Source organism: Somniosus microcephalus, chromosome 4 (assembly GCF_052327205.1).
Source record: "Somniosus microcephalus isolate GS21.2 chromosome 4, FLI_Smic_1.0, whole genome shotgun sequence".
NCBI classification, from domain to species: domain Eukaryota; kingdom Metazoa; phylum Chordata; class Chondrichthyes; order Squaliformes; family Somniosidae; genus Somniosus; species Somniosus microcephalus.
Window position 1 is genome coordinate 311,523,115 of NC_140990.1, and position 71,785 is coordinate 311,594,899.

A 71,785-nucleotide genomic window follows, 5' to 3' on the forward strand; every position below is an offset into this window, starting at 1 on the left:
CCGCCGGGCACTCCAGCTAGTTCTATATATAAACCCCCAGAACCCCTCGATTAGATTCCAGCCTGTAACTCACTTCCGGGTATCTGTTATTCTATATATATAAACCCACCGAAACCCCTCGATGAGATTCCAGCCTGTAACACACTCCCGGGTATCTGTTATTCTATATATAACCCCCCTGACCCCTCGATTAGATTCCAGCCTGTAACTCACTCCCGGGTATCCATTATTCTATATATAAACCATCTGAACCCCTCAATTAGATTCCAGCCTGTAACTCACTCCCGGGTATCTGTTATTCTATATATATAACCCCCCGAACCCCTCGATTAGATTCCAGCCTGTAACTCACTCCCGGGTATCTGTTATTCTATATATAAACCCCCCGAACCCCTCAATTAGATTCCAGCCTGTAACTCACTCCTGGGTATCCGTTATCTATATATATAAAGGAATCGTTCTGTCTGTCTATCTGTCTGTCCATCTGTCTGTCCATCTGTCTGTCCTTCTGTCTGTCCTTCTGTCTGTCTGTCTGTCCTCGGGTGTGCGTCTGTCCGGCTTATGCGCTCGAAAGTTATACGGCGTACCTACACGCGCATTACCTCCGAAGAAAGCTTACGCTTCCAGGACGCTGGTAAGCGTATTTACTTTTCGGCTCCTCGAACGAAAATTGTTCGCGCCCTTATGCAAAAAACCTTCAAAATTAAACTCATTATCTGCTAGCATTGATTGACTGACGTCAAGGTTCGACCAATCCTGTGCCGTCACGATTGACCAATCGCTCAAACTACTTTGAAAGTTAGTATCTCTTTTAAAAATAACATAAGATTTACCAAAAACGTTTTATAAGTACTTTCACTTTCATCTTTCAAGGTATTAAAAGGTAGAAATGTTGCCCCGGCAGCAGATTCACAAAGGGACACAGACAGGGCCCTAAAGCCTGGGACTCGATTTAAAATGTTGCCCGGCACCAGATTCACAAAGGGACACAGACAGGGCCCCAAAGCCTGGCACTCGATTTAAACCGCCCGGCAGCAGATTCACAGAGAGGCCCCAAAGCCTCGCACTCGATTTAAACCGCCCAGCCCAAAACAGCTCTGGCAAAGCCGGGCTCCCCCAGCCCAAAACAGCCCTGGCAAAGCCGGGCTCCCCCAGCTAGTTCTATATATAAACCCGAACCTCTCGATCAGATTCCAGCCTGTAACTCACTCCCAGGTATCTGTTATTCTATATATAAACCTCCCGAACCCCTCGATTAGATTCCAGCCTGTAACTCACTCCCGGGTATCTGTTATTCTATATATAAACCCCCCGAACCCCTCGATTAGATTCCAGCCTGGAACTCTCTCCCGGGTATCCGTTATTCTATATATAAACCCCCGAACCCCCTCGATTAGATTCCAGCCTGTAACCCGTTCCGCTCGCTGTGTTCCGCGAGCTGTCACTCACCGGACTCTCTGATCTGTTTCCTGGCCTTGGACTCAGTGAAGGAGGAAATCTCGTAGAACTTGTAGTGTGTGCGGGAGTGTTTGAAGCTGTGGAAGTGCACGCTCTTACAGTAGATGACACAGTCAGACAGTTCCTTGGCCAAATGTTGCTTAGACTCCTGACAACCAATCAAAGCAGGGAGAGACAGAGATGAATACAGGAATCAACAGATGACGGTACTACAGCAGTAATGGGGCTGTGAGCTGCACAGGTGCTGCAATGGGACAGAGAGCTGCACAAGTGCTGCAATGGGACAGAGAGCTGCACAAGTGCTGCAATGGGACAGAGAGCTGCACAAGTGCTGCAATAGGGCAGTGATCTGCACAGATCCTGCAATGGGACAGAGAGCTGCACAGGTGCTGCAATGAGGCAGTGAGTTGCACGGGTGCTGCAATGAGGCAGAGCTGCACAGGTGCTGCAATGGGTCAGAGAGCTACACGGGTGCTGTAACAGGGGCAGTAAGTTGCACAGGTGCTGCAATGAGGCAGAGAGCTGCACAGGTGCTGTAACAGGGGCAGTGAGTTGCACAGGTGCTGCAATCAGTCTGTGAGTTGCACAGGTGCTGCAATGGGGGCAGAGAGCTGCACTGGTGCTTTAACAGGGGCAGTCTGTAAAAGTAACATCTGAGCAGTCATTCAGATCCTATTCCCACTATTACGATGCTTGAATTCTGCTGAATGGGGCACCAGGTGATGTAGTGGCTTTGAGCAATGGTTGTCCTGTCACCTGGCCCACCGTACCCAAGCAACACAGAGCCTTGTAAGGAACAGGAGGAGGCCATTCAGCCCCTCGAGCCCATTCCGCCATTCAATTAGATCACGGCTGATCTGTATTGTACCTCTATTTACCCGCCTTTCTCCATATCCCTCGATACACTTAATCAACAAAAATATTCAAAGCAAATGAAAAACAAAAACATTTTATTTAATGCCACTATGATGTTTCTCTCAGGCTTGTAAAAATTTCATTCATGAGTTGTGGCTGCTGCTGGCAAGACCGACATTTATTGCCCATCCCTAGTCACACCATGAGAATGCAGGTGCTGGACCTACTCCTTGAACCAGTGCAGACCATGTGGTGAAGGTGCAGCAGTGCCCGCCGGGGCAATCTCCTTAACCGGTAAGCCCGGGGCGGGGGAGAGGCGGTGAGGTGACGGTGGGCCTCATCGACCGAATCTTCTGCTCGTTCTCCCATCGCAATCTTGCCTGATTCTGGTGTGGGATCACTGTGGGAGATTTCCCACCCCCTCCTCTTTCACCCCCCTCCCCCCACTCCCCCCTTCCCCCACACCCCTTCCCCCCCAACCTCCCTTCCACCCCTTCCCCCCACCCCCTTTCCCCCCCATCCTCCCCCCACCCCCCTTTCCCCCTTCCCCCTCTTCCCCACACCCCCCTTTCCCCCCACCCCCCTTTCCCCCCACCATTTCCCCCCTTCCCCCCAACCCCCCCTTCCCCACCCCCCTTTTCCCCCACACCCCTTCCCCCCCACCCTTTCCCCCCTTCCCCTTCCCCCCTTCCCCCACCCTTTCCCCCCTTCCCCCCCTTATTCCCCACCTTTCCCCCCCTCCGCCACCACTCCCGCGGCGATGGCGAGCGAGCCAATGAGCGGAAGGCTCCGCCCCTTTGGCGCCAGCAGTAACCGGGATGCGTTGGAGCCGCGGGACCTTTACCTTCCCTTTCCTCTTCACTTCATTCTTGGTGTGCTCATCGTCCATTTTCCGCTGCCTTCATCCTCGTCGGTGACCTCCCCCGTGTACTGGTCCCTCCCCCTGCCCGTTCAGGCACTGCTCCAACTTGCCAATCCGTTTCCCCTTCACCAGGACCTTCCGCTTCAGCTCCTGCCAGAACAAAAATTCAATAAAGCGCAACCGGTCAGCTCAATGTTTATTGGCTGCCTGGAGTGGTACTGAGGCAAACAGACCGGGATCATTGGCTCCCGGTCTGGCAACGCCTCAATTTTAAAATTTTTCATCCTTGTTTACAAATCTCCCCATGGCCTCCTCACCCCTCCCTATCTCCTCCAGCCCCACAACCTCACTTCCCTCCCCACCCGCCGAGATCTCTGCGCTCCTCCAACTCTGGCCTCTCGAGCATCCCCGATTTTAATCACCACACCATTGGCAGCCGTGCCTTCAGCTGCCTGGGCCCCAAGCTCTGGAATTCCCTCCCGAAACACCTCCATCTCTCTCTCTCCTCCTGTAAGACTCTCCTTAAAAAATTACCTCTTTGACCAAGCTTTTGATCACCTGTCCTCATATCTCTTTACGTGGCTCGGTGTCAAATGTTGTCTGATTTACGCTCCTGTGAAGCGCCTTGGGACATTTTACTACGTTAAAGGCGCTATATAAATGCAAGTTATTGTTGTTGTTGAGGCTCCCCGGTTTGAGCAGGGTGGCGCTCTCTCTGTTGAGCCGTGTGAGTGGAGAAGAGCTACAATTGGACCCCAACAGTCCTGAAGAGGGCGGAGAAAGAATCAGCCAGGCTTCTGATCGCTACCCAGTCACCCATAGAAATCATAGAATCATAGAAATTTACAGCACAGAAGGAGGCCATTCGGCCCATCATGTCCACGCTGGCTGACAAAGAGCTATCCACCCTAATCCCACTTTCCAGCACTTGGTCCGTGGCTTTGTATGTTACGGCACTTCAAATGCATATCCAAGTACTTTTTAAATGTGATGAGGGTCTCTGCCTCTACCACCCTTTCAGGCAGTGAGTTCCAGACCCCCACCACCCTCTGGGTGAAAAAATTCTCCTCAAATCCCCTCTAAAACCTCCGACCAATTACTTTAAATCTATGCCCCCTGGTTATTGATCCCTCTGCTAAGGGAAATAGGTCCACTGTATCCACTTTATCTATGCCCCTCATCATTTTATACACCTCAATAAGGTCTCCCCCTCAGCCTCCTCTGTTCCAAAGAAAACAACCCCCAGCCTATCCAATCTTTCCTCGTAGCTAAAATTCCCCAGCCCAGGCAACATCCTCGTAAATCTCCTCTGCACCCTCTCTAGTGCAATCACATCCTTCCTGTAATGTGGTGACCAGAACTGCATGCAGTATTCTAGCTGCGGCCTAACTAGTGTTTTATACAGTTCAAGCATAACCTCCCTGCTCTTATATTCTATGCCTCGGCTAATAAAGGAAAGTATCCCGTATGCCTTTTTAACCACCTTATCTATCTGTCCTGCTACCTTCAGGGATCTGTGGACATGCACTCCAAGGTCCCTCTGATCGTCTGCACTTCTCAGTGTCCTACCATTTATAGTGTATCCCCCTGCCTTGTTAGCCCTCCCCAAATGCATTACCTCACACTTTTCCAGATTGAATTCCATTTGCCACTGTTCTGCCCACCTGACCAGTCCATTGATATCCTCCTGCAGTCTGCAGCTTTTCTTCTTCATTATCAACCACACGACTAATTTTTGTATCATCTGCAAACTTCTTAATCATACTTCCTACATTCAAGTTCAAATCATTGATAGATGCCACAAAAAGCAGAGGACTCAACTGCAACTTGTATTTATTTAGCGCATTTAACGTAGTAAAACACCCCAAGGCGACTTCTCCCCGGTGTCCTGGGACAATATTTATCCCTCAACCAACATCACTAAAAAAACACATTATCTGGTCATTATCACATTGCTGTTTGTGGGAGTTTGCTGTGCGCAAATTGGCCGCCGTGTTTCCTACATTACAACAGTGACTACACTTCAAAGAAAGAAAGACTTGTATTTCTACAGCGCCTTTCATGACCACTGGACGTCCCAAAGCGCTTTAAGGTCATTGAAGTACTTTTTCAAGTGTAGTCGCTGTTGTAATGTAGGAAACGCGGCAGCCAATTTGCGCACAGCAAGATCCCACAAACAGTAATGTGATAATGACCAGATAATCTGTTTCAGTGACGTTGACTAAGGGATAAATATTGGCCCCAGGGAGAACTCCCCTGCTCGTCTTCGAAATAGTGGCCGTGGGATCTTTTACACCCACCTGAGAGAGCAGAGGGGGGGCCACGGTTTAACGTCTTGTCCGAAAGACAGCACTTCTGACAGTGCAGCACTCCCTCAGCACTGCACTGCAGTGTCAGCCTAGATTTTTGAGCTCAAGTCTCATGGAGTGGGGCTTGAACCCTCGACCTCCTGACCCGGAAGCGAGTATGCTGCCCACTGAGCCACAGCTGACTCTAAGTACTTCATTGGCTGTAAAGCGCTTTGGCATGTCCTGAGGTCATGAAAGGCGCTATAGAAATGCAAGTCAGTCTTTCTTTCCCTCTCTCTCTCTTTCCTCCCCTCCTCCTACCCCTCTTGTCCCCTCACGACGACCAGTCTCCCAGTGCTCTGGATGCGGGTTTATGTACGTTTTATGCGTTTCCCCCACCTCCCAGCTCCTCCTCCTCATCTGCCACTGGTCAGCAGTGTGGTCTGGTCACTGGGAGGTGGCTGGCTTCACTCCAGTCCCTTTAGAGGCTGTCTGTCTCCACAAGAGAAGGCGCTCACCATCCCAGTGCTCAGGGGGTTAATCAGTCTCACTGCTCACTGATCATTTATTATTGATTTCACTCTCCTCTTGAAACGGACTCTCTGCCAGATGAAATGTGCTGGCAGGTGTGAATCTTGAGCCCGAGGTTAGTGTGTTTAATTATTTAGCAAAGGCCGAATCTTTGTCAAGCAGCGCAAGGCAGCAGATTAGAGGGTTGCTGTAGTTACTGGGACAATGGGAAATTAATCTGTTGTGATTCCTATTTATTGTTTTAAAGATGATTATAGAATCCAGTTGGATCAGTTGGGAGGTTTTCAAAGGAATAACCAACAACAACAACAACTTGTATTTATATAGCGCCTTTAACGTAGTAAAACGTCCCAAGGCGCTGCACAGGAGTATTATAACACAACAAATTTGACACCGAGCCACATAAGGATAAATTCAGGCAGGTGACCAAAAGCTTGGTCAAAGAGGTGGGTTTTAAGGAGTGTTTTAAAGGAGGAAAGAGAGGTAGAGAGGCGGAGAGGTTTAGGGTGGGAATTCCAGAGCTCAGGGCCGAGGCAACAGAAGGCACGGCCGCCAATGGTGGAGCGATTAAAATCAGGGATGCTCAAGAGGGCAGAATTAGAGGAGCGCAGAGATCGCGGGGAGTTGTGGGGCTGGAGGAGATTACAGAGATAGGGAGGGGCGAGGCCATGGAGGGATTTGAAAACAAGGATGAGAATTTTGAAATTGAGGTGTTGCTTAACCGGGAGCCAATGTAGGTCAGCGAGCACAGGAGTGATGGGTGAACGGGACTTGGTGCCAGTTAGGACACGGGGCAGAGTTTTGGATGACCTCAAGTTTACGGAGGGTAGAACGTGGGAAGCCAGCCAGGAGTGCGTTGGAATAGTCAAGTCTAGAGGTAACAAAGGCATGGATGAGGGTTTCAGCAGCGGATGAGGTGAGGCAGGGGCGGAGGCGGGCGATGTTACGGCCTGTATTGAGACAGAATGATACCGGTGCTTGGAGGGTTACATTATGAGGCCAGGTTGCACAGACTGGGCTCGTGTTCCCTCGAGTATAGAAGATTAAGGGGTGATCTAATCGAGGTGTTTAAGATGTTAAAAGGATTCGATAGGGTAGAGAGAGAGAAACTATTTCCTCTGGTGGGGGGAGTCCAGAACAATCTTAAAATTAGAGCCAGGCCATTCAGGGGTGATGTCAGGAGGCACTTCTTCACACAAAGGGGAATGGAAATCTGAAACTCTCTCCCCCAAAAAAGTTGCTGAGGCTGGGGGTCAATTGGAAATTTTGAAACTGAGGTCGACTGATTTTTGTTGGGCAAGGGTATTATGGGTTATGGAACCAAGGCGGGTAAATGGAGTTAAAGTACAGACCAGCCGTGATCTGGTTGAATGGCGGAACAGGCTGAATGGCTGAATGGCCTCCTCCTGTTCCTATATATGTTTCTGAACTGACCGGCAGGTTTGACACTACAGGGGCTATCGTCACTGGCTGGTGCCCAGGGATTTAACACCAGTGTTTATTTTGTCTCGCCCGATTCTTATTATAATATATAAAATGGAACCAACAGCGTGAATTCAGAAAGGGGAAACAGGGATTTTATGCTGCGGTTTTTTTTGGATGATATTACAGTATTAGGAATAAAACAAAATTGAATGAGATGGGTGCAGTAATTGTATCAATTAAATATGTGATTAAATCCAAGATTACCTGGGCTTAAACATTTTAATCACTAGATTAATCGCAGTTATTTTTTTATTTGCTTCATGGCTCTACTTCAGCCTCATAGAATTTTCCTCAGATTGCAAAGTCTGGCACTGCAGGCTGTCAAGTCTGAGGCCTGTACCCCTGGCTGCCAAAATCCAAGCCAGCATCCCAGACTGAGGCCTCTATCCCAGGCATAAGACTGAGGCCTCTATCCCAGGCTAAAGACTGAGGCCTCTATCCCAGGCATAAGACTGAGGTCTCTATCCCAGGCTAAAGATTGAGGCCTCTATCCCAGGCTAAAGACTGAGGCCGCTATCCCAGTCTGAATGTTGAGGCCTGCGTCATGGACTGTCAAAATCCAAGCCTGAATCCCAGACTGAGGCCTCTATCCCAGGCTCAACACTGAGGCCTGTGTCCTGGGCTGTCAAAATCTAGGCCTGTATCTCAGGCTGAAGATTGAGGCTTGTACTTTAGGCTGTCAACATCCAGATCCATTAAGAGAAGTGATTTTGTTATTAACTCATAATAATTGCAGCTTCGAAACTTCTAGGATTCAGTCACGCGTCCTGTGACACTTGATAGATCCGGTGCCATCTTGAACCTTCTGCCCTCTGAGTCCCTGTTTGCAGTTCTTACCTCTGGAGATGGGAGTCTAATTGGGACCTTTCCATCGATGGTGCTTTTCAACAGCTTGTCTCCCAGAATGCTTTGCAGGTGATGCGCCATGACGGTCTGCTGCTCGACGCTGCAGTGGTTCTCGATGGACAGGATCACCGGGAACTCCGACACCTACCGCCATCATTAGATCATTAATGGAACTGCAGCAAAGTAAAAAAAAACACCCCCACCCCTTTCACCCCCCGCAGCACCAAACCCCCTCCCATTCCAGCTCCTACTACAGGAAACTCTTTATTATCCGGCACCAACAGGACCAGCGTGGTGCCGGTTTATCAAAAAGTCCGGATTACAGAGAAGTATAGTTAAAAGGTACGAGAGCTCCATACACAGCAACAAATCCAGGCTTCCCTGTTGCTTAGCAACATGTGCAGGAACTCCGGCCACAGACCAAGTGTCCCTGTTGCTTAGCAACAAGTGCAGGAACCCCAGTTACACAGCCACAGATCCAGGAACTGCCACTAATATGAAGTAAAACTTACCTGAACCTACTCCTGAATTTTGCCGGTTAATAGAGATTTACGGTTATTTAGGTGCCAGTAAATCGAGAGTTTCCTGTACATAGTACTTACAGCACAGAAACAGGCCATTCGGCCCAACTGGTCCGTGCCGGTGTTTATGCTCCCCATGAGCCTCCTCCCGCCCCTCTTCATCTCACCCCATCACCATATCCTTCTATTCCTTTCTCCCTCATGTGTTTTTCGAGCTTCTCCTTAAATGCATCTCTGCTATTCGCCTCAACCACTCCCTGTGGTAGCGAGTTCCACATTCTCACCACTCTCTGGGTGAAGAAGTTTCTCCTGAATTCCCTATTGGATTTATTAGGGACTATCTTATATTGATGGCCCCTAGTTCTGGTCTCGCCCACCAACCACACCCACTCCTCCCCCCCTCCCCGCCACCCCCGCACAAGTGGAAACATCTTCTCTATGTCTACCCTATCGAACCCTTTCATAATTTTAAAGACCTCGATCAGGTCACCCCTCAGCCTTCTCTTTTCTAGAGAAAAGAGACCCAGCCTGCTCAATCTTTCCTGATAGGTATAACCTCTCGGTTCTTGTTTCGTCCTTGTGAACCTTTTTTTCCACCTTCTCCAGTGTATCATTTTTGTAACATGGAGACCAGAACTGTTCACAGTAACTCCAAGTGTGGTCTAACCAGGGTTCTGTAGAAGTTTAACATTAACTTCCCTGCTTTTAAATTCTATCCCTCTAGAAATGAACCCCCAGTGCTTTGTTTGCTTTTTTATGGCCTTGTGGCGGAGCCACTAAGAGACTCAGAACATTTGAGAATAATCTCTTTAACTGCATTGTAGTGCAGACACGTACTGCACCTTTAAAGTGTTTGTTAACTATACTGTATGTACCTTCCTATACTCTGTGTGATGACGTCATGACGCCGATCACGTGACCGCCAGTGGCGCAAAGAACGCGATGACGTCATGACGTCAGTTTCCAGAACCTTCCAGTAGTCTTTGAGTGCCTTGCAGCCTGAACAGACCTGTATGCATCTTCTCCTGTAGTTTACTAGTTAACTTCGTTGTTATTAAACTTTGTTGTTTTGATTTACTGAGTCGAACTGCAATTATTCAGATAGGAACTACCGTTCCTACATTGGTGACCCCGATCTCATCGAACAACTTTCATTGAGATTCAAGAATGAACACGAACGCCGTCGCCCTCAAACTTCCACAGTTCTGGGAACAACAGCCATCAGCATGGTTCTTCCAGGCAGAAGCCCAGTTCTCACTCCAAGAGATTACAGCAGATTCGACCCGTTATTTTCACGTGGTCTCCGCTCTCGACAGCACCACGGCCTCGCGGGTCGTCAGCCTCCTGGGCAATCCACCAGAAGAGGGCAAGTATGAGGCTCTTAAAACTCGTTTGCTACAGGTGTTTGGTCTCAATAAGTCGGAGCGCGCACACAGGCTTATTGCTATGCCCGGCCTCGGGGACTCAAAACCTTCTGAACTGATGAGCCAGATGCTCACTCTTTTGGGTTCGGAGCCCCAATGTTTTTTGTTCCGCGAACATTTCCTTAACCAGCTACCAGAACCGGTTCAGACGGCCCTGGCCAATTCTCTGATTACGGACTGTGTAGAACTTGCGGCTGAGGCAGACAAGTTTTTTACTGTTGCGCAGCAGTATTGTGCAGCCACGAGGCACCCTTCCCCCACGCGGGCGTGTGGTGTATGTGCCTTTAAGAGCCCCTGTGTACTGTAATGCCGGTAATGGCCACTCGGGCTATATAAGCCTGTATAGTGTCTTGTATCTTTTAGTTCACCTCCAGACTTTGTTCAGTAAACACCTGTGAAACCAACTCCTGCATTCCGTGTCTCCAATAACACACGGACACAACAGTGGCGACGAATTGGAAACGGACTTACCTGCAATTCGGCAGCACCTCAAGGAGATCGATTCCTCAGACGAAAGTCGAAGAAAAACAAGAAAGAAAAAAAAACTGTGGTTTCACCAGCTAGCCGAGCTGGTGGCAGGTACTGCAATAATCCTTCCTGGGCGGCGGGCTGGGGCTCGATCGGCTGGCTCTGCAGCGGGGCCGAGCAGTGAAGGCGGAGGCAAACAGAGACGGAGGGTGGAGCACTCGGGAGACGGCCGGCGCTGCAAAGCAGGTTGGCGTTCGGACCAAGCAGAGGGAGGGAAAAGTCCCAGAGAGTCCGGCGGGAACGAGTCTCCACCTATTAAAAATACCTGTGTAAATAAAAACCGCGGAGAACAGCGTTGTCAGCAGCAGCAGCGGCGGGAAAGCGCGGGAGGCGCCATTTTTTTTCTGCGGGGAAGAAAGAAAAGCGCGGGAGGCGCCATTTTTTTTCAGGATGCCTAAGACTGGCAATATTACTGCTTTCGATAGCGATATAGAGGATTGGACCATATATGTGGAAAGAGTGGAGGTATATTGCACATCAAATGAAATAGAGGATGATAAAAAGGCATCGGTACTTCTAAATCTAATGGGCGCAAGGACATACGGGCTGTTACGAAACTTAATCACTCCAGCCAAACCGAGGGACAAGAATTTTAAGGAAATTGTTGATACCCTACAGGAGCACTTAAACCCAACACCGCTGCTGATAGCGGAACGATTCAAATTCTTCAGGAGGAATCAGCACAAGAATGAAAGTAACGCTGATTACCTCACCGAATTAAGGAAGCTGTCAAAGCACTGCCAATTCGGGGCAGGACTGGCAGATTCTCTTCGAGACAAATTCGTCTGTGGTCTCCTAAGTGAAGGAACACAGAAAAGACTACTTTCTGAGAAAAATTTGACACTGGACAAGACTTTCAGTGTGGCTGTATCATATGAAGCAGCCGCAAGAGGAGCTGCAGAGATACAGCAAAAGCCACAGGACTTCGGCACCCATGAAATGACACAGGGTTTCGAGAGATGTTATCGCTGCGGCAGATCCACCCATGACCAGAGGGACTGCTGGTTCAAGGACAAAGCATGCAGGCAATGCGGAAAGATTGGACACATTGCACATGTATGCCGATCTGGAAACAAAAAATCCACGGACAGGAAAAAAATCAATAAGGAAAAGTACAGAAAGGTACAAATGATGACGGACAGTAGCTCCAAAGACCAGAAGAGCGATAGCGACTCCGGAAACAAGAGACTAAGCTGTCTCAAATTACATAATGTAATTGCCAAAGAAGATTACCAGACCATTTGGGTTACCCTCACAATAGCAGGGTCCCCAGTTAAAATGGAGCTAGATACAGGATCAGCTCTGACCGTCATAAGTCGACGGGATTACGAGCAGCTATTTCCGCATATACCTTTGAAAGACACATCCATTATCTTGAAAACATATACGGGGCAGAAAGTATACCCCAAAGGGAAAATAAGGGTGCCTGTTGTATACAACGGCAAGGAAATCCAGAAGTTGTATTTATACGTTCTGCAAGATGGTGGTCCACCGCTGTTGGGACGTGAATGGATCAGAAAGATACGTTTAGACTGGCACTCCATTCGGGCACTGACGGTGACCAGTAAGAAAAAAAATGATGATGACGTCATACCTGAACGATTAAAAGACATCTTGGCCAACGCCAAGGAAGTGTTTCAACAGGAACTAGGAACCTTGAAAGGCGTCACCGCCTCAATAAAAGTGGAAGATGCGGCAATTCCCAAGTTTTTTAAGGCAAGGCCGGTGCCATACGCAATTCGTCCAGCAGTCGAAGCAGAGCTGGAGAATTTGGAAAAGGCAGGCGTATTATCCAAGATAGATTGGAGCGAGTGGGCAACACCCATCGTCCCGGTCATGAAGAAAACGTTGAATAATGATAAATCTGAAGAACAGAGAAAAATTCGCATCTGTGGGGACTTCAAGGTGACTGTACACCTGGTCCGTCGCATGGTACAGTATCCTCTTCCGAGGATAGAAGATATTTTCGCCTCACTATCCGGAGGGAAACGTTTCACCAAAATTGACTTGGCACAGGCATATCTACAGATGGAGGTTGAAGAGGCCTCTAAAAAGTATCTCACGATAAACACACACAAAGGCCTGTACCAGTACAATCGACTGGTTTTCGGAGTAGCATCAGCTCCAGCTATCTGGCAAAGAGCTATGGAGCAAGTCCTCCAAGGGATTCCGGGGACTCAATGCTACCTAGACGACATCCTTGTAACAGGAGAAAATGACAACGAGCACCTTGCCAATTTGGAGCAGGTGCTCACTAGGCTGAGAGAACGGGGCCTACGAGCAAATCGCCCCAAGTGCGAATTTTTCCAGAAACAAATATCATATTGTGGCCACATAATTAACGAGGAAGGGTTGCATAAGTCACCTGAAAAAATTGAAGCGGTCATAAAAGCCCCAGCACCTGAAAATGTCTCACAATTAAGGTCGTTCCTGGGATTGATAAATTACTATCATAAATTTTTACTGAACTTGTCAACTGTTCTGCACCCTCTTAACGAACTGCTACAAACGGGAGTAATTTGGAAATGGAGCGAAGACTGTAAACGTGCCTTCCATAAATGCAAAGGCTTGATCACGTCCAAGGAAGTTTTGGCTCATTACAACCCATCACTGCCAATCAGACTGGCGTGCGATGCATCCCCTTACGGCGTAGGAGCGGTATTATCGCATAGATTCCCTGATGGCTCGGAGCGGCCGATAGCTTTTGCGTCACGCTCATTGAACTAAGCTGAGCGACAGGGAAGCACTCAGCCTGGTATGGGGAGTGAAGAAATTCAACCATTACCTACACGGACAAAAATTTACCTTGTTGACTGACCATCAACCCCTCGTCTCCATATTCAACCCTAAAAAGGGTGTCCCCATTATGACAGCGCAAAGGCTACAGAAGTGGTCCCTTTTCCTAGGGGCACACCAATACGACATAGAATACAAAGGATCAAAACAGCATGGGAATGCTGACAGTTTATCGCGCCTACCGTTGCCAACGGTAGAAGAGGCACCTACAATGGACCCAGTGGAGATGTTCCACTCAACCATAGTGGAATGTCTACCAGTAACAAATTCTGCCATTGAAAAGGAAACGAGAAATGACCTGACTCTCTCACGAGTCTACGATTAAACGGTGAAGGGATGGCCAGCACATGGCGAACCACTGTTGCCAGCATTCTCGCAAAGAAGAGAACAGCTGTCAGTATGCCGAGGAACCTTGATGTGTGGATCCAGAGTGGTAATTCCACCCAAACTCCAGGATAAAGTGCTAAAGGGGCTTCACGAGGGGCATCTGGGTGGAGTGAAAATGAAGAACCTAGCCAGAGCGTTTGTGTGGTGGCCAGGTATCGATGGAGACATCGAAGAAATGACCAAGAGCTGCCTAGGATGCCAGAAGGTCCAAAACGCCCCACCACAAGCCCCTCTACATCCATGGGAGTGGCCCTCATCTCCATGGCAAAGGGTACATATCGACTTTGCTGGTCCATTTATGGACTCAATGTTCTTAATCGTGGTTGATGCACACTCCAAGTGGCCGGAGGCAATAAAGATGTCCTCCACCACCACGGAAAAAAAATCACAGTATTAAGGACCATATTTGCCAGGAATGGGCTGCCTGAACAGATCTGTTCTGATAATGGACCACAATTTGTGTCCGAAGAATTCAGGAAGTTCTTAAAAAACAATGGGGTTAAGCACTACACGTCTGCCCCATACCATCCCGCCACCAATGGATTGGCTGAAAGGTTTGTCCAGACCTTCAAGAAGGCCATAAAGGCCATGGGTAATGAAGACATAAATCTACAGCATAAGGTAGATAACTTCTTGTTTGCGTACAGGAATGCAACACATGTGGTTGCAAACCAAACTCCCGCCATGATGTTCTTCAATAGAAGCCTAAGATGCCGGCTGGATTTGATCAAGCCAAACATCAGAAGGGACGTGGAGAACCGGCAATTTCAAGGCATGAATGAAAGGCCAACTAGAACCTTCCAGATAGGTCAACAAGTTTTGGCCCGGGACTACCGTACCGAGAAATGGCAGCCTGGAACTATTTGCATACGACTAGGACCGCTGATGTATACCGTGGACATTGGAGAAAGCATAATAAGGCGCCATGCTGACCAGATCATAGAGTCATCCGAAAAGGGACAACCTACACCACAACTCTATACGCCTAAATGATGAAGCAGAGATACCCATGGTATCTACCTCCGATCCGGTGATACTGGAACCAGATGAACCCGACACTGGCATTCAAGCCGAATCGACCTTGCCAAAAGAACCTACTACACCACCGAAAACTACTACACCACCGAGGCGTTATCCGGACCGAGTCAGGAAGCCTCCAGAGAGACTGACTTATAATTGATTAACTGCAGCAAATGTGTAGATTATTGTTCTTGTAACATGTTAATTAATGATTACTTAAAATGTTATGTACTGGTTGTCTAAAAGGGGAGGAATTGTGGTGTATGTGCCTTTAAGAGCCCCTGTGTACTGTAATGCCGGTAATGGCCACTCGGGCTATATAAGCCTGTATAGTGTCTTGTATCTTTTAGTTCACCTCCAGACTTTGTTCAGTAAACACCTGTGAAACCAACTCCTGCATTCCGTGTCTCCATTAACACACGGACATAACAGGGCGCAGCCCAGCCCTCCTGCAGGCTGGTGTGCATACCATGCCCGTTTTGGCGCCAAAGCTCGATGCTGCCGCCCGCCCTGCAGTTTCTCGCCAAAAAAAAAAACTTCACCAAGCCCGCGCCCTTCGGCAAAACTGACTGGGTCTAAAAAAAACGTCCACTTCACCATGGCGGTTGGTTCGGTGGGAAAGCTGCTGTACATCACGGATTCCATGACAGGGCGATGATTTTTGTGCGACACTGGATCCCAGTGCAGTATTCTGCCAGCTTCAAGGCTAGATCTGCAATCCGGCGGGCGCGGTCCACCCCTCGAGCCAGCTGATGGCGATATCCGCACGTTCGGAAAACGGACAGTCAATTTAACCTTCAGCGGTCAGAGATTTGTTTGGGACTTTATTGTTGCTAAAGTTTCGCAGGCTATCCTGGGGGCCGATTTTTTCTGCTCCAACGGCTTCCTGGTCGACGTCCAACACTGCCGACTCATAAATGCATCCACCTTCCACGTACTGCCGTGCCATCGCAACACCACCATGTCCTGGTCGATTGCCTGTACGCTTGCAGCACAGGACGGGTTTACGCGCCTGCTCGGGGAGTTTCCAGAGCTCACCAGGCCTACTTTTTCGGCAGCAGTCACAAGGCACGGAGTGGTGCATCACATCACGACGAAGGGACCGCCGGTTTATGCCCGGGCACGTCGGTTGGAACCAGGCAAGCTCGCAGCGGCAAAAGCCGAGTTTCACACCCTGGAATGCCTCGGGATCATCCAACGCTCCAATAGCCCTTGGTCCTCCCCACTGCATATCGTCCCCAAACCAGGCGGTGGCTGGCGACCTTGCGGGGATTACCGACGTCTAAATGAAGCCATTACACCGGACAGGTATCCAATACCTCATATTCAGGACTTTTCGGCCCATCTGACTGGCAACTCTGTTTTCTCCAAGGTGGATCTCGTCAGTGGTTACCACCAAGTCCCTGTACACCCGCAAGATGTCCCCAAAACAGCGGTCATCACACCGTTCGGACTTTTCGAATTCCTCCGAATGCCTTTCGGGTTGAAAAACGCAGCGCAGGCCTTCCAACAGCTCATGGACTCTGTGTTACGAGATTTGCCCTTTCTTTTTGTTTACTTGGATGACATTCTCATCGCCAGTAAAGATTCGCAGGAACACCTACAGCGTTTGCACACACTTTTTGCCCATCTCAGCCAGCACGGCCTCATCATCAACCCCGCCAAATGCCAGTTTGGATTATCCAGCATCGACTTCCTGGGACACAAGATCACTTCGGACAGCGCCGTCCCACTAGCTACCAAGGTAGAGGCAGTTACAGCATTCCCACGGCCTCACACAGTCAAATCCCTGCAAGAGTTTCTAGGGATGGTGAATTTCTATCACCGGTTCGTCCCCAAGGCAGCCCAGTTGATGCAGCCGCTGTACGAAGCGCTCAAAGGGAAGTCGGGAAAGGACGCTATCACTTGGACGCCGCCGATGGGCCAGGCGTTCCTTAACACCAAGGCGGCGTTTGCAGACGCAACCATGCTTGCTCACCCATTACCGGGCGCAACCATCGCCCTCACTACGGATGCCTCCGATTATGCTATCGGGGCGGTTCAAGAGCAATGGGTCGATGGTGCGTGGCAGCCGTTAGCATTCTTCAGCCGCCAGCTTCACAAGAACGAGCAAAAATATAGCACTTTCGACAGGGAGTTGTTGGCCCTGTTTTTAGCCGTCCGACACTTCCGTTTTCTCCTAGAAGGGCGTCCATTTACTGCATTCGTGGACCACAAGCCACTTACGTTCGCAATGGCAAAAACGACAGAGCCTTGGTCAGCCCGCCAGCAGCGCCACCTCACCTTTATATCCGAGTTTACGACGGATCTAAGGCACGTGTCCGGCAAAGATAAGCTCGTGGCCGATTGTCTCTCCTGTTCTCCAGTCCAGGCAGTCCACCTGGGTATCGATTTCATTGGGTTGGCAAAAGAGCAACTGGCAGATCCCGAATTACAGGCATACCGGACCACGCCTTCCAGTTGGCAGGTGGCCGATGTTAAGTTCCAGGCGGCGGGAACCACACTTTTGTGTGACACATCCATGGGATTGCCCAGGCCCATCATGCCGTTGGAATGGCGTAAGAAAATTTTCCAGGCCATACATGGTTTATCGCACCCAGGGATGCGTGCTTCACAGCGGCTAATGTCCCGTAAATTTGTCTGGAAAGGAATGCATTTGGACGTCGGTTTCCACGTCGCCTACACTAGCACCTCTTGTTTCCTCCACGCCTGTCATGCCGCTCCAGACGCAGCCAAGAACCGACTCGTCCTTCAACGCTCCATTCCCGCTGCCTGAGTTTCACCGTCGCTCGACCAGGCTTATCAAGCCTCCTGTTCGTTTGACACTGTCTGTTAAAGAGCATTCTGGGGGGGCACCTGTGGCGGAGCCACTAAGAGACTCAGAACATTTGAGAATAATCTCTTTAACTGCATTGTAGTGCAGCCACGTACTGCACCTTTAAACTGTTTAACTATACTGTATGTACCTTCCTATACTCTGCGTGGTGACGTCATGACGCCGATCACGTGACCGCCAGTGGCGCGAAGAACGCGATGACGTCAGTTTCCAGAACCTTCCAGTAGTCTTCGAATGCCTTGCAGCCTGAACAGACCTGTATACATCTTCTCCTGTAGTTTACTAGTTAACCTCGTTGTTATTAAACTTTGTTGTTTTGATTTACTGAGTCGAACTGCAATTATTCAGATAGGAACTACCGTTCCTACAGCCTTGTTAACCTGCGTCACTACTTTTAGTGATATCCCTAGATCCCTTTGCATCTCTACCCCATTTAGACTCTTATTTTCCAAGGAGTATATGGCCTCCTTATTCTTCCTACCAAAGTGATTAGTCACAATGCACTAAACGCTTGTCATCAGTCAGTAGGATGCAAAGTCCTGGAAAAAATAAAATACTCCGAGTTCGCAGGTCACTTTACAATGACTGGTGTACTTTGGGGCCTGGAGAGACTGCCGGAAATTTCCATCTGAACTCTGGCATTGAGCAATCCAAGTGCGTGAGGTGAGGGCCCAGTGAAGAGCAATCTCTGTCTGGTAATCTCCATATCGTAGAATCATAGAATATTCCAGCTCAGGAACAGGCCATTCGGCCCGCCACGTCTGTGCTGGTGTGCGGTTCCCCACTTGGTCCAACCTCACACCCAGATCGCTCCCCAAACCCCTAAATATTTCCTGTTTTCAAGCAAATGTCTAACTCGTCCTTTGGAAAATAATTTACAGACTCAGCTTCTACAGCGGCGTGTAGCAGAGAATTCCACATTCTGACCACTCTCTGCGTAAGGAATATTATTTTCTAAGCTCTAGTTTAATTCTTTATTCGATTCTCTTCAATCTATGGCCGTCTCACCGACCAGAGGAATCAATGGCGATCATTTTGACTTAGTGCAATAGAGTAAAATGGGTGATAGCGAATCAGCAGCCCAGGGCAGGTACATCACAGGTTAGATACAGAGTAAAGCTCCCTCTACACTGTCCCACCAAACACTCCCAGGGCAGGTACAGCACGGGTTAGATACAGAGTAAAGCTCCCTCTACACTGTCCCATCAAACACTCCCAGGGCAGGTACAGCACGGGATAGATACAGAGTAAAGCTCCCTCTACACTGTCCCATCAAACACTCCTAGGGCAGGTACAGCACGGGATAGATACAGAGTAAAGCTCCCTCTACACTGTCCCATCAAACACTCCTAGGGCAGGTACAGCACAGATTAGATACAGAGTAAAGCTCCCTCTACACTGTCCCATCAAACACTCCCAGGGCAGGTACAGCACGGGTTAGTTACAGAGTAAAGCTCCCTCCACACTGTCCCCTCAAACACTCCCAGGGCAGGTAGCTGACACACACACACAAACAAACAAACGCACACGCACACATGGACACAATTTTCCAACTGGAATGAATGGGCAGCAATCAGGATTTTTCCCCTTCCATCCCTGGCATGATTTCCAATTAAATAGGTTCGGGAGGACCAGGGGGGTCCCAATCTCAAGTTGTATAAGGCCAGATCTAGGTTAGGTGTCAGGAGATGGGTCTTCTCCCAGAGAATAGCGGACTGGTGCGGTGGATGCCGATTCGCTGAATTCCTTCAAGTGAAAGCTGGACCTGTTTCTGACTGGGGCGGAGATCACCTCGTGTGAGAGGCAGGTATCTGGTAACATTAATCAGAGCCAGAGTGATCTCCCGGACTACTTTCCATCGCCTACATGGGTCAGGGAGGAATTTCCCAGATTTTTTTCCCCCAAATTGGCCTGGGTTTTTAAAAATCTGTTTTTTTGCCTCTGCCAGGTGGTCACATGGTTTTGGGCGGGGTGGAGAGCGTGTATATATTGTGAATTGGGTGGGACAGACTCGATGGACCAGGGGCTCTTTACCTGTCCGTCATTGTTCGTATGTACCGAAACCGCCTGCCGCTCCTTCCACCCAGTCCCGATCAGCAAACTCGCCAAAGACCATCGATCAAATCCCAGCCCCTATCGCTCAGCTACACACAGGGGGCAGGTCCGCTCATCTGCTCAGCAGCTCATGATGAACATCCTGGAAACCTGGACCTGCCCTCTTTCTTCACAGGATGTCACTGGGCCCCAGGGTTGAAAAATAATGTTCATTGTGTGGCCCAGGTCACCGTGTGACCACCGTGCCTATCCCTCGCTCACAGGTACCTACCCTGAAGGCGTATTTGTTGACAACCGAGATGACATCTTTGAAGACAATCTTCGAGGTCAGCGTGTGTCCGTGGTAGACGATCGGTTCAAGGTTTGGCCCATCCCAGCAATCAACCTCCACACACCGGCATCCCTTTTTCAGAGCTCTGCGGAGGAAAGCGAGATTGAGGGCCAGAGGCCTTGTACAATGCTGCAACATAGGGACTAGGGGGAAGAGCTGAGGCCCACGGAGCCAGGACCACACCCAGGCTGGATAGGCAGGAGAGGAGACAAGGAAAATCAGTTTGAGAGGAGACTGAGGGAGGGGAGGAGTCCCACAGTTTGAGGGGAGACTGAGGGAGGGGAGGAGTCCCCCAGCTTGAGGGGAGACTGAGGGAGTGGAGGAGTCCCACAGTTTGAGGGGAGAGTGAGGGAGGGGAGGAGTCCCACAGTTTGAGGGGAGACTGAGGGAGGGGAGGAGTCCCACAGTTTGAGGGGAGAGTGAGGGAGGGGAGGAGTCCCACAGTTTGAGGGGAGACTGAGGGAGGGGAGGAGTCCCACAGTTTGAGGGGAGACTGAGGGAGGGAGGAGTCCCACAGTTTGAGGGGAGACTGAGGGAGGGGAGGAGTCCCACAGTTTGAGGGGAGACTGAGGGAGGGGAGGAGTCCCACAGTTTGAGGGGAGAGTGAGGGAGGGGAGGAGTCCCACAGTTTGAGGGGAGACTGAGGGAGGGGAGGAGCCCCACAGTTTGAGGGGAGACTGAGGGAGGGGAGGAGTCCCACAGTTTGAGGGGAGACTGAGGGAGGGGAGGAGTCCCACAGTTTGAGGGGAGACTGAGGGAGGGGAGGAGTCCCACAGTTTGAGGGGAGAGTGAGGGAGGGGAGGAGTCCCACAGTTTGAGGGGAGACTGAGGGAGGGGAGGAGCCCCACAGTTTGAGGGGAGACTGAGGGAGGGGAGGAGTCCCACAGTTTGAGGGGAGACTGAGGGAGGGGAGGAGTCCCACAGTTTGAGGGGAGACTGAGGGAGGGGAGGAGTCCCACAGTTTGAGGGGAGACTGAGGGAGGAGAGGAGTCCCACAGTTTGAGGGGAGACTGAGGGAGGGAGGAGTCCCACAGTTTGAGGGAAGACTGAGGGAGGGGAGGAGTCCCACAGTTTGAGGGGAGACTGAGGGAGGGAGGAGTCCCACAGTTTGAGGGGAGACTGAGGGAGGGGAGGAGTCCCACGGTTTGAGAGGAGACTGAGGGAGGGGAGGAGTCCCACAGTTTGAGGGGAGACTGAGGGAGTAGAGGAGTCCCACAGTTTGAGGGGAGACTGAGGGAGGAAGGAGTCCCACAGTTTGAGGGGAGACTGAGGGAGGGAGGAGTCCCACAGTTTGAGGGGAGACTGAGGGAGGGAGGAGTCCCACAGTTTGAGGGGAGACTGAGGGAGGGGAGGAGTCCCACAGTTTGAGGGAGGGGAGGAGTCTCACAGTTTGAGGGAGGGAGCAGTCCCACAGTTTGAGGGGAGAGTGAGGGAGGGGAGGAGTCCCACAGTTTGAGGGAGGGGAGGAGTCCCACAGTTTGAGGGGAGAGTGAGGGAGGGGAGGAGTTCCACAGTTTGAGGGAGGGGAGGAGTCTCACAGTTTGATGGAGGGGAGGAGTCCCACAGTTTGAGGGAGGGGAGGAGTCCCACAGTTTGAGGGGAGAGTGAGGGAGGGGAGGAGTCCCACAGTTTGAGGGGAGACTGAGGGAGGGGAGGAGTCCCACAGTTTGAGGGGAGACTGAGGGAGGGGAGGAGTCCCACAGTTTGAGGGAGGGGAGGAGTCCCACAGTTTGAGGGAGGGGAGGAGTCCCACAGTTTGAGGGAGGGGAGGAGTCTCACAGTTTGAGGGAGGGGAGGAGTCTCACAGTTTGAGGGGAGAGTGAGGGAGGGGAGGAGTCCCACTGTTTGAGGGAGGGGAGGAGTCTCACAGTTTGAGGGAGGGGAGGAGCCCCACAGTTTGAGGGGAGACTGAGGGAGGGGAGGAGTCCCACAGTTTGAGGGTGGGGATGAGTCTCACAGTTTGAGGGAGGGGAGGAGCCCCACAGTTTGAGGGAGGGGAGGAGCCCCACAGTTTGAGGGGAGACTGAGGGAGGGGAGGAGTCTCACAGTTTGAGGGAGGGGAGGAGTCCCACAGTTTGAGGGTGGGGAGGAGTCCCACAGTTTGAGGGAGGGATGAGTCTCACAGTTTGAGGGTGGGGAGGAGTCTCACAGTTTGAGGGAGGGGAGGAGTCCCACAGTTTGAGGGAGGGGAGGAGTCCCACAGTTTGAGGGAGGGGAGGAGTCCCACAGTTTGAGGGAGGGAAGGAGTCTCACAGTTTGAGGGAGGGGAGGAGTCCCACAGTTTGAGGGAGGGGAGGAGTCCCACAGTTTGAGGGAGGGGAGGAGTCCCACAGTTTTGAGGGTGGGGAGGAGCCTCACAGTTTGAGGGAGGGGAGGAGTCCCACAGTTTGAGGGAGGGGAGGAGTCCCACAGTTTGAGGGTGGGGAGGAGTCCCACAGTTTGAGGGAGGGAGGAGTCTCACAGTTTGAGGGTGGGGAGGAGTCTCACAGTTTGAGGGAGGGGAGGAGTCTCACAGTTTGAGGGAGGGGAGGAGTCTCACAGTTTGAGGGAGGGGAGGAGTCTCACAGCTTGAGGGAGGGGAGGAGTCTCACAGTTTGAGGGAGGGGAGGAGTCTCACAGTTTGAGGGAGGGGAGGAGTCCCACAGTTTGAGGGAGAGGAGGAGTCCCACAGTTTGAGGGAGGGGTGGAGTCTCACAGTTTGAGGGAGGGGAGGAGTCTCACAGTTTGAGGGAGGGGAGGAGCCTCACAGTTTGAGGGAGGGGAGGAGTCCCACAGTTTGAGGCTGGGGAGGAGCCTCACAGTTTGAGGGAGGGGAGGAGTCCCACAGTTTGAGGGTGGGGAGGAGTCTCACAGTTTGAGGGAGGGGAGGAGTCCCACAGTTTGAGGGTGGGGAGGAGTCTCACAGTTTGAGGGAGGGGAGGAGTCTCACAGTTTGAGGGAGGGGAGGAGTCCCACAGTTTGAGGGTGGGGAGGAGTCTCACAGTTTGAGGGAGGGGAGGAGTCCCACAGTTTGAGGGTGGGGAGGAGTCTCACAGTTTGAGGGAGGGGAGGAGTCTCACAGTTTGAGGGTGGGGAGGAGTCTCACAGTTTGAGGGAGGGGAGGAGTCCCACAGTTTGAGGGTGGGGAGGAGTCTCACAGTTTGAGGGAGGGGAGGAGTCCCACAGTTTGAGGGTGGGGAGGAGTCTCACAGTTTGAGGGAGGGGAGGAGTCTCACAGTTTGAGGGAGGGGAGGAGTCTCACAGTTTGAGGGAGGGGAGGAGTCTCACAGTTTGAGGGAGGGGAGGAGTCCCACAGTTTTGAGGGTCTGAAGAAGAATGAGTTCGAGTCAGAGATGTTGCGATGAGTTTTGACGTTAATGATGCAGATGCAGGGAGAGGCGGAGTTTGAAGGTTGAGGCATCTGAAGCTTAGAAGAAAGAAGAGAGGACAGTTCAGAAGAGGACCGACCCCAGCGTGGTGATAAAATAGAGACACGGAAGGTTGTGACAGAGGAGCGAGATTCGGGGCTGGAAGTGAGAGGGGGATCAGCTCACAGACAAATGGTTGGATTCTGTGCAGGTGTGTAAGAGAAGCGGTTAGAAGAACCTCCTCGGAAATGGGAGCAGGAATCTTTCCTTCAGCGAACCCGGGCTTCACAGTTATGTGGACATCCTGGTCACTTTATAAAACTGCTACAGAATCTATTTCAACAACGACTTGTGTTTATTTAGCACCTTTAACGCAGTAAAATGTCCCAAGGCGTTTCACAGGAGCGGTTATCAAACAAAATTTGACACCGAGCCTCATAAGGAGATATTAGGCAGGCGACCAAAAGCTTGATCAAAGAGGTAGGTTTTAAGGAGCATCTTAAAGGAGGAAAGAGAGGCGGAGAGGTTTAGGGAGGGAATTCCAGAGCTCAGGGCCGAGGCACCTGAAGGCACGGCCGCCAATGGTGGAGCGATTATAATCAGGGATGCTCAAGAGGCCAGAATTGGCAGAGCGCAGAGATCTCAAAGGGTTGTGGGGCTGGAGGAGATTACAGAGATAGGGAGGGGCAAGGCCATGGAGGGATTTGAAAACAAGGATGAGAATTTTAAACTCGAGGCGTTGCCGGACCGGGAGCCAATGTAGGTCAGCGAGCACGGGCGGGGGGGAGGTGATGGGTGAACGGGACTTGGAGCGAGTTAGGACACGGGGCAGCCTTGTAACATTCAATGAGTAGAGTAAGCCATGCCAGTACCTAATGTAGCCCTCAACACTGCTGTGCCCCCGGAGCTGGTCCTCAATCAGGTATGTGTTGTGGGACGACGAGATGAAGTAATGGCAGAGTGGCTGAGACATGTCCTGGTACAGTGGCTCGTGTTCGGGGTTAAAGATGGAACCTTCCGGAGAGCAGAGGTACATGAGGAACCCATCTAAAGTCATGGCGTGGAGGTTCCTGGCTGAAAAATAGTCAACGGTAAAGAGGGTTCACGGATTTTTTAAAAAACAACAGAGCATCAGACACGGCCCGCTATTCCGAAATCATCTCCAGCTCCCACCTCACCCACTCCTGGGACTCGAGAGTGAAGTGCTCCCTCAGCACTGCACTGGGAGTGTCAGCCTGGATTATGTGTTCGAGTCTCTGATGCAACTTTAGTACCTGTGGTCCCTGTCTCTGATAGGACGTTAGACCCTAAAGAAAAAAGACTTGCATTTCTATAGCACCTTTCACGACCTCGGGGCGTCCCATAGTGCTTTACAGCCAATTTTGAAGTGTAGTCGCTGTTGTAATGTAGGAAACATGAAGCATCCGGGAAGGCGCCGAACACCTCGAGTCTCTTCGCCAGGAGCAAGCGGAAGCCAAGCGCAGGCAGCGCAAGGAGCGCACGTCAACCCAAGAACCCCACCCACCCGCCCCTTCAACCACCGTCTGCCCCACCTGTGACAGAGACTGTAGGTCCCGCATTGGACTCATCAGTCACCTGAGAACTCATTTTTAATGTGGAAGCAAGTCATCCTCGGTTCCGAGGGACTGCCTAAGAAGAAGTAAGAAGTAGGAAACGTGGCAGCCAAATTGTGCACAGCAAGCTCCCACAAACAGCAATGAGATAATGGCCAGATCATCTGTTTTTAGTGATGTTGATTGAGGGATAAATATTGGCCAGGGCACCGGGGAGAACTCCCCCTGCTCTTCTTCGAAATAGTGCCATGGGATCTTTTATGTCCACCTGAGAGAGCAGGGCCTAAACATTCGGTAGCTTTGCACCTCCCATTAGCGCCCTAAGAGGGCGCTAAGAGAGCGCTAATGGGGCGCAAAGCAACCAGCGCCCGGGCACAGCTCCGCCAACGCCTCCCGTGAAATTGAGCGGGAGGTTAGCAGCAGCGGTAACCTTTAGCACCCCGCGGCTCTGCGCCGCCGGCGATGACGTCATCACTGTGTGCAGCGCCCCGCTTATGCCACGGCCGCGATCTTCGGTAGCGCCCCCTGACTTACCGCCGGACGCCATGTCTGACAGGGTCTGGGGGCCTACCTGCGGCCGGGATGGTGCTAATTAAAGGCGAGGTGCGGGGCAGCCATACCTGCCCCCCGTTGCCGTTCCCGGCCTCCTGAGCAGCCCCCACCCGCCCCCCCACCCCACGGAGTGCCGGCTGCGCTCCGTGAGCCCATCACTTCTCTTGAGTGCTGGGCTCTTTTGCCGGCACTCCCGATCCCTGGGGGCCCAGCTGGGCCCCGGGTCACGCTGCGCAAGGCCCCTCCCCTTTAAAAAGGTAGGAAGGCCTGCAGTACCGCGGGGCGACGTGCCGCAGTGCATGGCGCTGAGGCACGTAGCACCGCAATATTCCCTCTTGGGGTGCTACTGATGAATTTCAGCCACGGGGGTGCTAATTTTTTCGGGGCCAGTGAAGTTAGCGCCCCAAAGGGGGCGCGTCTCAATTTTTCCCCCCAGATGTTTTAACATCTCATCCAAAAGACGGCACCTCTGACAATACAGCCCTCCTTCAGTACTGCACTGGAGTGTCAGCCTAGATTTTGTGCTCAAGTCTCTGGAGTGGGACTTGTACCTTCTGACTCAGAGGTGAGAATGCTACGCACTGAGCCACAGCTGACTGTAACTGTGACCCTGTGACTGTGGTCCCTGTCTCTGATGGGACGTTAAGCTCTATGGCTGTGGTCCCTGTCTCTGATGGGACGTTAGGCTCGATGGCTGTGGTACCTGTCTCTGATGGGACGTTAGGCTCGATGGCTGTGGTCCCTGTCTCTGATGGGATGTTAAGTTCGATGGCTGTGGTCCCAGTCTCTGATGGGATGTTAGGCTCGATGACTGTGGTCCCTGTCTCTGATGGGACGTTAGACTCGATGGTTCTGGTCCCTGTCTCTGATGGGATGTTAGACTCGGCTGTGGTCCCTGTCTCTGATGGGACGTTAGACTCGATGGCTGTGGTCCCTGTCTCTGATGGGACGTTAGGCTCGATGTTCTGTGGTCCCTGTCTCTGATGGCACGTTAGACTCGATGGTTGTGGTCCCTGTCTCTGATGGGACGTTAGACTCAATGGCTGTGGTCCCTGTCTCTGATGGGACGTTAGACTCGATGGCTGTGGTCCCTGTCTCTGATGGGACATTAGACTCGATGACTGTGGTCCCTGTCTCTGATGGGACGTTAGACTCAATGGCTGTGGTCCCTGTCTCTGATGGGACGTTAGACTCAATGGCTGTGGTCCCTGTCTCTGATGGGACGTTAGGCTCGATGGCTGTGGTCCCTGTCTCTGATGGGACATTAGACTCGATGACTGTGGTCCCTGTCTCTGACGGGACATTAGACTCGATGACTGTGGTCCCAGTCTCTGATGGGATGTTAGGCTCGATGACTGTGGTCCCTGTCTCTGATGGGACGTTAGACTCGATGGTTCTGGTCCCTGTCTCTGATGGGATGTTAGACTCGGCTGTGGTCCCTGTCTCTGATGGGACGTTAGACTCGATGGCTGTGGTTCCTGTCTCTGATGGGACGTTAGGCTCGATGTTCTGTGGTCCCTGTCTCTGATGGCACGTTAGACTCGATGGCTGTGGTCCCTGTCTCTGATGGGACGTTAGACTCAATGGCTGTGGTCCCTGTCTCTGATGGGATGTTAGACTCGGCTGTGGTCCCTGTCTCTGATGGGACGTTAGACTCGATGGCTGTGGTTCCTGTCTCTGATGGGACGTTAGGCTCGATGTTCTGTGGTCCCTGTCTCTGATGGGACGTTAGACTCAATGGCTGTGGTCCCTGTCTCTGATGGGATGTTAGACTCGGCTGTGGTCCCTGTCTCTGATGGGACGTTAGACTCAATGGCTGTGGTCCCTGTCTCTGATGGGATGTTAGACTCGGCTGTGGTCCCTGTCTCTGATGGCACGTTAGACTCGATGGCTGTGGTCCCTGTCTCTGATGGGACGTTAGACTCGATGGCTGTGGTTCCTGTCTCTGATGGGACGTTAGACTCAATGGCTGTGGTCCCTGTCTCTGATGGGACGTTAGGCTCGATGGCTGTGGTCCCTGTCTCTGATGGGACATTAGACTCGATGGCTATGGTACCTGTCTCTGATGGCTCATATCTGGCGATTAGGTCCATGGCAAACTCCTCGACATTCTCTACTTGCTCGAGTTGCTCGTGTTTTAGAAAGTTCACAAACTCCAGCAGTGTCAGCTTCTTCCTGTCTTTGGAGAACTCGTTGAAGAGTCGGTGAATGTCATCACGGTGCGTCAGTGCCTTATAAAACAAAACAAACTCGTCGCCCTCAAGTGTTCCCGACTGTGACTTGTCTGCCATCTGAAAGACAGAGGGCACAGAATCAACAGTTAGAGCAGGTCTATCAGAGGGGGGGCTATCCTATCTGACCTATCAGAGGAGGTCGACTCGTCACTGGACCTATCCTATCCAACCTATCTGTGGGTGCTGTCAACAGGACCTATCAGAGGGGGCTGTCAACTGGACCTATTCTGTCCAACCTATCAGAAAGAGCCATCGACAGGACCTATTAGAGGGGGCCATCAACTGGACCTATCAGAGAGAGCCGTCAACAGGGCCTATCCTGTCTGACCTATCAGAAAGAGTCATCGACAAGACCTATTAGAGGGGGCCATCAACTGGACCAGCCAATCAGGTTGTTCTCCCTCACAGCCAGAGCTCATGTGAGGCCCGGGGAGATGAGAAAGGCCGGAGGTCACAAGGATGATGCCCATGCTCAGCAACAGTACTGAATGAACAGTGGGAAACTGTAAAACCTTAACTGAAGAACTCCCATTTCTATAGCGCCTTTCACATCCTCAGGACATCCCAAAGCGCTTTACACCCAATTAAGTACTTTATTTGATGTGTGGTCACTGTTGTAATGTAGGAAACGCAGCAGCCAATTTGCACACAGCAAGATCCCGCAAACAGCAATGTGATAATGACTAGATCATCCATTTCAGTGATGTTGGTTGGGGATGAATGTTGGCCCAGGACACTGGGTAGAACTCCCTTGCTCTTCTTCAAAGAGTAGTCATGGGATCTTTAATCAACAGGCAGACTTGGTTCAATCCATCACTGCTTAAGCACTGCAGTAAAGGTGCTGAGTATTGACTACGGAGGGTGTATGGCCATTGCTTAAATATTGCACCATACCAAGGTCCAATGACAAGGTCTGTCTAGAATACGTTTCAGCAAGATCACCAAGATTATATTGACTGGTCGTATCCCAGTCAGCTCAGCTACAGCCCCTCGTGGGCACGTCTCTGATTGCCTAAACACAGGGAGAGGCAGAGCACCACACTTTAGGAAGGATGTCAAGGGCCTGGAGAGGGTACAGAGGAGATTTACCAGGATGATACCAGGGATGAGGGACTTATGTGGAGAGACTAGAGAAGCTGGGATTGTTCTCCTTATTTGGATTTTCAGAAGGCCTCTGATAAAGTCCCACATAAGAGGTTAGTGTGCAAAATTAAAGCACATGGGATTGGGGGTAATATACTGGCATGGATTGAAAATTGGTTAACAGACAGGAAACAGAGAGCAGGAATAAATGGGTCTTTTTCGGGGTGGCAGGCGATGACTAGTGGGGTACCGCAGGGATCAGTGCTTGGGCCCCAGCTATTCACAATACAGGAAACTTTCGTTTAAACGGAGGTTAAATATCCGGAATGCTCTATCCACCGGCAAAATTCAGGAGTCAGTTCAGATAACTTTTTTTACTTTTCGTTGCTTTTTTTCTCCATTTGTGGCTGTGCAAGCGTGTAGCTGAAGCTGTTGCTTAGCTACAGAGATGCTTGCAAGCTGCGCCGACTGTTTTGAAGCTGTTGCTAAGGGTTTGTTGCTTCAGACGGAGCTCTGAGCTCTGTATGTTTAAACATTAGCGCTCGTTTCTCCGGCAGTGTTGATCGACCGGCACCAGCTCAGTCCCGTCAGTGCCGGATACCAGAAAGTTTCCTGTATATATCAATCGTTTGGATGAGGGAACCAAATGTAATATTTCCAAGTTTGCTGACAACATGAAATGATTGTGAGTTGTGAGGAGGATACAAAGAGGCTTCAAGGCGATTTAGACAAATACATGGCAGATGCAGTGGATAAATGTGAAGTTATCCATTTCGGTAGGAAAAACAGAAAGGTAGAGTATTATTTAAATGGTGATAGATTGGGAAATGTTGATGTACAAAGGGACCTGGGTGTCCTTGTACACCAGTCACTGAAAGCAAACATGCAGGTGCAGCAAGCAGTTAGGAAGGCAAATGGTATGTTGGCCTTCATTGCAAGAGGATTTTGAGTACAGGAGCAAGGATGTCTTACTACAGTTATACAGGGCCTTGGTGAGACCACACCTGGAGTACTGTGTGCAGTTTTGGTCTCCTTACCTAAGAAAGGATGTACTTGCCATAGAGGGAGTGCAGCGAAGGTTCACCAGACTGATTCCTGGGATTGCAGGACTGTCGTATGAGGAGAGATTGGGTCGACTAGGCCTGTATTCACTAGAGTTTAGAAGAATGAGAGGGGATCTCATTGAAACGTATAAAATTCTGACAGGGCTAGACAGACTGGATGCAGGGAGGATGTTTCCCCTGGCTGGGGGGTCTAGAACAAGGGGTCACAGTCTCAGGATACGGGGTAGGACATTTAGGACTGAGATGAGGAGAAATTTCTTCACTCGGAGGGTGGTGAACCTGTGGAATTCTCTACCACAGAAGGCTGTGGAGGCCAAGTCACTGAATATATTTAAGAAGGAGATAGATAGATTTGTAGACACAAAAGGCATCAAGGGGTATGGGGAGAGAGCGGGAATATGGTATTGACACAGAGGATCAGCCATGATCATATTGAATGGCGGAGGAGGCTCGAAGGGCCGAAGGGCCGACTCCTGCTCCTAATTTTCTATGTTTCTAGAGCAGAGAAGGTTAAGGGGAGATTTAATAGGGGTGTTAAAAATTATGAGGGGTTTTGATAGAGCAAGTAGAGACAAACTGCTTCCTCTGGCAAGTGGGTCGGTAACCAGCGGTCACAGATTTAAATTAATGACAAAAGAACTAGAGGGAAAATAAAGAGAATTTTTTTCACACAGAGGGTTGTTAAGATCTGGAACACATGACCTGAAAGGGTGGTGGAATCGTAAGAACATAAGAATTAGGAGCAGGAGTAGGCACCTCAAGTCTGCTCCGCCATTCAATAAGATCATGGCTGATCTTCGACCTCAACTGCACTTTCCCCCCCACTATCTCCATGTCCCTTGATTCCCCTAGAGTCCAAAAATCTATCTATCTCAGCCTTGAATATACTCAATGACTGAGCCTCCACAGCCCTCTGGGGCAGAGAATTCCAAAGATTCACCACCCTCTGAGTGAAGAAATTCCTCCTCATCTCGGTCTTAAATGTCCGACCCCTTATCCTGAGACTATGGCCTAGAAATTCAGTATAGCCACGTTTGGGGCGCTAAAGTCGGGCGGCCGCTAAAGTTTGCGCCCGGCGCAAAGTCGCGCCACCTTCGCCGATATTCAGTCGCATCGCCCCAAGAGGTTGCTGCTGCGCTAAAACAGGCGATGCACGACTATCTTTAGGCGCTAAGCCGGCGGTGCTGAGCGATACCCCCGAGGCCGGGCGCAGCGCAGGTGCGGCGAGTTGTTGATTGACGGCAGACACTCTGGCGCCGGTCAGCTCTTAAAGGGGGAGGGTGGATTTGTTTGCCTGCCACGCCCTGCACACTGCAGCCCTCAACCTAGGCCTGACCACTTCTGCTTCATCTGCACAACGCCCAGGGCTATGGAGAAGGCCAGGGAGAGAGCGCAGCGCTTCAGCGACGGTGACCTGAGGGTGCTGGTTGGCGGAGTGGAGCGCAGGCGCCATGTTCTGTTCCCAGAAGGTGGCAGGAGGCCGCTGCCCAGCGCCTACCGGAAAGCCTGGAGGGAGGTCTCAAACAGGGTGTCTTCCAACAGCGTGGTTGCCAGGACTCCTGTGCAATGCCGGAAAAAGTTCAATGACCTCACTCGGGCTGTCAGGGTGAGTACCCTTTCCAGTGTCCTCCTCATCCCTGCATGTGCACCTCAGTTTATGGGCAAAGGGACCTCAAAGCCCTAATGGCCAGCCCTCATCCAGCAGCTATGGGACTGTCATGAAAATCACTTGCACATTCAGCACTTTACACACTGTACAAGCTATTCCACCATGGGAGGCATTGCAGACAAGATCAGGGCTTCACACTGTACAAGCTATTCGAGCATGGGAGGCATTGCAGACAAGATCAGGGCTTCACACTGTACAAGCTATTCGACCATGGGAGGCAGTGCAGACAAGATCAGGGCTTCACACTGTACTTAGAGGCCGTCCTTTCTCTTGCAGGCCAAGGTGGCGCACAACCGGCGGAAACTAAGTGAGACCGGGGGAGGCCGTCCTGACGTCAAAGAGCTCTCCGACCTCGAACAGCGTGTGGAGCGCATTATGGCAGGCCGGCTGATTGGCCCCGTCGCCAGTGGAGATGCCGACCCTGTTCTGGGCACCAATGGTAAGGGCATCACCTTTTTGACCTCTCTCTTTCCACTTGCGCCTCAGATCAGCATCCTTTGCCACTGTCCGACCAATGCAGTGCATGGCAGCACTCATGCCTCCCTCGCTGCCGCCCTGTCCTCACTCTAAAGCTACTCTTGTGCCTTCCTGCTTTCAGATGGTGAATCGCCAGGTGAGGAGGCGGGCCCTCAAGCTGCCACTGTCAGCGATTCCGAATTCGAGGAGGAGGAAGAGGAAGCCGGCCCGTCAGTGCCACCCTCAGCCGCGCCAGCCCATGGCGATGAAGGGGACACGTCTTCCCTGGAGGGGAGCCGGGGGGAAGGGTCGGAGGAGAGTGAAGCTCCGGGGCCCAGCGGGCTGCAGCAACGCGGGAGGGGTGGGGAAGCTCGGCGGACTTCTCCCCAGAGGGTGAGTGCGGCCTCCAGTCCTGCGACGGTGAGCGCAGAGGAGGTGCGGCTCCTAGCGGAAATGGCCGTCCAGGCTGAGCGCAGGCACAATGAGCTCATGGCTGCAGTGGCAAGGATGCCTGACTCCATTGAGTCTTTGTCAAGGAGTGTGCAGCAATTTGGAGCAGCACAGGCCAGGAGTCTACAGGACTTCGCGGCAGCACAGGCGGCTTCGAGCCAAGTGCTCAGTCGTGCCGTCCATTCACTGGCTGTTGTCATGCGGACACAGACCAGGGCCACACGGGCACTAACTGCTGCCACCCTCGCTGGATCAGCCAGGCATCGCCAGGGCACTCGCCACGCAGCAGCAGCCCAGCAGTCTGTTCTTCAGCTGTTTGCTGCGCATGTTGCAGTGCTGGCCCGTGCGAGTGCCAATGTATCAGGCGACCAGGGAGCACCTGCGATCTGTCAGGTTGGCACCATTCCTGCAGCCGACACTGCCACTCCGCCATTGCAGCTGCCACGAGCCGCTGGACAGACTGCTGCCGCCCAAGCAGAGTTGGAGCAGTCAGCAGCCGGCCCCTCCAGGGCCAGAGCTGGTGCAGGCCGACCCCCAAGGGCATCTGCCGTCTCGCCATCTGACCCTCAGCAGCCTTCCCCCAGCCTTGCTGCAGCCACTGGGCTCCCATTGAGGAGGAGCTGCAGGGCGGGCAGGGGCCAGGCAAGGATGCGAAAGGCATCACCCTCGCAGGGCAAAAAGTTGAAGGTCTGCACAAATGCTTTGTGGTTGTTCAAAGGCCGAGACTGGTGTAGTTGTGTTTTTGTAAGGCCGAGACTGGTGTCTTTCTTTGTTTTTGTAAGGCCGAGACTGTTAGTTTTGTGTTTTTGGAGGGGGCTTCTCAACATGAGGTTGTAATGTGGGAAGGGCAGCGGTTTGCAATAAATTAATGTTCGTAAATCGCACTGTGCATGTTTTTTTTGGCAAGTCCTGGTTGCCCTGCTCGGCTGAGGGCTTGTGGAGCGGCTACATTCATCTGCTGACATTGGCACAAGCCATTCCCTGAGAGGGGGCCTAGAACCGACGTTCAATAAGCCGGCGACGGGCGGCCCTTGCACTTTCTGCCTCCCTCCTGTGCTGGTCCTCCTCCTCCTCCTCCTCCTCCTCCTCCTCAGGTGGTCCTCCAATCTCTGGTGGCAGTGGCTGAGTCCTGCGGACAGCCAGGTTGTGCAGCATGCAGCACACGACCACGAAATGGGAGACTCGCTCCGGCGAATATTGTAGGGCTCCACCGGAACGATCCAGACAGCGGAACCGTTGCTTCAGGACGCCGATTGTTTGCTCAATGATGTTCCTGGTCGCTTGATGGCTGTCGTTGTATCCCTCTTCAGCAGGGGTGCTGGGCGCACGGAGCGGGGTCATCAGCCAGGTACACAAAGGATAGCCTTTGTCCCCGAGAAGCCATCCTCGTGGGTGAGGCTGGGCCTGGAACATGTCTGCCACAGAAGTCTGGCGCAGGATGAAGGCATCGTGGCTGCTGCCTGGAAAGCGGGCATTGACAGCTAGGATGAGCTGCCTGTGGTCACACACCAGCTGGACGTTGAGCGAATGGTAGCCCTTCCGGTTGCGGTAATCCTCGGAATTCTCCAGAGGTGCCCGCAAAGCCACATGCGTGCAGTCAATGGCGCCCTGCACCATGGGGAAGCCCGCGAATGCTGCAAAGCCCATTGCACGCTGTTGCTGCTTGGCAAGGGCCATGGAGAAGGAGATGAACTGACGTCTCCTTTTGAAAAGGGCATTGGTCACCTGGCGGATGCAGCAATGCACGGCAAACTGGGAGATGTTGGAAATGTCCCCAGTAGCGGATTGGAAGGAGCCGGTGGCATAGAAGTTGAGAGCCACCGTCACCTTCACTGCCACCGACAGAGACGTCCTGCTCCTCAGATGTGGCTGCAGATCACCGCCAAGCAGGTGGCAGATCTCTGTGACCACCTCCCTTCGGAATCGCAGCCTCCGAACACACTGCTCGTCAGACATGTTCAGATAGGAGAACTGCTGGCGGTATACCCTGTTGCCCCCTCTCCGTCTAGCCAGGACTGCCACTCTCTCACGGCGTCTGTGAGCCCTTTGGATGCAATGGAGAAGGCCAGCGTTTGCACCCATTGCAGCCCCCATTATATGTTAGCAAACAATGATATGTCAATGAAGGCAAAGACAAGTGGAAAGCTGTGGCCTGAAGCCACAAGTACCTGTCCAAGTGTTGAGCCAAAGCAGAAAGCTCTCTACCTTGGTCTCTCTGCAAAGATCCGTCTCTCAAAAAGGAGTGCTGCGAAATGGCAGCCTTTTCGAGTGCAGGAGGAGTGCCCTTTAATTTGCGCCCCCCGCGCCCCGCATCGACTGAGCACCATTCCACTCTACCAGTTGCTAGGGGCGCCAGGCGCACAAGAGAGCGTCGCGACTGAATTTCCGGTTTGGGGCGCACAAAGGGCGTTGCATGAGGAAATGACGTCAGGATCTGTGCGCACAGCTGAGCGCGCGCAAAGACTTTGCGCCGCCGCTAAATCGTGAGTGAAGTTGGGGAGAGGCGCAGATCGCGCTGCGCCCGGCCGCTAGCCGCCTAGCGCCCGACATCTACTCCTCCTAAGGCGCTACCGGCTGGCGCAACCAACTGAATTTCTAGGCCTATGCCCCCTGGTTCTAGACTCTCCAGCCAGGGGAAACAACCTCTCAGCATCTACCCTGTCAATCCCCCTCAGAATCTTATATGTTTCAGTGAGATCACCTCTCATTCTGTGATCTCTCCTCATAGGACAACCCTCTCATCCCAGGAATCAATCTAGTGAACTTTTGTTGCACCGCCTCCAAGGCATGTCCTTCCTCAGATAAGGAGACCAGAACTGTGCACAGTACTCCAGGTGTGGTCTCACCAAAGCCCTGTACTATTGTAGTAAGACTTCCTTACTCTTATACTCCAACCCCCTTGCAATAAAGGCCATTTGTTTCCCTAATTGCTTGCTGTATCTCCATACCAACACCATTTAAAAAATATTCTGTTTTTCTATTCTTCCTATCAAAATGAATGACCTCACATGTCCCCACATTATACTCCATCTGTCACCTTATTGCCCACTCACTTAACCTGTCTATATCCCTTTGCAGCCTCTTTGTGTTCTCCTCACAGCTTACTGTCCCACCTAGCTTTGTATCATCAGCAAACTTAGATACATTACACTCGGTCCCTTCATCCAAGTCACTAATATAGATTGTAAACAGCTGAGGCCCAATCACTGATCCTTGTGGCACCCCACTAGTTACAGCCTGCCAACCGGAAAATGACCCATTTATCCATACTCTCTGTTTTCTGTCTGTTAACCAATCCTCTATCCATGCTACTATATTACCCCCAACCCCATGAGCCCTAATCTTGCTTAGAAACCTTTTATGTGGCACCTTATCGATTGCCTTTTGGAAATCCAAATATACTACATCTACTGGTTTTCCTTTATCCACCCTGCAAGTTACATTCTCAAAAAACTCTAATAAATTTGTCAAACACAATTTCCCTTTCATAAAACCATGCTGACTCTGCCTAATCATATTATGATTTTCTAAGTGCCCTGTTACCATTTCCTTAACAATGGATTCCAGCATTTTCCTGACGACTGATGTCAGGCTAACTGGCCTGTAGTTCCCCGTTTTCTCTCTCCCTCCTTTCTTGAATAGCGGGGTTACATTTGCTACCTTCCAATCTGCTGGAACCATTCCAGAATCTGGGGAATTTTGGAAGATCAAAACCAATGCATCCACTATCTCTTCAGCCACCTCTTTTAGAACCCTAGGATGTAGGCCGTCAGGTCCAGGGGATTTGTCGGCTTTTAGTCCCATTAGTTCCTCAAGTACTTTTTCTCTACTGATATTAATTACTTTAAGTTCCTCACTCTCATTAGACCCTTGGTTCCCCACTATTTTTGGTCTGCTTTTTGTGTCTTCTACTGTGAAGACAGATACAAAATATTTGTTTAAAGTCGCTGCCATTTCCTTATCCCCCATTATAATTTCTCCTGTCTCAGCCTCTAAAGGACCAACGTTTACTTTTGCTGGGACAATGCATAGGAACTTTCAAAAGGCAATTGGACATGTACTTGAGGAGGATTCATTGGCAGGGTTATGGGGAAATATCTGGGGTGCGGGACTAAATTAGACTGCTCTTTCAAAGAGCCGGCACAGGCACAACGGGCCGAAAGGCCTCCTCCTGTGCCGGCCGCTGGAAATGTCCGTGATGCTAGCCGAGGGAAATTGGTCTAGGGGTGGTGGGGTGGGGGGGGGGTGGCGGGGGGACTTGGCGATAGGTGGCGCAGCGCTCACCTTCCGTGCAATGCCGTCCTGGTGGCGTTGCTGGAGGGATCCGGGACAAAGTTCCTGTCCAGCGTTTCAGCTTCCCACAGCCAATGGGAGCGAAGCTGTGGAGCTCGCAGGGAATTGTGGGCAATGAGAATTAAAGGGGCCACGCACACTGAAGCAATACAAAATAAAATGCAGTGAATTCATACATTTTTCAGCCCTTTCTGCCTTTTAAGAAATATTCAATATTTAAAAGAAGTTGCAAATGTGAATATTCAGCTGTTAAAGCTGAATTACCTTCCTAACCTCAACAAATGGGAAAACTGCCTCAGCACTAACACAGGGGCACCCAGGGTCTCACATGCAGCACTCCAGCTTTGTGCAGGGGGCCAACACTGCAAGAGCGGCCCTCTACCCACAGGGGCCAGGAGGCCCTCCAGAAAGAAGGATGTGGGACCACATCACTAAGACCGTCACTGCCAGCAGTGTCGCCCTCACCACCTGGCTCCAGTGCCCAAAGAAGCTTCATGATCTCAAACCACTGGTCAAGGTCAGTGAATGCATCTTCAAAAGCCATCTCCTACCAACTGCACCACTAGCCTCACACACTGCTCAATGCATGACCCCCAATCACTCACCTACCAACAATCCGCACCAATGACGAGGCACATCTCCCATTCCTAGCCTCACCTCACCCCCTTGGGGGAGACGGTGCAGGCCATTCTTGGCAGGGGCATGGCTGAGCCCTTGGCCAGCAGCGGGACAGAAAGGATACAAGATGCAGATATCCTCGTACGTTATCATCCTTCTGGCAGGCACCTCTTGCTTTCCCACCCTCCCATCAGCACAACTCCAGCCTTGTGCTTTCCTCATTTCACACACCCAGGAAATGCAGCCTACCCAGCCAGTGGGACCACAGGCGGATGATTCCATCCCGGACATCCCGGCCACAAAGGGGCTGTCTGGGATGCATCCTTCCGTCTGATTCCTCCTCTTCTGCGTCTTCCTCTTCCCTCTGCAAGCGGACGCTGTAAATGTGAAATGACAGCACAAAAAGCTGCAAATACTCAGTTGGTCAGGCAGCATGTCAACCTGAGACGTGAACTCTGTTTCTCTCTCTACGGATGTTGCGTGACCTGCTGAGTATTCGCAGCATGTTCTCTCTTCTCAAAGGCCTTCATTTACCATCTGAGCCCTTGCAAGCATCCAGCAGCACGCCCTACACACTTAAAAAAACTTTTCACATCTATTGCAGCAAGCCACCACTTCAATAAAAACATTTTTAAAAGTCCAAACCTTTAATTTCAAACTTACCTGAATGAGGTGTGTGTCCCATTAAGAGGTGCAGACATCGCCACTCTCAGCCTGCTTACACACAGGGTTAACCTGGCGTGCTTAGGACGCAGCGCTGGATTCAGCGCTAGGGTCGAAGTTCGCCTTGGTGACGTTAAGTCGGCGTTGCATGCTGATGGACGTTACCACGCCGCCATCATTTTTTGCAGGGCGCTGCCGCTAACGGGCAACGCAAAAGGGGAGAGGAATATGGCGGCAGTCGCAGGACCGGCCACCGGCTGGTGAAAGAGCGGCAGCTGCCATTTTAGTGCCATTTCATGCCGCTATGGAGTGCCGGTGACTACGTGAATTTCTAGCCCTATGATTCTACTGTCCTACAAAGAGTGGAGTAGGGGGCTGGGGCCCACCTTAAAGAGCAGCAGCGAGTGGTCTTCATTCATATGGACGTTCATCATCTTCAGCAAATCCCGCACCTCCTTAAAGTTCATCCGCCCGTCATTATCCTTATCTGCTTTATGGAACCAGTCACTGATCCACATTAGAGAGTGAAGGAAAGGAACCCCAAGAGACGTCTACAGGTTGCACGCTGAGTAAAGCTCCCTCTACACTGTCTCATCAAACACTCCCAGGGCAGGTACAGCACGGGTTAGATACAGAGTAAAGCTCCCTCTACACTGTCCCGTCAAACACTCCCAGGGCAGGTACAGCATGGGTTAGATACAGAGTAAAGCTCCCTCTACACTGTCCCGTCAAACACTCCCAGGGCAGGTACAGCACGGGTTAGTTACAGAGTAAAGCTCCCTCTACACTGTCCCATCAAACACTCCCAGGGCAGGTACGGCACGGGTTAGATACAGAGTAAAGCTCCCTCTACACTGTCCCATCAAACACTCCCAGGGCAGGTACAGCACAGGTTAGACACAGAGTAAAGCTCCCTCTACACTGTCTCATCAAACACTCCCAGGGCAGGTACAGCACGGGTTAGATACAGAGTAAAGCTCCCTCTACACTGTCCCGTCAAACACTCCCAGGGCAGGTACAGCACGGGTTAGTTACAGAGTAAAGCTCCCTCTACACTGTCCCATCAAACACTCCCAGGGCAGGTACGGCACGGGTTAGATACAGAGTAAAGCTCCCTCTACACTGTCCCATCAAACACTCCCAGGGCAGGTACAGCACAGGTTAGACACAGAGTATAGCTCCCTCTACACTGTCCCATCAAACACTCCCAGGGCAGCTACAGCATGGGTTGGATACAGAGTAAATCTCCCTCTACACTGTCTCATCAAACACTCCCAGGGCAGGTACAGCACGGGTTAGATACAGAGCAAAGCTACCTCTACACTGTCCCGTCAAACACTCCCAGGGCAGGTACAGCATGGGTTAGATACAGAGTAAAGCTCCCTCTACACTGTCCCGTCAAACACTCCCAGGGCAGCTACAGCATGGGTTAGATACAGAGTAAAGCTGCCTCTACACTGTCCCATCAAACAATCCCAGGGCAGGTACAGCACGGGTTAGTTACAGAGTAAAGCTCCCTCTACACTCTCCCATCAAACACTCTCAGGGCAGGTACAGCACGGGTTAGATACAGGGTAAAGCTCCCTCTACACTGTCCCATCAAACACTCCCAGGGCAGGTACAGCACGGGTTAGATACAGAGTAAAGCTCCCTCTACACTGTCCCATCAAACACTCCCAGGGCAGGTACAGCACAGGTTAGATACAGCGTAAAGCTCCCTCTACACTGTCCCATCAAACACTCCCAGGGCAGGTACAGCACGGGTTAGATACAGAGTAAATCTCCCTCTACACTGTCCCATCAAACACTCCCAGGGCAGGTACAGCACAGGTTCGATACAGAGTAAAGCTCCCTCTACACTGTCCCATCAAACACTCCCAGGGCAGGTACAGCACAGGTTAGACACAGAGTAAAGCTCCCTCTACACTGTCCCATCAAACACTCCCAGGGCAGCTACAGCATGGGTTGGATACAGAGTAAATCTCCCTCTACACTGTCTCATCAAACACTCCCAGGGCAGGTACAGCACGGGTTAGATACAGAGCAAAGCTACCTCTACACTGTCCCGTCAAACACTCCCAGGGCAGGTACAGCACAGGTTAGATACAGCGTAAAGCTCCCTCTACACTGTCCCATCAAACACTCCCAGGGCAGGTACAGCACAGGTTCGATACAGAGTAAAGCTCCCTCTACACTGTCCCATCAAACACTGACAGGGCAGGTACAGCACAGGTTAGATACAGAGTAAAGCTCCCTCTACACTGTCCCATCAAACACTCCGAGGGCAGGTACAGCACAGGTTAGAAACAGAGTAAAGCTCCCTCTACACTGTCCCATCAAACACTCCCAGGGCAGGTACAGCACGGGTTAGATACAGAGTAGAGCTCCCTCCACACTGTCCCATCAAATACTCCCAGGGCAGGTGCAGCAGGGTTAGATACAGAGTAAAGCTCCCTCTACACTGTCCCATCAAATACTCCCAGGGCAGGTACAGCACAGGTTAGATACAGAGTAAAGCTCCCTCTACACTGTCCCATCAAACACTCCCAGGGCAGGTACAGCACGGGTTAGATACAGAGTAAAGCTCCCTCTACACTGTCCCATCAAACACTCCCAGGGCAGGTACAGCACAGGTTAGATACAGAGTAAAGCTCCCTCTACACTGCCCCACTGTCAGTGTTCTCGCTCGGGCCAGCATCCCCAGCATCGAAGCTTTGACCACGCTCAGTCAGCTCAGATGGATGGGTCACATTGTCCGCTTGCCCGATACGAGACTCCCAAAACAAGTGCTCTACTCAGAGCTCCGGCACGGCAAAAGAGCCCCAGGTGGGCAGAGGAAGCGCTTCAAGGACACCCTCAAAGCCTCCTTGAAAAAGTGCAACATCCCCATCGACACCTGGGAATCTCCTGGCCCAAGACTGCACAAAGTGGAGGAGAAGCATCCGGGAAGGCGCCGAACACCTCGAGTATCTTCGCCGGGAGCAAGCGGAAGCCAAGCACAGGCAGTGCAAGGAGCGCACGTCAACCCAAGCACCCCACCCACCCGCCCCTTCAACCACCATCTGCCCCACCTGTGACAGAGACTGCAGGTCCCACATTGGACTCATCAGTCACCTGCGAACTCATTTTTAATGTGGAAGCAAGTCATCCTCGGTTCCGAGGGACGGCCTAAGGAGAAGAGGAAGACACTGTCCCATCAAACACTCCCAGGGCAGGTACACCGCGGGTTAGATACAGAGTAAAGCTCCCTCTACACTGTCCCATCAAACACTCCCAGGGCAGATACAGCACGGGTTAGATACAGAGCAAAGCTCCCTCTACACTACCCCATCAAACACTCCCAGGGCAGGTACAGCATGGATTAGATACAGAGTAAAGCTCCCTCTACACTGTCCCATCAAACACTCCCAGGGCAGGTACAGCACAGGTTAGATACAGAGTAAAGCTCCCTCTACACTGTCCCATCAAACACTCCCATGGCAGGTACAGCACGGGTTAGAAACAGAGTAAAGCTCCCTCTACACTACCCCATCAAACACTCCCAGGGCAGGTACAGCATGGATTAGATACAGAGTAAAGCTTCCTCTACACTGTCCCATCAAACACTCCCAGGGCAGGTACAGCACGGGTTAGATACAGAGTAAAGCTCCCTCTACACTGTCTCATCAAACACTCCCAGGTGCTGGATGTCTGTATTTGGGACTATCCCAATTCCTGACACTAACAATCCGCCATCTAAAGATCCACGGGGAAATTCATTAACAAAGGATATTGGTCGAGCTTTTCTTTCTGGTCCATGTTTTTGACGTTCTCGATGAGCTTGCGGAGTCCCTGGATCCAGTGTTCTGCCTCCTGGGCTGAATCAGCCACGAGGTCCAGGTTTCCCCGTCTCCCACGGAACACGACAGTGAAACAGCGGTCAGGGGTGAACTCCTCCGCGATACTCTGCAGAACCTCAGACTGGTGTCCCTCGCGGACCGTCTCGATGTCGCTGATGGAGACTGCGAGGGAAAGAGCAAAATGCAGCGCACCTCCATCAGTGAACTTCCAACAACTCGCACTTATACAGCGCCTTTAACGTAGCAAAACGTCCCAAGGCACTTCACAGGAGCGATTATCAAACAAATATTTGACACCGAGCCACGTAAGGAGATATTAGGGCAGGTGACCAAAAGCTTGGTCAAAGAGGTAGGTTTTTAAGGAGGGTCTTAAAGGAGGAAAGCGAGGCGGAGAGGTTTAGGGAGGGAATTCCAGAGCTGAGGGCCCAGGCAGCTGAAGGCACGGCCACCAATGGTGGAGCGATTATAATCGGGGATGTGCAAGAGGCCAGAATTGGAGAAGCGCAGAGATCTCAAAGGGTTCCACGGCAGAAGGAGGTTACAAAGATAGGGAGGGGCGAGGCCATGGAGGGATTTGAACATGAGGTCGAGAATTTTAATATCTAGGTGTTGCCAGACAGGGGAGGAAGGAACTGAGTTTATTCCTGTCACATGACATTCGCCAGACACCATTTAATTATTTGTGACGTTTTTCTCCCTCTACCACTGCCCCCCCCTCCCCTCTCTTCTCCTGAAGGTGCTGACCCCTGCTGGGGTACAGGTCCCACAGGCACTTGCTGGCTGCTGATACCCAACCCCCGTTCATTCCTCACGACGGAGCCTAGACACTGAGTGTGAAGAGTATCACAGCCGGGCACTCGCCCTTCCTCACCAACATCTACACACACAGCGACAATCAGTAGCTTCAATCAAGATGGGATCCTGGCTCATTTTACAATCACTGCTCTGGGGCTGACATTTCTCTCTCTCTCTCCCTCCCTCACTCTCCCCCTCTCCCCCTCTCTCCCTTTCTCTCTCTTTCCTCTCTCTCCTCTCCCCTCCCCTTTCTCTCTCGCTCTCTCTCTCCTTCCCTCTCTCCCCCTCTCTCCTTCTCTCTCTCAGCTCTCTCTTTCCCTCTCTCCCTCACTCTCTCTCCCCTCTCTCTCTCACCCTTCTCTCCCTCTCCATCTCTCTCCTCTTTCTCAATCCCCCTCTCTCCCTCTCTCCCCCCTCTCTCTCCCTCTCCTCTCCCCTCCCCTTTCTCTCTCTCTCTCTCTCTCTCCTTCCCTCTCTCCCCCACTCTCCTTCTCTCTCTCTCAGCTCTCTCTTTCCCTCTCTCTCCCTCTCTCCCCCTCTCTATCCCTCTCTCTCTCCCTCTCCCCCCCTCTCTCCTCTCTCTCCCCTCTCCCCCCTCTCTCTCTCTCCCCCTCCTCCCCCCCCCCTCTCTCTCCCCCTCTCCCCTCTTTCTCTCTCTCCGCTCTTTCGCTCTCTCTCCCCTCGCAGTCCCAGCACCTACTCACAGGTAGGCTTCGGGTTGCCGGTTTTCTTGGACTTGTACCAGATGCTCATGCAGTCGTCCTGCAGTTTGAAATATCGTTGCCTCTTCCAGCTCCTGGACTTGACTTTCCTCATCACCGACCCCGCCAGCATCGACTGGAGGTTCTCATCGACCTGCAGCCCTGCAGCGAGAGAGCAGACAGAGCTCAGAATCAACACCCAGGACCGGAGAGACAAGCCCATCACATCACCGAATGCTCCCACGTAACAAATACACCCAGACCTACTGCCCTCCCTCCACCCCTCCCCTTGACACACTGCCTCCTTGTGGGGTCCATATCTGAAGGAGCTGCTCCCCATGGCAGGACTTCACTGTTAAGCTGAGGGAGCGAGCAGCAACAAGCTGCTCGACCTTGAAGGGCATCGCACTCGCTATCCATGCACATTTGCTTTCCAGCAGGGTCACTGGATAGGCATCGGGAGCAGGAAATCTCTCTAACTCTGGGACATTAGATAGGGATCAGGAGCAGGAACCCTCCCTAACCCATGGCTCACTGGATAGGCATCAGGAGCAGGAAATCTCTCTAGCCCTGGGGCATTGGATAGGGATCAGGAGCAGGAACCCTCCCTAACCCATGGCTCACTGGGTAGGCATCAGGAGCAGGAAATCTCCCTAAACCTGAGGCACTGGATAGGGATCAGGAGTAACACTGCTCCCTAATCCTAGGGCATGGGATAGGGATCAGGAGCAGGAACCCAGAGGTCACTGGATGGTGACTGTGGATTCAGACCCAAACCCATTTCATCAGCTGAGGGAAGGATTGAGATGGTTTTTCCTAGATCCTCCAAGGTAAATCAACCAAAGCTTACTCAGAACATTCCATGGTACCTTATACATTCTTCAGGAGCTCCCTTCCTCTGGAGATTCCCAGAGACTCAGGATTCACCGGTCTCTGAACTTAACTTAAAGCTCTCAGTCCAGATGTTAAATCAGTTCCATGTGTTAGTCTTTCCCTAACTTCTTCACACAAATGGGAGTGGACATCTGGAAGTCTCACCCCCAAAACGCTGTGGATGCTGGAGGTCAATTGGAGCTTTCAAGACTGAGATTGATAGATTTTTGTTGGGTGAGAGTATCGAGGGATATGGAGCCAAGGCGGGTAAATGTAGTAAGGTGCAGATCAGCCATGATCTGATTGAATGGCAGAGCAGGCTCGAGGGCTGAATGGCCTCCTCCTGCTCCTGTGTAACAGGCTCGAGGGGCTGAATGGCCCCCTCCTGTTCCTATGTAACAGGCTTGAGGGGCTGAATGGCCTCCTCCTCTTCCTGTGTAACTGGCTCGAGGGGCTGAATGGCCTCCTCCTGTTCCTCTGTAACAGGCTCGAGGGGCTGAATGGCCTCCTCCTGTTCCTGTGTAATAGGCTCGAGGGGCTGAATGGCCTCCTCCTGTTCCTATGTAACAGGCTCGAGGGGCTGAATGGCCTCCTCCTGTTCCTGTGTAACAGGCTCGAGGGGCTGAATGGCCTCCTCCTGTTCCTTTGTAACAGGCTCGAGGTGCTGAATGGCCTCCTCCTGTTCCTGTGTAACAGGCTTGAGGGGCTGAATGGCCTCCTCCTCATCCTGTGTAACAGGCTCGAGGGGCTAAATGGCCTCCTCCTGTTCCTGTGTAACAGGCTCGAGGGGCTGAATGGTCCTCCTCCTGTTCCTGTGTAACAGGCTCGAGGGTCTGAATGGGCCTCCTCCTCTTCCTGTGTAACAGGCTCGAGGGGCTGAATGGCCTCCTCCTCTTCCTGTGTAACAGGCTCGAGGGGCTGAATGGCCTCCTCCTCTTCCTGTGTAAGAGGATTGAGGGGCTGAATGGCCTCCCCCTGTTCCTGTGTAAAAGACTCGAGGGGCTGAATGGCCTCCTCCTGTTCCTGTGTAACTGGCTCGAGGGTCTGAATGGCCTCCTCCTGTTCCTATGTAACAGGCTTGAGGGGCTGAATGGCCTCCTCCGCTTCCTGTGTAACAGGATCGAGGGGTTGATTGGCCTCCTCCTGTTCCTGTGTAACTGGCTCGAGGGGCTGAATGGCCTGCTCCTATTCCTGTGTAACAGGCTCGAGGAGCTGAATGGCCTCCTCCTGTTCCCGTGTAACTGGCTCGAGGGGCTGAATGGGCTCCTCCTGTTCCTGTGTAACTGGCTCGAGGGGCTGAATGGCCTCCTCCTGTTCCTATGTAACAGGCTTGAGGGGCTGATTGGCCTCCTCCTGTTCCTGTGAAACTGGCTCGAGGGGCTGAATGGCCTCCTCCTGTTCCTATGTAACAGGCTTGAGGGGCTGAATGGCCTCCTCCTGTTCCCGTGTAACTGGCTCGAGGGGCTGAATGGCCTCCCCCTGTTCCTGTGTAACTGGCTCGAGGGGCTGAATGGCCTCCTCCTGTTCCTATGTAACAGGCTTGAGGGGCTGAATGGCCTCCTCCTCTTCCTGTGTAACAGGCTCGAGTGGCTGAATGGCCTCCTCCTGTTCCTGTGTAACAGGCTCGAGGGGCTGAATGGCCTCCTACTGTTCCTGTGTAACAGGCTCGAGGGGCTTACTGGCCTCCTCCTGTTCCTGTGTAACAGGCTCGAGGGGTTGAATGGTCGACTCCTGTTCCTTTGTAACATGCTCGAGGGGTTGATTGGCCTCCTCCTGTTCCTGTGTAACTGGCTCGAGGTGCTGAATGGCCTGCTCCTGTTGCTGTGTAACAGGCTCAAGGGGCTGAATGGCCTCCTCCTGTTCCTGTGTAACTGGCTCGAGGGGCTGAATGGCCCCTCCTGTTCCCGTGTAACTGGTTCGAGGGGCTGATTGGCCTCCTCCTGTTCCCATGTAACTGGCTCGAGGGGCTGAATGGCCCCCTCCTGTTCCTATGTAACAGGCTTGAGGGGCTGAATGGCCTCCTCCTGTTCCTGTGTAACTGGCTCGAGGGGCTGAATGGCCTCCTCCTGTTCCTGTGTAACTGGCTCGAGGGGCTGAATGGCCTCCTCCTGTTCCTGTGTAACAGGCTTGAGGGGTTGAATGGCCTCCTCCTGTTCCTGTGTAACTGGCTCGAGGGGCTGAATGGCCTGCTCCTGTTCCTGTGTAACAGGCTCGAGGGGCTGTATGGCCTCCTCCTGTTCCCGTGTAACTGTCTCGAGGGGCTGAATGGCCTCCTCCTGTTCCTGTGTAACTGGCTCGAGGGGCTGAATGGCCTCCTCCTGTTCCTATGTAACAGGCTCGAGGGGCTGAATGGCCTCCTCCTCTTCCTGTGTAACAGGCTCGAGGGGCTGAATGGCCTCCTCCTCTTCCTGTGTAACAGGCTTGAGGGGCTGAACGGCCTCCTCCTCTTCCTGTGTAACAGGCTCGAGGGGCTTACTGGCCTCCTCCTGTTCCTGTGTAACAGGCTCGAGGGGTTGAATGGCCTCCTCCTGTTCCTGTGTAACAGGCTCAAGGGTTTGATTGGCCTCCTCCTGTTCCTGTGTAACTGGCTCGAGGGGCTGAATGGCCTGCTCCTGTTCCTGTGTAACAGGCTCGAGGGGTTGAATGGCCTCCCCCTGTTCCTGTGTAACAGCCTCGAGGGGCTGAATGGCCTCCTCCTGTTCCTGTGTAACAGGCTCGAGGGTCTGAATGGGCCTCCTCCTCTTCCTGTGTAACAGGCTCGAGGGGCTGAATGGCCTCCTCCTCTTCCTGTGTAACAGGCTCGAGGGGCTGAATGGCCTCCTCCTCTTCCTGTGTAAGAGGCTTGAGGGGCTGAATGGCCTCCCCCTGTTCCTGTGTAAAAGACTTGAGGGGCTGAATGGCCTCCTCCTGTTCCTGTGTAACAGGCTCGAGGGGCTGAATGGCCTCCTGCTGTTCCTGTGTAACAGGCTCGAGGGGCTGAATGGCCTCCTGCTGTTCCTGTGTAACAAGCTCGACGGGCTGAATGGCCTCCTCCTGTTCCTGTGTAACAGGCTCGAGGGGCTGAATGGCCACCCCCTGTTCCTGTGTAACAGGCTCGAGGGGCTGAATGGCCTCCCCCTGTTCCTGTGTAACAGGCTCGAGGGGCTGAATGGCCTCCCCCTGTTCCTATGACTGCCTGAACACATTAAATTGAGCGACTTTCTCGCCCCCGCGAAGCTCCCCTCCAGGCGGGGGCAGGTTCCTGTTCGGGGGAGGTGGGGGGGTCACTGCACTGTTGTCGTCCCCGCGCTCACACCCAGCGAGGCCCTGCTTCGCTCTCTCGCGAGTCTGTCAATCTGCGCACCCCGCCCCTCCCCCCACCACGGTCTCCGCTGGCGGAGCGGGTACTTACGCACATTGGGCCTGGTGGACGCCATCGGCAATGGTCCACACTTCCGGACGCACCGCGATCTGAAACAATAACAGGATTGGAAAAGGTTGCACATGTCCCCAAAATAACAAGACAACAACTTGTATTTAACTTGGAGGTTTAAAGGAGCGTCTTAAAGGAGGAGAGATAGGTGGAGAGGCGGAGAGGTTTAGACAGGGGATTCCAGAGCTTAGGGCCCAGGCAGCTGAAGGCACGGCCGCCAATAGTGGAGTGATTAAATTCGGGGATGTTCAGAAGGTCAGAATAAGCGGAGCGCTGAGATCTAAGGGGATTAAAGGGCTGGATGAGGTTACAGAGATAAGGAGGGGCGAGGCCATGGAGGGATTTGAAAACAAGGATGAAAATTTTAAAATCGAGGCATTGCTTAACCGGGAGCCAATGTAGGTCAGCGAGCACAGGGGGTGATGGGTGAATGGAACTTGGCGCAAGTTAACACAGAAGGAGGCCATTTGGCCCATCGTGCCTGTGCCGGCTCTTTGAAAGAGCTCTACAATTAGTCCCACTCCCCCCTTGCTCTTTCCCCAGAGCCCTGCAAATTTTTCCACTTCAAGTATTTATCCAATTCTCTTTTGAAAGTTACTGTTGAATCTGCTTCCACCGCCCTTTCAGGCAGGGCGTTCCAAATCACAACAACTCGCTGCGGAAAAACAATTCTCCTCATCTCACCTCTGGTTCTTTTGCCAATCACATTAAATCTGTGTCCTCTGGTTACCAACCCTCCTGCCACTGGAAACAGTTTCTCCTTATTTACTCTATCAAATACCTTCATGATTTTGAACGCCTCTATTAAATCTCCCCTTAACCTTCACTGCTCCGAGGAGAACAACCCCAGCTTCTCCAGCCTCTCCACCTAACTGAAGTCCCTCATTCCTGGTACCATTCTAATAAATTTCCTCTACACCCCCTCATAACTTGCATTTCTATAGCGCCTCTTATGACCTCAGGACATCCCAAAGCACTTTACAGCCAATTAAGCACTTTTGTAATGTAGAAAATGAGGCAGCTAAATTGCGCTCAGCAAGCTCCCACAAACAGCAAGATAATGACCAGATAATCTGTTTTAGTGATGTTGGTAGAGGTATAAATATTGGCCAGGACACCGGGGATAATACCCCTGCTCTTCTTTGAAATACTGGCTGTGAGAACCTTTATGTCCACCCGAGGGGGCAGACAGGGCCTCGGTTTAACATCTCATCCAAAAGGCACCACCTTCGACAGTGCAGCGCTCCCTCAGTACTGCCCCTCTGACAGTGCAGCGCTCCCTCAGTACTGCCCCTCCGACAGTGCAGCGCTCCCTCAGTACTGCCCCTCCGACAGTGCAGCACTCCCTCAGTACTGCCTCTCCGACAGTGCAGCACTCCCTCAGTACTGCCCCTCCGACAGTGCAGCGCTCCCTCAGTACTGCCCCTCCGACAGTGCAGCGCTCCCTCAGTACTGCCCCTCCGACAGTGCAGCGCTCCCTCAGTACTGCCCCTCCGACAGTGCAGCGCTCCCTCAGTACTGCCCCTCTGACAGTGCAGCGCTCCCTCAGTACTGCCTCTCTGACAGTGCAGCGCTCCCTCAGTACTGCCCCTCCGACAGTGCAGCGGTCCCTCAGTACTGCCCCTCCGACAGTGCAGCGCTCCCTCAGTACTGCCTCTCCGACAGTGCAGCACTCCCTCAGTACTGCCCCTCCGACAGTGCAGCGCTCCCTCAGTACTGCCCCTCTGACAGTGCAGCGCTCCCTCAGTACTGCCTCTCTGACAGTGCTGCGCTCCCTCAGTACTGCCCCTCCGACAGTGCAGCGCTCCCTCAGTACTGCCCCTCCGACAGTGCAGCGCTCCCTCAGTACTGCCCCTCCGACAGTGCAGCGCTCCCTCAGTACTGCCTCTCTGACAGTGCAGCGCTCCCTCAGTACTGCCCCTCCGACAGTGCAGCGCTCCCTCAGTACTGCATTGGGAGTATCAGCCTGGATTTTGTGCTCAAGTTTCTGGAGTGGGACTATGAACCCACAACCTTCTGACTCAGAGGCGAGAGAGTGCTACCCACTGAGCCACGGACTACAAATCAGGAAATGCTGGATGGCAGAGTGGGAATTCTGGATAGTGGACTGGGAGTTCTGGATGTCGGAGTGAGAATTCTGCATAACGGTGTGGGAATGCTGGATATTGGACAGCGCAGTAGGAATTCTGGATAACTGTGGGAATTATAGATAATGGTGTGGGAATCCTGGATATCAGAGTGGGAATATGGATATTGGAGTGGGAATTCTGGATATCAGAGTGGGAATCCTGGATATCAGAGTGGGTAATCTGGATATCGGAGTGGGAATTCTGGATATCGGACTGGGAATTCTGGATATTGGAGTGGGAATTCTGGATATCGGACTGGGAATTCTGGATATTGGAGTGGGAATTCTGGATATCGGACTGGGAATTCTGGATGTGGCCATTAATGCCTGGCACCATCCCACACTTTAGCAGCTGGTGTGTGCGAGCGAGCAGTTCCACTCCTTGTCCTTGAAGTGCTGCCTGTATCAGCGAGTCTCTATCCTGGACTGGGCGGGGAACCCCTAGGGAATGGGGGGGCCGGGAGGGGTGGGGAGAATGGAAGGGAAACCTCATGCTGATTAGCCCTTAAAGCACCAGTCGAGGCATCTACCGTACCTCCTAGAGTTCCCGTTTATCTGGCAGTGTAGGGGAGCATGCCAGCGGTCTGCTGGTGCTGTGCCCAGCTCATTAATATACTAGCTAATGATCATTCTCCATTAACAAACCTCCTGGACTCCCCTGTACAATGTGCACAAACTGTACGCGATCCGCTCAATTAACTCCCTTTATAATTCTTCATCTGGACCTGTCGAAGTCTCCCGGACGCACTTTGAAATATTTATGGGACTGTGCACTGCGCGGGAGCGTATCGCTACCTCGGTGCAAAGTGACGGAGCGCGGAGTTAAAACTTCACACAAGGAGCGACCTACACTTAGTAGCAAGGACACAGGCTGTGCACACAACACGCTCACAGAACGGGCCCTGGTAAATAATACATAGAGGATACTGAACATAAGGCAGGACTCACCAGAGGAATGTGCGCTCCATCGAGAAGGAACGAGGAGGGCAGGTGTCCTTCAGGGGACTGAGAACTGTTGTGTGCGTCTGTGCAGCATCCTGCTGGCTCCAGTCCTGAGTTGCTGAGTTAGCTGGAGAAAATTGATCAGCCCTGTCAAACAGAGCTGGAGGGAGCCCGGGCCACAGCCTTAAAGCAAGGATGTCAGCATTGGCTCCTAGCTGTGGTCAGAGTGTATTAACAGGAACAAGTGCGGCCTCTTGTATATTTAATGAGGTATATTCTACACACTTGCCAGACTGCGCTTTGAGTGTCACCTTCATAGAATCATACAATCATACAACACAGAGGGAGGCCATTCGGCCCATCGTGCCTGTGCCTGCTCTTTGAAAGAGCTCTCCAATTAGTCCCACTCCCCCTGCTCTTTCCCCACAGCCCAGCTAATTTCTCTTTTTCAAGTATTTATCCAATTCCCTTTTGAAAGTTACTATTGAATCTGCTTCCACCGCCCTTTCAGGCAGCGCATTCCAGATCACAACAACTCACTGCGTAAAAAACATTTCCTCATCTCATCTCCCCTCTGGTTCTTTTGCTGATTATCTTAAATCTGTGTCCTCTGCTTACTGACCCTCCTGCCGGTGGAAACAGTTTCTCCTTATTTACTCCATTAAAACCATTCATGATTTTGAACACCTCTATTAAATCTCCCCTTAGCCTTCTCTGCTCTAAGCAGAACAACCCCACTTTCTCCAGTCGCTTTTTCCTTGTTCCGTCCTCTCCTCTCCTTGTTGGGGATCCGGTCCCACAGATGCCGGCAGCCCCCTAGTACCTCACCCAAGTGGCCACGGTTTAGGCAATCTGGCTATTTGACTGCATGAAGCATCACAGCTGAGCCCAACCCTGTCCTTGCCCGATTTCCTCAAGCGCACACGTGCACTCTGCTCCCAAGAGGAATCACTGGTTACAACGTCTACAATTTAAATTTATATAGCGCCATTAGCGTAGTGAAACAGCCCAAAGCTCACAGAAAGCCTCAAGTGTACGGGCAGACAATGTTCCCAATAAGCTGGGCGGCCACGCTGCGGCCTGGAGGTTCCCGTGCGGGATGGCTCAACGGCTTTTAAATGGAATAACCGCACGTACGCGGAAATTTGAACGGGCCGTGCGGCCGATTAAAGGGGCTGCGCACCCAGAAAAAAATGAGAGGGACCATTGCAGGCGGACACCGCGCACTCCTTCCCCAGGACCGCCTGGGCGCGGACAAGGCCACGGAGGAGAGGCCGTGAAGCTAGAGTGAACCCCCGCCCCCCCCCACTGACGGGCCACATCTCTCTAGGACCTGTTAATGGAAAAGGAAACAGATTTCAAAAGAATGCCTCTTCTTAATGACCCATCAGAATGCACTGCATCATCATTACTTGTCCCATTACCATCTCTTTTAAGTTTTCTTTATTGTTTTTGTTTAAATTTCTTTTATTAGTTGTGCCCCTTTAAAAAAAGATCGTGTGTGTGGGGGGGTTTGGGTGCGCGGACTGCTGTGCGCATTTAAAATGGGTCCTCAGTTGATGAAATAAAAACAGAAAATGCTGGAAACACTCAGCAGGTCAGGCAGCATCTGAGGAGAGAGAAACAGAGTTAACGTTTCAGGTCGATGACCTATCGTCAGAAAGAAAAGAAAGACTTGTATTTCTACAGCCTCTTTCACATCCTCAGGACGTCCAAAGCTCATCAGAGCCAATGAAGTACATTTTTTGAAGTATAGTCACTGTTGTAATGTAGGAAACGCGGCAGTTCAATTTGCGCACAGCAAGATCCCACAAACAGCAATGTGACAATGCCCAGATCATCTGTGACATGAATCAGTCATTCATGAAAGAAAGACTTATGAAATAATACTGAGCGGCCTACGGGTGGCGCTGTCCAGGGAGAGTATAAATACTCGGGCACAGGCCCAGCTTGCGCAGGATATTCTTAACAGGAACTAGTGAAGGACACAACTGGACCTCCACGTTGTAAAACAGTTGATTAAAGCTTTGTTTAACGCTTAGACCAAGTGCCTAGTAGTTTTCTTACGTCAATCTGTTTTAGTGATAAAAACAGAAAATGCTGGAAATACTCAGCAGGTCAGGTCAGGCAGCATCTTTGGAGAGAGAAACAGAGTTAACGTTTCTGCTTCTCTCTCCACAGATGCTGTCTGACCTGACCTGCTGAGTATTTCCAGCATTTTCTGTTTTTATTTCAGATTTCCTGCACCCGCAGTATTTTGCTTTTGTATTACTGTTTTAGTGATGTTGGTTGAGGGATAAATATTGGCCAGGACACTGGGGAGAACTCCCCTGCTCTTCTTCGAAATTGTGCCGTGGGATCTTTTACGTCCACCTGAGCGGGCAGACGGGGCTTCGGTTTAACGTCTCATCCAAAAGACGGCACCTCCGACAGTGCAGCACTCCCTCAGCACTGCACTGGAGTGTCAGCCTACCTTTATGTGCTCACGTCTCTGGAGTGGGGCTTGAATCTACAACCTTCTGACTCAGAGGCGAGAGCGCTGCCCTCTGAGTCATGGCTGAACTATTTCGCATTAAAGTTAACATTTCAGGTCAGTGACCTTTCATCAGAACTGTAAAATGTTAGAGATTTAACAGCAAGCACAGAGCCAGGGAACAGGGGGACAGGGGACAAGGGGGTGATAGGGCAGAAGGCAGGAGAGATTAAATGACAAATGGGATGGTGGTGCGAGGCAAAAGGAGATGGCAATGGGACACGTAAAGGTCCAGAGGAGGGGTAAATGGCAAACCGCAGAATCATTGCCAACAGCTGCCGTCCAAACAGACTCTGAAACTTCACCAACTTTCACATCTGGACATAAACACTTGTAAAAGGAGCTGAAGATGCTGATCAGGCTTTAACACACCAGCTTTAGTGAGATAGTACAACACTTAAATTAATAAATCCATGAAATTTGCAATTAATTTAAATGTTTTATTCTGATAACAGTTATTCATTTAACAGGGACAGCTAGCCTGGGGAAAGGTAGAAAAAGCGATCTGTGCAAGAAGATTTAATTCTCTTAAACATTTTATTGTTTTATTCTTTAAGTGAATTTGCCGGTACAGTCATTTCATTGTTAATTAGACTTTCTAAAACTATCCCCACCGCAGATGTTAAGCTAACTGGCCTGTAATTACCCCGACTAAACTTTCACCACTCCCAAGGCGCTCACCCACATATGGCTCAGCTACCCAGTATATTTCATCACTCCATACTGGTCGCACCTCTGAGCCAGAAGGTCGTGGGTTCGAGTCTCACTCCAGAGACTTTGAGCACATAATCCAGGCCGACACTCCCAGTGCGGTGCTGAGGGAGTGCTGCACTGTCGGAGGTGCTGTCTTTCGGATGAGACATTAAACCAAGGCCCTGTCTGCTCTCTCAGCCACTATTTCGAAGAAGAGCAGGGGAGTTCTCCCCGGTGTCCTGGGGCCAATATTTAACAGCACTGAAAAAATAGTGATCTGATCCGGTCATTATCACATTGCTGTTTGTGGGGGCTTGCTATGCGCAAATTGGCTGCCGCGTTCCCTACATTACAACAGTGATTCCACTTCTAAAAAGTACTTCATTGGCTGTAAAGCGCTTTGGGACGTCCTGAGGTCATGAAAGGATCAATAGAAATGCAAGTCTTTCTTTCCATAACCAGATCTAGCAATGCACCCGTCCTTATAGGTCAATTAACGTACTGCTTGCAGGAGGTAAGATACAGATCAGCCATGATCTCATTGAATTTTCTTTTATTCACTCATGGGATGCGGGCACCTCCAACAGTGCAGCACTCCCTCAGCACTGCACTGGGAGTGTCAGCCTGGATTGTGGGCTCAATGGCGGAACAGGCTCGAGAGGGAGAATGGCCTCCTCCTGTTCCTAAGTTCCTATTTTCCTATGTACCGCTCAGCCAAATTGGTTGCTTCTGCGAGTGGTTTGACCCGGTGATAGTAACCATGGTGATGGGGTTGGGAAAGCAAGAACACTAGAGGAAAGGGACTCCAGGTGGCGTTGAGAGAGAGGAAGTGGTAGGGCGGTGGTTATGGTGATGTCAAAATAAGGTCACCAACTCTGGGTGGACGTATTCCTGGAGGTTTTGTCACATGACCTCCCGCCTCCAATTGCCCCGCCCTCACACTCCCGCCATTGGTCGCCCGACCCGTCAATCTGCACGATGCCCCGCCTTCCTAGCCAATCGGAAAGCGAACAGGCTCCTCATCACCCGATTGGATGATTCCTGACTGTCGGTCAGTCAGCCTTTCCTCGTCTCTAATATTTTTCATAACTAATAAACAGAAGTGTTCCGAGAAAATGAAAAGAAACATTTTGTTTTGTTTACTATTTTTGCTTTGCTGCAGTGTCCTGAAGATTAATCTTCAATTCCTGGAGACTCCAGGCCAATCCTGGAGAGTTGGCTATCCTAGCTCATAACCTGGGTTCAAATTACAATCACCAAATCCCCCACCATCAACATCCTGGGGGTCACCATTGACCAGAGACTTAACTGGACCGGCCACATAAATACTGTGGCTATAAGAGCAGGTCAGAGGCTGGGTATTCTGCGGTGAGTGTCTCACCTCCTGACTCCCCAAAGCCTTTCCACCATCTACAAGGCACAAGTCATGAGTGTGATGGAATACTCTCCACTTGCCTGGATGAGTGCAGCTCCAACAACACTTAAGAAGCTCGACACCATTCAGGACAAAGCAGCCCGCTTGATTGGCACCTCATCCACCACCTTAAACATTCACTCCCTCCACCACCGGCGCACCGTGGCTGCAGTGTGTACCATCTACAAGATGCACTGCAGCAACTCGCCAAGGCTTCTTCGGCAGTACCTCCCAAACCGACAACCTCTACCACCTAGAAGGAAAAGGGCAGCAGGCGCATGGGAACACCATCACCTCCAAGTTCCCCTCCAAGTCACACACCATCCTGACTTGGAAATATATCGCCGATCCTTCATCGTCGCTGGGTGAAAATCCTGGAACTCCCTCCCTAACAGCACTGTGGGAGCACCTTCACCACACGGACTGCAGCGGTTCAAGAAGGCGGCTCACCACCACCTTCTCAAAGACAATTAGGGATGGGCAATAAATGCTGGCCTTGCCAGCGACGCCCACATTCCGAGAATGAATAAAAAAAGAAAATCCCACCACAGTGCGTTCTGAGATAACAACACGAAAGGTCATCGCCGTGAAATGTTAAGCCTAACTTGCCCCTCTCCACGTGGGTTCTGAGCACTTCCAGAACTTCCTGTCTTTATTTCAGATTTCCAGCATCTGCGGCGTTTAGCTTCTTGTTTGATGGCTGAATTTCTGAAATCGAATTCAATAAATAAAGCCCACCCTCCAGTTTTGTTAAGACAACCCCTCTCTGAGTTGAGATGAAATCCTATCATCATCGAGGGTAACTAGGGATGGGCAATAAATGTGGGTGTCACTGGCAAGGCCAGCATCAACTGTCCCATCCCTAGTTACCCCTTAAGAAGGTGGAGTTGTGCCATCCATACAACTGAATAGCTTGCCTGGCAACGTAAGAGGGTAGCTAAGGGTCAATCGCTGATGGTAAAAGGAATTATGGATTATACAGCTCAGAAGGAGGCCATCTGTGTGTGTGCCAGTTCTCTGAAAGAGCTCGCCACTTAATCCCTTTACCCCAACCCTTTAATTCTTTTCTTTTTCAAATATTTATCCATTTCCTTTTAACAGCTAAAAGTCTTAACACAGGAAATGCAGCAATGGTTTAATCCAATTAGTTTTTGAAATTATCCGTCTCGCTAGCCTCCGGCCTGTTTGCTCAGAATCTCTTTCTCTCTCTCTCTCCTTCTTGCTCTCCTTCTCTCTCCCTCGCTCTCCCCTCTCTGTCCCTCACTCTCTTTGTCTCTCCCTCTGTTTTTCTCTCTGTCTCTCTCTCGCCCTCTGTCTCTCCCTCTGTCTCTCTCTTTCTATCTCCCTCTGTCTCTCCTTCTGCCTCTCCCTCTCTCTTTCCCCAGTCTCTCCCTCTCTCTCTCCCTCACTCTGCCTCTTCTGCTCTCCTTCTCGCTGTCTCTCCCTCAATCTCTCCCTCAGTCTCTCCCTCAGTCTCTCCCTCAGTCTCTCCCTCTGTCGCTCCCTCTCTGTCTTGTCTCCCCTCTTCTCTATTTCTGTAACCTCTCTTTCCCTTCCTGTCTCCTCTCTTTCTATCTCTGTAACCTCTCTCTTCCTCGCTGTCTCCTTCTCTGTTTCCTCTTTCTCTCTTGGTAACCCCTCTCTTCCACTCTTGTCTCCTCGCCCTCTGTAACCTGCCTCTCTCCTCTCTGAAACAAAAGCAAAATACTGCAGATGCTGGAAATCTGAAATAGAAACAGAGAATGCCGGAAATACTCAGCAGGTCAGGCAGCATCTGTGGAGAGAGAAACAGAGTTAACGTTTCAGGTCGATGACATGTCCTCAGAACTGGAAATGTTAGAGATGTAACAGGTTTTTAAGCAAGTACAGAGTCAGGGAAAGGGGGGAGGAAAGGAAAGAACAAAGGGAAGGTCTGTGATAGGCTGGAAGGTAGGAGAGATTAAAAGACAAAAGGGATGATGGTGCAAGGCGAAAGGAGATGGTAATGGGGCAGCAAAAAAGCCACTGTCCCCTGTTAGCTGCGCTTTGTGCTGTGCAGCCTGTTTCTTTTAATGCGCGGTCCCTTTAAATTTCTGCGCCTGTGCAAAAGCCGGGAGTGGCCTGCATGGGACCTTGCAGAGTACAGCGCGGCTGCGCAGTTTAGCGGGAACATTGAATGGGACCCATCTTTTGTTTCTTAACTTGTCCCGTTACCATCTCCTTTCACCTTGCACCATCATCCCTTTTGTCTTTTAATCTCTCCTGCCTTCCACCCGATCACAGACCTTCCCTTTTCTTCTTTCCTCCCCTCCGCCCCCTCTTTCCCTGCATCTGCACTCGCTTAAAACCTGCAACATCACTAACATTTTCCAGTTCTGACGAAGGGTCACAGACCTGAAACGTTAAACTCTGTTTCTCTCTCCACAGATGCTGCCTGACCTGCTGAGTGTTTCCCGCATTCTCTGCTGCTATTTCTCTCCTTCTCTGTCTCTGTTCTCTGCCTCTCTCTTACACTTTCCCTAGTTCTGACTCCGTGGCTGCTGTCCGGTACTGAGGGGGATGTGGTGCCCTGACACACACCAGTCTAGTGTGAGGCCACAGCTTGCGTTCAGTGGTTTCAGTATCAATGCAGCTGGCAGGGAGGTGGGGGCAGCTGCAGGGAGGAGAGACGAGGTGCACAGAGAACCAGGGAGGGACAAACAGCAACAGAGCAAAGAAGAAAGAGCAGGAATTAGATGGAGTAAAAAAAAACCAAAGCAGGCTAGCATGGTGCTGGAATGCAGGAGTGTTAATGCGAGGAGTGTTTTACAAAGAAGGCTGACGAGCTACAGGCGCAAGTTGCCACTTGGGATTGTGATCAATGTTCCCGTTAAGCTGAGCGGCCACGCGGCCTCGCAGCGGTCTGGAGGTCCCGCGCGGGCCGCTCAGCGGCTTTTCAATGGGAATAACCGCATGTGCGCGGAAATTTGAATGGGCTGGGCAGCCACTTAAAGGGGCCGCGCCCCGCACCCAGAAAAAAATTACAGGAAACACTGCTTATGATATAGTGGCTATCACGGAGACCTGACCTAAACGTGGGAACCAAACATTCGCGGCTACAATATATGCAGGAGCGATAGTGAAGGAAAGAGACAGGAGCTGGGGTGGGTGGCGGGGGCGGCGGGGGGGGGGTTGCAGTATTGATCAAGGATAGCATTACAGTTCAAACAGAGGGATGATACACTAGAGGGTTCAAAGACTGAATCTGTTTGTTTAAAGAACAGAAAAGGAGCTGTTACATTGCTGGGTGTTTACTATAAGACCCCCAAATAGTGAGAAGGAGATAGAGGAGCAAATCTGTAGGCGAATTTTCAGAGAAATGTAAAAATAATAGAGCAGTAATAGTAGGGGAAAATATCGCAAACCCGTGTTTTTTCTCTCTCTATCTCTCCTGACTTTGATGCTCTATCTCTCTCTGTCTCTCTCTTTGGCACTCTGTCTCTCTCTCTCTCTTTCTCTCTCTGTCTCTCCGTCTCTCTCTCTGACTTTCTCTGTCTCTCTCTTTTTGTCTCTCTCTCTCTTTGTCTCTGTCTCTCCCTCGCTGACAGTTTTTCTTTCTCTCCCTATCACTGTGACGCAATGACAACAACTTACAACACACAGGGAGGGCCCTTTGTCTCCTTCTAAGCATCTATGCTATGCATTCTCTACACTCACTCCTTCATTCTCACTCAAACTCCACTTGTGTCCCTCATTGCAGGTAAAGAGAGCCCACAATAAGAGGGAAAGAGCAAGGACAGGAGGAGGGACACCCTCAGCAGCCCAGCTCACCACCTCGGAGGAGGCGGCCCTGGAAATTGTCGGGATCAAGGAGGATTACCAAGTGGGGGACGGACAGGCGGACGCATCACAGCAAGCTGGTGACAGAAGAGTTTGGCATCTCTCTCATTGACATTGCATGAGTGACTGATAATGAATCTGATGCTCTAATAGATTGACTTATGATCATCTGCACAATTCAATGTGCATGCAACTTTTACCTCACATCTCTAACTCTTTCCTTTACTCCCCTACAGGACCATCGACGGCCCCCGGCCCCACTGTCCAGGAGGAAGAGCCTGAGCTTCCAGACTCCTCAGAGGAAGCTGCAACCTCTGAGGGTGCTCCGTCAGCAGAATTAAGCAGTTAAATAACCCTCGAACACCCGCTGCCTTGGTTGACACATAAATAATGGGCACATGAGAGTGTTACTAGCACCTGTGGGACCATATATCACTGAGAATCAGCATCTTCAGGAACAGAGAGGTGTATGTACATAAATCTTTAAAGGTGGCACCACAATTGAGGAGGCCGTTAAAAAAGCATATGGGATCCATGGCTTTATTAATAGAGGCATAGGGTTCGATTTTGCCATTGGTGCGGGCTGAGGGCGTGTCAGCCGCTTTTCGTGTTAGCCACCCGACTCCAATTAGATGTGGAAAAATATGCGATTTTCCCCTAATTGGGCAATTGATTTCCAGCGTGTGGGAACCCCTGGCCCAATTAGTCTTTCCATCCTGAAAGTCACCTCTGGTGACGTCATCAGTGCTGCTGGATTTAAGGCCTGCAAGCAGCCTTGCTTCTTCTGGAGACTGGAAACGCTTTGGACATTGTATGAAGGGCTTCATTTACCGACCATGTCCACCAGCAAGCAGAAGTGTGCACCTCGCTTTGATGAGCCCTCCCTCCAAACTCTGGTGCAGGGAGCAAGATCTAATAAGGAGGTGCTCTTCCCTTCCTCAGGGAGAAAAAAGCCACCACAACAGATTAAAGCTGTGTGGCTGCAAATGGCCCAGGAGGTCAATGCCATCTCTATGTGCCGCAGAACCTGGCTGCAGTGCAGGAAGAGGTTTCGTGACCTTCTCCGCACAGGAAAAGTGAGTATGACTTTCCCATCACTCTCAATCTCATCCCCATCGCCTCTCCTCACCAGCACTCAGCTTTGCCAACCTCTTCCTCCACATCCCACTTGACACTGACATTCCTGCACCCTTACCCATTCCCTCTCTCTATGGTCACATTCACTTAACTATTCGACCATGCAGCCCTCACACTCCCTATCACTGTGACGCAATGACAACAACTTACAACACCCTTTGTCTCCTTCTAAGCATCTATGCTATGGATTCTCTACACTCACTCCTTCATTCTCACTCAAACTCCACTTGTGTCCCTCATTGCAGGTAAAGAGAGCCCACAATAAGAGGGAAAGAGCGAGAACAGGAGGAGGGACACCCTCAGCAGCCCAGCTCACCACCTCGGAGGAGGCGGCCCTGGAAATTGCCGGGATCGAGGAGGATTCCCAAGTGGGGGATGGACAGACGGGCACATCACAGCAAGCTGGTGATAGAAGAGTTTGGCATCTCTCTCATTGACATTGCATGAGTGACTGATAATGAATCTGATGCTCTAACAGATTGACTTATGATCATCTGCACAATTCAATGTGCATGCAACCTTTACCTCACATCTCTAACTCTTTCCTTTACTCCCCCACAGGACCATCGACAGCCCTCGTCCCCACGTCCAGGAGGAAGAGCCTGAGCTTCCAGACTCCTCAGAGGAAGCTGCAACCTCTGAGGGCGCTCCGTCAGCAGAATTAAGCGCACCCTGCACCAGCGCAGACACTCACACCTCGGTGGGACCTTCGGGACATAGAGCAGAGTTGTCACCTGGTGTATCACAGCTCACAAGTGAGCATCAGCAGATAGTGGAGACAGGGACAGCAGGGGAGAGTCCTCGTCGGAGGGCGCAGGACGCTCCCAGCTCGGCTCCGCTGCATGTCGAACCTGTGCCTCCAGGTCCATCCTGAAGGAGAGCGGTGCTGGAACTCCAGGAACAGATGCAGGAGTCTCTGGCAGGTTTTGTCTCCAGGGTTGCTGCGAGTGTGGAGCGAATGGAGGAGTCTATAATGTATATACCTTTAAGGGGGGAACTATGTTTTACAGCTCATGTATACTGCAGTACCGGCAGTGACCACACCTGTATATAGCACTGAGTAGTAATCTGTACAGATCAGTTGCAGTGTGAGCCACGTTGAGTAAACACCTGTTGTACCGTTCTCCGCAGTCTGTGTCTTATTATACACGGACGCAACATTGGCGACGAGGCAGGTTCGAACCTACCTGCAACTCTGCATCACCTTCCGGGGATTCGTTCCTGGAGATCAGTGGATTGGAGGTCAAGGCCAGAGACATGGGCGTCGACCACGGGCAACCGCCCAGTCATCCAGCAGAGACTCGAGAATTGCGGGGGAGGCTGTCGAGAGCCAGGCTTGGCTTTCCAGTCGAGGTGGTCCAGCGAAATGGGCTGGCAACAGGTAGTGCGCAGACCCTTCCCGGACAGCGGTGGGCTAGAGCCAGACCGAGCGGCACAGCAAAGGGCCGAGCAGCGTCGACGGGGGAGAGAGAGAGAGGGCAGAGCGCACAGGGCGCAGCCGGTGTTCAGGGGCCGAGCAGCGTCGGAGAGAGGGAGAGAGAGACGCGCAGAAACCCGCGAGGCGCCGCCATTGCCACGGGGACCGCCGAGAGCGGTGTTGGCAGCAGCGCAGGAGAAGCGCGCGAAACCTACAGGGCACCGCCATTGCCACGAGAACTGCCGGGAGCGGCGTTGGCAGCAGCAGGGGAGGAAGGAAAGCGTGGGAGACGCCATTTTAAGCCATTGGGAGACGCCATTTTAAACCACACCCAAAATGCCGAAGAGTGGCAGTATCACCGCATTTGACAATGAAGTCGAAGATTGGACTACATATGTCGAACGAATAGAGGTATACTGCAAGGCAAATGAGGTGTCAGATGACAAGAAAGTGTCGGTATTGTTAAATTTAATGGTTTATTACGAAATCTAGTAACCCCAACGAAGCCAATGGAAAAGAGTTTTGAAGACATGGTAACGATACTAAAGGAACATTTAAACCCCACACCGCTGCTGATAGCAGAAAGATTCAAGTTTCACAAACGGAACCAGCATAAGGATGAAAGCAATGCTGATTATTTAACAGAACCGCACAAACTATCGAAACACTGCCAGTTTGGAGCGGGATTGGCAGATACCTTAAGGGACAAGTTTGTGTGTGGGCTTCAAAGTGAAGGAACCCAGAAACGGCTTTTATCTGAAAAGGACCTTACGCTGGAAAAGGCTTTCAGCATTGCGGTATCATATGAAGCAGCAGCACGGTGCGCTGCAGAGATACAACAGAGACCACAAGAATATGGCACAAACGAAATGTCACATGGAACAGAGAAGTGCTATCGCTGCGGCAGAACAATACACGACCAGAATGATTGCTGGTTCAAAGACAAAGTGTGCAGACAGTGTGGAAAAGTAGGACACATAGCACGAGTCTGCAGGTCGGGAAAGAAAACCAGCAATAAGAAACCTACCAAAGGAAAGTACAAGAAGGTACATAAGATGACGGAGAATAGTTCAGACGAACAAAAGAGTGATAACGACTCCAAAAGCAGGGAACTGAGTTGTCTGAAACTACATAATGTGATCACAACGGAGGATCACCGAACCATTTGGGTCACTCTCAAGTTAGCAGGAGTCCAGGTAAAAATGGAATTGGACACAGGATCAGCCCTAACAGTCATAAACCGACGGGACTACGAGCGGCTATTCTCACACATACCCTTGAGAGACACAAAAATTATTTTGAAGACGTACAAGGGGCAAAAAGTCTACCCCAAAGGAAAAATAAGGGTGACCGTTATATATAACAGTAAGGAAACACCAAAACTAGACCTGTATGTATTGCAAGATGGAGGACCACCATAACTGGGACGTGAATGGATCCGGAAAATACAACTGGATTGGCATTCCATACAGGCACTGACTGTGGCTGACAAAAAGGATGATGACGTCACACCTGGGCGACTGTCAAAGATCCTAACTGATGCGAAAGAAGTGTTCCAGCAAGGACTCGGAACACTAAAAGGCATGACAGCGATGATTAAAATTGAAGAAAACGCAAGCCCAAAATTTTTTAAGGCCAGACCGGTACCTTATGCGATCCGCCCAGCCATCAAAGCAGAGCTGGAGAGTCTGGAACGTTCAGGTGTACTGTCCAAGGTAGACTGGAGCGAGTGGGCTACACCCATCGTCCCTGTGATGAAAAAGTCACTGAGCAGCACGCCTGGGGAACCAAGGAAGGTTCGCATCTGTGGGGACTTTAAGGTAACAGTGAACCCGGTCCTTCACACCGTACAATATCCACTTCCGCGGATTGAAGATATTTTCGCCTCGCTATCTGGAGGGAAATGCTTCACTAAGATTGATCTGGCCCAGGTGTATCTGCAAATGGAGGTAGAAGAAGCATCAAAAAAATACCTCACAATCAACACCCATAAAGGTCTCTACCAATACAACCGGCTGGTATTCGGGGTAACATCAGCTCCGGCTATTTGGCAGAGGGCAATGGAACAAGTCCTGTGAGGGATCCCAGGGACCCAGTGTTATTTGGACGACATCCTGGTCACGGGCGAAAATGACAGTGATCACCTTGCCAACCTGGAGCAGGTGCTCACTAGATTGCAGGAATATGGGCTCCGAGCTAACCGCCCCAAATGCGAGTTTTTTAGAAAACAGATCTCGTATTGTGGCCACGTTATCGATAAAGAGGGGTTACATAAGTCCCCAGAGAAGATTGAGGCAGTAGTCAAGGCTCCAGCACCGGAAAATGTGTCACAACTGAGGTCGTTCCTCGGGCTGGTAAACTACTACCATAAGTTCTTGCCAAATTTGTCTACAATACTACACCCACTGAACACCCTACTGCAAAATGGGGTGCCATGGAAGTGGAGTGACGAATGTAGACGAGCTTTCCAGAAGAGCAAAACACTAATCACATCGAAAGAGGTATTGGCCCATTACAACCCGGCATTACCAATTCGGTTGGCATGTGATGTGTCACCCTACGGCATTGGAGCGGTGCTGTCGCACAAATTCTCGGACGGCTCAGAGAGGCCAATAGCCTTTGCGTCACGATCACTAACCTCAGCCGAGCGTAACTACGCCCAGATTGACAGGGAGGCCCTCAGCCTAGTGTGGGGAGTGAAAAAGTTCAATCACTATCTGCACGGACAGAAATTCACCTTGCTGACTGATCACCAGCCTCTTGTCTCCATTTTTAATCCGAAGAAGGGCGTTCCGGTGATGACTGCGCAACGACTACAAAGATGGTCACTTTTTCTAGGGGCGCACCACTATGAGATTGAATATAAGGGCACGAAACAGCATGGAAATGCTGATGGGCTATCACGCCTGCCACTGCCTACTGCGGAGGAAGCACCAGCAGTGGATCCTGTCGAAATATTCCATTCGACTATAGTTGAATACCTACCGGTAACTAACGCTTGTATCGAAAAGGAAACCCGAAATGACCCGACACTGTCTCGGGTATATGATTTGACGGTGAAGGGGTGGCCAGCACATGGCGACTCACTGTTGCCAGCATTCTCGACAAGGAGAGAACAGCTGTCAGTGTGCCGGGGGACCTTGATGTGTGGATCCCGAGTGGTAATTCCACCCAAGTTAAGGGATAGAGTGCTCAATGAGCTTCATGAGGGTCATCTGGGAGGGGTAAAAATGAAAAGCCTAGCCAGGGCTTATGTGTGGTGGCTAGGAATCAATAAACAAATCGAGGACCTGACCAAGAGCTGCTCAGGATGCCAGAAAGTCCAAAATGCACCACCACAGGCCCCTCTACACCCATGGGAGTGGCCCTCATCTCCATGGCAACGGGTGCATATTGATTTTGCTGGTCCATTCACGGACTCAATGTTTTTAATAGCCGTGGATGTGCACTCGAAATGGCCTGAGGTCATCAAAATGTCCTCCACCACCACGGAGAAAATGATTGCAGTCCTACGGACCATTTTTGCCAGGAATGGCTTGCCAGAACAGATTTGCTCCGACAACGGACCACAGTTTGTGTCCGAAGAGTTCCGGAGGTTCTTGAAAAAGAATGGGGTAAGGCATTACACATCCGCCCCGTATCATCCAGCCACAAATGGATTGGCTGAGAGGTTCGTACAAACCTTTAAGAAGGCAATAAAGGCTATGTACAATGACAACATTCCACTGCAGCACAAGGTGGACAATTTCCTGTTCGCCTACCGGAATGCGACACATGCAGTCACCAACCAGGCCCCAGCCATGATGTTCTTTAACCGAAGGTTAAGATCTCGCCTGGATTTGCTCAGACCAAACGTACGAAGAGATGTTGAGAGTAAGCAATTCCAGCACATCCATGAGAAGTCAACAAGGAGCTTCAATGTAGGGCAACCAGTCTTGGCCCGCGACTACCGAACAGAAAAATGGCAGCCAGGAACGATATGCACACGGCAGGGCCCACTAATGTACACAGTGGACGTTGGGGAGAGCATCATGAGACGCCATGCTGACCAGATCCTAGAGTCACAGGAACAAGTCAACCCCATGCCTCGCCCATACGTACCTGGTGATGAACCCGACGTACAGGTCGCATCTACCCCAGAAACAGTAGCATCGAAAGCTGATGAACCAACCGATGACAGGGGGCCAGAATCACCTCCGCACCAAGAGCAAGACACTCGGGAAAGGCGCTATCCAGAAAGGATCAGGAAGCCTCCCCAAAGACTGAATATATAAATAGACTATTTTCAGCTAATGTTGCATGTTAAAAGTGTTAATTGTAATTAGTTTGATATTTAATTGTTAAATGAGTGTTATGGTACTTGTAATGTATATACCTTTAAGGGGGGAACTATGTTTTACAGCTCATGTATACTGCAGTACCGGCAGTGACCACACCTGTATATAGCACTGAGTAGTAATCTGTACAGATCAGTTGCAGTGTGAGCCACGTTGAGTAAACACCTGTTGTACTGTTCTCCGCAGTCTGTGTCTTATTATACATGGACGCAACAGAGTCCATCGCTAACATGAGCAGAGCCTTTGTGGAGGCGTTGGCGCATGAACGCATCACCACGGAAAGGATGGCTACCTCCATGGTAAGGCTGGCTACCGTAGTCACTTGGGTGTAATGTTGTGTTTAATTTTGAAAAACCATCAGTTGCTTATTGTCATTAAAAATTCTGATGGCAAACTGTTGCAGTTGTGGCATGTGTCATTTCGCTAATGGGACTTCCACATTGAGGGCTTAGGGCGACTTGCAATTGTCAGTATGGTGGTCAGAGTGATAGGAATCCGCAGGTTCTTGACCATTGTCGATAGTCTGATGAGAAGGTGCGAGGCAAAAATGTTTGATTGCGCAGGCTAAGCAAATCTGGCCAAGATGAGTGCGTCCCTTGCATCCCGGGCAGCAATGTGGTCGCCTGCTGACGCCTTCTGGCCTGTGCAGCTTCAGGTGGGTGACAGCAGCTTGCCGCTCCTGTTGTTGCTGCTGCTGTTGGTGGTGCTGTTGTTCATGGTTCTGCTGCTGCCACGGCTGGTCTTTGTCCGAATCTGATGTCCAGGAGGAAAGGAAATAAATGGTTCCCATGCTTCTGGTATATACCTCAGTTGAGGAAGCACTCAGTCAAGGTGGTGAGAGGGGTTTCCCAGGAGGTCACACTGGAGATGGGTGTCAGGCTCCAAACTTCCACAACAATGGGTATGCCTGCTAAAAGTTCTCCCAGTCCTGAGACAACAAAGTTCTGCCACCTGCAAATGATGATTGCTGAAAACTCATTTTTAATGGTGGAGCTGCAGCTGTTAGTAAGCAATCCACTTGTGAGGCCACCAGGATTAACTGGCGTGTTCCAGAGGAGACGTGCAGGATGTGGGAAAAGTGGTAAAATCAGAAAGGCCTCTCAAAATGGGATTATAGAGGCACTTAACTGGTTGTTAAGGGCCTTAAGGGCCTATCCCGCCTCTTGGAGGCGGGATGGAAACGGGGTCAGAAAACACGCATTTGGGAAAATTGCTCGGCGGCGTGATGGAGGCGGGATTGGGCCTGCCCGGCATTTTTTGTGATTTTACCACCTCACACGCCTCCAATCTCGCTTCCTCGGGCCTGGCAAAATCGAGCCCATAGAGTACAAAAGCAAGGAAGTTATTGCTGAACCTTTATAAATCACTGGTCCAGCCCCAGCTGGAGTCTTGTGTTTAATTCCGGGCACCGCACTTTAGGAAGGAGGTCAAGGCCTTGCAGAGGGTGCAGAGGAAATTTTTAATTTTTATTCATTTATGGGATGTAGGCGTTGCTGGCAAGGCCAGCATTTATTGCCCATCCCTAGTTGCCCTTGAGAAGGTGGTGGTGAGCCGCCTTCTTGAACTGCTGCAGTCCGTGTGGTGAAGGTCCTTCACAGTGCTGTTAGGTAGGGAGTTCCAGGATTTTTGACCCAGCGACGATGAAAGATCGGCGATATACTTCTAAGTCAGGATGGTGTGTGAATTCGAGGGGAACTTGGAGGTGGTGGTGCTCCCATGTGCCTGCTGCCCTTGTCCTTCTAGGTGGAAGAGTCGCGGGTTTGGGAGGTGCTGCCAAAGAAGCCTTGGCGAGTTGCTGCAGTGCATCTTGTAGATGGTACACACTGCAGACACGGTACGCCGGTGGTGGAGGGAGTGAATGTTTAAGGTGGTGGATGGGGTACCAATCAAGCGGGCTGCTTTGTCCTGGATGGTGTCGAGCTTATACGAACATACGAATTAGGAGCAGGAGTAGGCCACTCGGCCCCTCGAGCCTGCTCCGCCATTCAGTAAGATCATGGCTTCAAGCTTCTTGAGTGTTGTTGGAGCTGCACTCATCCAGGCAAGTGGAGAGTATTCCATCACACTCCTTACTTGTGCCTTGTAGATGGTGGAAAGGTTTTGGGGAGTCAGGAGGTGAGACACTCGCCGCAGAATACCCAGCCTCTGGCCTGCTCTTGTTGCCACAGTATTTATGTGGCTGGTCCAGTTAAGTTTCTGGTCAATGGTGACCTCCAGGATGTTGATGTTGGGGGATTTGGTGATGGTAATGCCGTTGAATGTCAAGGGGAGGTGGTTAGACTCTCGCTTGTTGGAGATAGTCATTGCCTGGCACTTGTGTGGCGCAAATGTTACCTGCCACATATCAGCCCAAGTCTGAACGTCATCCAGGTCTTGTTGCATGCGGGCATGGATTGCTTCATTATCTGAGGAGTTGTGAATAGCAACTGTGCAATTATCAGTAAACATCCCCATTTCTGACCTTATGTTGGAGGGAAGGTCATTGATGAAGCAGCTGAAGATGGTTGGGCCTAGGACACTGCCCTGAGGAGCTCCTGCAGCGATGTCCTGGGGCTGTGATGATTGACCTTCAACCACCACAACCATCTTCCTTTGTGCTAGGTATGACTCCAGCCAGTGGAGCGTTTTCCCCGATTCCCATTGACTTCAGTTTTACTAGGGCTCCTTGATGCCACACTCGGTCAAATGCTGCCTTGATGTCAAGGGATGTAGATGCATTGCTGGTCATCTTCCAAAATTCTATAGACTCTGGAACAGTACCCATGGATTGGAGGGTAGCTAATGTTACCCCACTATTCAAAAAAGGTGATAGAGAGAAAACGGGGAAGTACAGACCGGTAAGCCTGACATCGGTAGTGGGGAAAATGCTAGAGTTCATTATAAAAGATGTAATAGCAGAGCACTTGGAAAACAGTGACCAGATCGGACAAAGTCAACATGGATTTACAAAGGGTAAATCGTGTTTGACTAATCTACTGGAATCTTTTGAGGATGTAACTGGTAAAATAGATAAGGGAGAACCAGTGGATGTGGTGTATTTGGACTTTCAAAAGGCGTTCGATAAGGTCCCACATAAGAGATTAGCGTGTAAATTTAAGGCACATGGGATTGGGGGCAAGGTATTGACCAGGATAGAGAACTGGTTGGCAGACAGAAAGCAAAGAGTTGGAATAAACGGGTCTTTTTCCGAGTGGCAGGCAGTGACTAGTGGGGTACCGCAGGGATCGGTCCTTGGACCCCAGCTATTCACAATATATATTAATGATCTAGACGAGGGAACTAGATGTAATATCTCTAAGTTTGCAGACGACACAAAGCTGGGTGGGCGTGTGTGCTGTGAGGAGGATGCCAAGAAACTCCAGTATGATTTGGACAGGTTGGGTGATTGGGCAGAAGCATGGCAGATGCAATATAATGTGGATAAATGCGAGGTTATCCACTTTGGTGTCAAAAACAGGAAGGCAGATTATTATCTGAATGGCAATAGATTGGGAGAAGGGGAAGTGCAACGAGACCTGGGTGTCCTTGTGCAGCAGTCGCTGAAGGTAAGCATGCAGGTGCAGCAGGCGGCTAAGAAGGCAAATGGTATGTTGGCCTTCGTAGCAAGAGGGTTTGAGTATAGGAACAAGGATGTCTTGCTGCAGTTGTACAGGGCCTTGGTGAGACCACATCTTGAGTATTGTGTGCAGTTTTGGTCGCCTTATCTGAGGAAGGATGTTCTTGCCATGGAAGGAGATCAGCGAAGATTCACCAGACTGATACCTGGGATGGCAGGAATGACGTATGAGGAGAGATTGGGTCGATTGGGCTTATACTCGCTGGAGTTTAGAAGAATGACAGGGGATCTCATTGAAACTTATAAAATTCTGACAGGACTGGACAGACTAGATGCAGGAAGGATGTTCCCGATGGTCGGGGAGTCCAGAACCAGAGGTCACAGTCTAAGGATAAGGGGTAAGCCATTTAGGACTGAAATGAGGAGGAATTTCTTCACCCAGAGAGTGGTGAACCTGTGGAATTCTCTACCACAGAAGGCAGTAGAGGCCAATTCATTAAATATATTCAAGAAGGAGTTGGATATATTTCTTAAGGCTAAAGGGATCAAGGGGTATGGGGAGAAAGCAGGGACCGGGTACTGAATTTGGATGATCAGCCATGATCGCATTGAATAGCGGAGCAGGCTCGAGGGGCCGAATGGCCTACTCCCTCTCATATCTTCTATGTTTCTATGTTTCTTCCAAGTGGTGTTCAACATGGAGGAGTACTGGTTCATCTGCTGAGGGAGGGCGGTAGGTGATAATCAGCAGGAGGTTTCCTTGCCCATGCTTGACCTGGAGTCATGAGACTTCATGGGGTCCGGAGTCAATGTTGAGGACTCCCAGGGCCACTCCTTCCCGACTATATAGAAACATACAAACATAGAAAAATAGAAGCAGGAGTCGGCCATTCAGCCCTTCGACCCATTCAATATGATCGTGGCTGATCCTCTATCTCAATACCATATTCCCGCTCTCTCCCCATACCCCTTGACACCTTTTGTGTCTAGAAATCAATCTATCTCCTTCTTAAATATATTCAGTGCCTTGGCCTCCACAGCCTTCTGTGGTAGAGAATTCCACAGGTTCACCACCCTCTGAGTGAAGAAATGTCTCCCCATCTCAGTCCGAAATGTCCTACCCCGTATCCTGAGACTGTGACCACTCGTTCTAGATCCTCCCAGCCAGGGAAAACATCCTCCCTGCATCCAGTCTGTCTAGCCCTGTCAGAATTTTATACGTTTCAATGAGATCCCCTCTCATTCTTCTAAACTCTAGTGAATACAGGCCTAGTCGACCCAACCTCTCCTCATACGACAGTCCTGCCATCCCAGGAATCAGTCTGGTGAACCTTCGCTGCACTGCCTCTATGGCAAGTATTTCCTTTCTTAGGTAAGGAGACCAAAACTGCACACAGTACTCCAGGTGTGGTCTCACCAAGGCCCTGTATAACTGTAGTAAGACATCCTTGCTCCGATACTCAAATCCTCTTGCAATGAAGGCCAACATACATTTGCCTTCCTAACTGCTTGCTGCACCTGCATGTTTGCTTTCAGTGACTGGCGTACAAGCACACTCAGTTTCCTCTGTACATCAACATTTCCCAGTCTATCACCATTTAAATAATGCTCTACCTTTCTGTTTTTCCTACGGAAGTGGTTAACTTTACATTTATCCATGTTATACCACATCTGCCATGTATTTACCCACTCACTCAACTTGTCTAAATCGCCTTGAAGCCATTTTGCATCCTCCTCACAACTCACAATCCCACCTAGTTTTGTGTCGTCAGCACACTTGGAAATATTACATTTGGTTCCCTCATCCAAACCATTGATATACATTGTGAATAGCTGGGGCCCAAGCACTGATCCCTGCGGTACCCCACTAGTCACCGCCTGCCACCCCGACAAAGACCCATTTATTCCTACTCTCTGTTTCCTGTCTGTTAACCAATTTTCAATCCATGCCAGTATATTACCCCCAATCACATGTGCTTTAATT

At 51.2% G+C, this 71,785-nt stretch overlaps 1 protein-coding gene across 1 annotated transcript; it reads right to left on the minus strand.

Annotated features, from left to right (window-relative positions):
• Window positions 1–1,047: 1,047 nt before the first annotated feature.
• Window positions 1,048–49,093, minus strand: LOC147120596 (1-phosphatidylinositol 4,5-bisphosphate phosphodiesterase delta-4-like). Its single transcript, XM_085986724.1, is given in 10 exon segments — window positions 1,048–1,606; window positions 3,158–3,325; window positions 8,317–8,469; window positions 20,164–20,308; window positions 24,443–24,644; window positions 27,753–27,987; window positions 38,613–38,733; window positions 41,990–42,227; window positions 43,565–43,723; window positions 47,826–49,093. Coding segments are annotated over 10 exon segments (1,680 nt in total). The 5' UTR covers window positions 47,920–49,093; the 3' UTR covers window positions 1,048–1,441.
• Between the last annotated feature and the right edge of the window lie 22,692 nt (window positions 49,094–71,785).